Source organism: Momordica charantia (genome assembly GCF_013281855.1).
Source record: "Momordica charantia cultivar OHB3-1 chromosome 1 unlocalized genomic scaffold, Mcharantia_2.0 BLBB01000001.1, whole genome shotgun sequence".
In the NCBI taxonomy this organism is placed as follows: domain Eukaryota; kingdom Viridiplantae; phylum Streptophyta; class Magnoliopsida; order Cucurbitales; family Cucurbitaceae; genus Momordica; species Momordica charantia.
The window spans coordinates 4,971,476-5,043,564 of NW_028275157.1; the positions used below are offsets into that span (position 1 = coordinate 4,971,476).

General features: G+C 39.6%; 1 protein-coding gene, 1 long non-coding RNA gene and 1 other non-coding gene across 3 annotated transcripts; 1 reads left to right on the forward strand and 2 right to left on the reverse strand.

Moving 5' to 3' along the window:
• Nucleotides 1-31,990: 31,990 nt before the first annotated feature.
• Nucleotides 31,991-35,173, reverse strand: LOC148213148 (uncharacterized). Its single transcript, XR_015792216.1, has 3 exons — nucleotides 35,103-35,173; nucleotides 32,636-33,231; nucleotides 31,991-32,551 (listed from the first exon to the last, which is right to left on the reverse strand). It is a non-coding gene; the product is annotated as an uncharacterized LOC148213148 (long non-coding RNA).
• A 7,254-nt stretch (nucleotides 35,174-42,427) lies between these two features.
• On the reverse strand, nucleotides 42,428-42,534 carry LOC148213149 (small nucleolar RNA R71). The gene has a single exon (XR_015793196.1). It is a non-coding gene; the product is annotated as a small nucleolar RNA R71 (small nucleolar RNA).
• A 13,365-nt stretch (nucleotides 42,535-55,899) lies between these two features.
• On the forward strand, nucleotides 55,900-60,241 carry LOC148213150 (uncharacterized). Its single transcript, XM_088123324.1, has 6 exons — nucleotides 55,900-56,175; nucleotides 57,106-57,337; nucleotides 57,539-58,053; nucleotides 58,135-58,272; nucleotides 58,581-58,670; nucleotides 59,219-60,241. The coding sequence occupies exons 1-6, from the start codon at nucleotides 55,900-55,902 to the stop codon at nucleotides 60,239-60,241; spliced, it is 2,274 nt and encodes a 757-aa protein (XP_087979450.1).
• The last annotated feature ends 11,848 nt before the right edge of the window (nucleotides 60,242-72,089 follow it).

The window sequence follows — 72,089 nt, forward strand, 5'->3', positions numbered from 1 at the left end:
TCAAATCCCAGCAATTTAGAAGATAAAGTTGAAAGCAAGGTATATCTTCAAGACAATGCATTAGCAACCACGTTTTCCTTACCACTTTTGTACCTTATAACATACGGAAAGGATTCAATGAATTCAACCCACTTTGCATGACGTCGATTCAATTTGTCTTGTTCCTTGTGATGCTTCAGGCTTTCATGGTCAGTATGGATCACAAACTCCTTTGACCATAGGTAATACTGCCAAATTTGTAATGCTCTTACCAAAGCATACAACTCTTTATCAAATGTTGGATAGTTCAAAGCAGTCCCATTAAACTTCTCACTAAAGTACAAAATGGGCTTTTGTTCCTGCATTAAAACTGCTCCAATTCCTATTCCACTAGAATCACACTCAATTTCAAATATATTTTCAAAATTTGGCAAAGACAACAAAGGTGCAGAACTTAATTTTTCTTTTAAAACAGCAAATGCCTTTTCTTGAGATTCTCCCCATTTGAAAATAACATTGTTCTTAATCATTTCATTAAGTGGTGCAACAATGGTACTAAAATCTTTAATGAATCTCCTATAAAAACTAGTCAAGCTATAAAACGATCACACTTCACTAGCATTTTTAGGCTGTGGCCATTCCTTAATAGCTTTAACATTGTTAATATCAACTTGAGCACGATCTGCAGAAACAACGAATCCAAGAAAATTTATCCTATCCAAACGAAATGAACATTTTTTTCAAATGGGCAAACAATTGAGCTTCCCTCAATGCAAGCAAAATCTTTATAACATACTCAACATGCTCTTCTAATGACTTGGAATAAATAAGAATATCATCAAAGTAAACCACCACAAATTTTCCTAGAAAATCACACAAAACATGATTCATGAGATGCATAAACGTACTAGGTGCATTGGTAAGACCAAAAGGCATAACTAACCACTCATAAAATCCATGTTTGGTCTTAAAGTCAGTTTCCACTCATCGCCAACTTTCATCCTAATTTGATGATATCCACATTTGAGATCAATTTCAGTAAATAAAATAGACCCATGTAATTCATCTAACATATCATCAAGTCTCAGTATAGGACGATGATACTTTACCCTAATCTTGTTGATAGCTCTGCAATCCACGCACATTCTCCAAGAACCATCCTTCTTCGGAACGAAAATGACCAATACTGAACATGGACTAAGACTTTCCCTCACATATCCTTTGGCAAGCAACTCATCAATTTGTTGTTGAATCTCCTTTGACTCTGTAGGATTAGCTCGATAAGCTGGCCTATTTGGAATGGTTGCTCCAGGGATGAAATCAATTTGGTGATCAATTCCTCTAAGTGGTGGCAATCCACTTGGTTATTCTTCAGGAAATATGTCCTTGAATTCCTGCAACAAACTCAGAAAAATACTAGGCAAAGAAGTTTCTAAGTCAAAAGTTAGAAAACAAGGTCCTTTGCACAAAAGTGCAAAGATCGGTTTTGTTGAAAACAAAGCTTTCCTAACCTCACTGTTTCTAGCTATCAAACTCTCATTTCTTACTTTTCTCTCTTTGAGCACTTTCTCACTCTCTCCGCTCCTTTCTTTTTTTCCACATAGAACATCATCCTTATATCTTCCAATAGAAAATGGCACAATGCATTGTCTATTAACTCTAACTCCCCCACAATTGTTCAACCACTGAAGTTTGTATGGTCTAGGATGTGGTGTTGTAGGCAATCCCAATCATTTGATAAGTAATGTACTCACAACATTAGTACAGCTTCCACCATCAATTATCTCACTATAGGCCTTCCCATTCATATGACATCAAGTATGAAACAATGTTTCCCTTTGCTCCTCAACGAGGTCCTCTTTAATTTGGGTACTTAAAGCTCTTCTAGATACAAGCACATCCCCTACTACTGGTTCTTCATAGCTACCATCACCAGACTCCTCCGAATAAACTATTTCTCCCTTCTTCTCCTCATTTTCGCTTTATTCACCCTCAGTTACTACCTCTCTATTTTTTATGATCATTGTCCTTTTGTTTGGACAATCCCTACTTACATGCCCTACTCCGTGACATTTCTAACATTTAATATCCCTAGTTCTCTCCTTATGTTCATCTACCTTCTCTTTTTCCTTCATTGAACTCTCCCCTTTCTCAATCTTTCTCTTAGGTTTCTCATTCCCCTCTCGATTTCCAGGATAAACATTACTATTCTTACTATCAGTTTTCCATGTAGCACTAGAATTGGAAAATTGTTCAGAAGAATACCATTGGGACTTCCGTTGGATTTGTCTCTCAATCTTGATTGCTAAATGCAACATCTCCTCAATGTCAAAGTAAGGTTGTAGATCAACCTTGTCAGCAATCTCCTTGTTTAGACCTTTAAGAAAACGCGTCATAAGTTGCTCCATGTCCTCATCTAGATCAGTCGATCCATAAAAGTGTCCATCTCCTTGTAATATTCCTCCACTAATTTGTTTCCTTGTCTCAACGCTTGTAGTTTCTGTGCCATGTCCTTTTCAAAATGTTTTGGAACAAACCACTTCCTCGAAGACTCCTTGAACTTGTACCACGAAACAATTGGTGCTTCAAGATTTCTTCTTCTACGTGACATTAGCTTATCCCACCATGTTTGTGCATATTGTTTAAATCGAGCGACATATAGTTGTACCTTCTTTTCTTCACTAAAATTATGGCACACAAACACCGATTCCACCTCCTTCTCCCATTGGAGATATTCTTCTGGATCAGTCTTGCCAAAGAACTTTGGAATCTTCAATTTGATGCTCCCTAGATTACGATCAACTTGAGCCTCTTCTCTCAGAGCTCTCCTCTGATAATTGTGTTGTCTTTCATGACCTCTCCCTCTATCCAAGCGATGTCCAGCACGTCTATCTCCCCTTCTATGTGCGGCTAACAAGGTAACTTGGTCATTCTCTAGTTGATCAGACCCACCTTTTTCAGATTCATTCTCTCGATATAAAAGATGGTCATCCACAACACGTGGTGGTGATGGTGGTATCCTCTCCTGCGCTTGGTTTTGAATCTCCAACCTTTTTTTGTTCCGATATGTCTTCCATGGTACGAATCATTCGTTCCATATTTCTTTGTTGGGCCTCTCTCTTCCTACCATCTGATATGTTACCTTCATTTTTTCATTTGCCATGCTGCAAAAACGAATACAAAGTAAAAATGGACCTTACAAGCACTCCCTCACGTGTTTACTCTCTTGGATTATGAAAGGTCACTCGTGTTTGCACTCAAGAAAAAGAATGTATAAATACCCTAAGATTTCTAATATCTAAAACTTCAGCAAGTCTTGTAGTATTCTTATCAGAATCAAGCAAGAAAACTTCAAAATAGCCTAGAATGTGAAAAGTTACAAAAATCCAGAATTTAGAAAACAAGCATTGAAAGAGGCAATGAAATGAATTTTAAGCAAAATGGTTCAAGAATGATATGATGGAAATGAGTAGGAATGATTTGATGAAAATATAGAGACATGAGAGATAAAGCGTTGGAACTATCTTCACATGTAATGCAAAAGGAATAATGCTTCACTATTTGCTATCTCATCACTTTTTTTTTTCCTTTTTTTCTGTTTTTTTAGCACATAAAACAAGAGACAATCATCATTGAATATGAAATACCAATAAAAGATGATAAGTCTCTTCGTCTTCTTTTCTTTTCCTTTTTTTAGCGAACTTCTTCTTTTTTTTTCCAGCAAGCACGATAAAAAAAATGAAGCAAATATGAGAAGAAGCAAAATGAAATTAGATGTAACGATTGAATGAAGAAAGAAAGAAAGACGAAGAACAAAGGCAAGTGAAATAGATATAATATGTTTTAGAGCCAAAGCCCTGATACCAAATGATAAAGGAACTATCTCAATTATGCATGAGAACTCCCCTATTCAAGGTGAACCCCCACAACAATAACAAGAATAACCTCAATAACAATATGATGAACCAACCCCAAGAAAGCTAAAAAGAATTATGCTTGGTAAGATGATTAAAGATCAAGAAGAAAAGAGAACTTGTTCCTATATTCAAGATTTCAAACTCTCCACAAATTGATCAAACTAGATTGAAAGTTCTAAACATGCATTCTAAACACAAGAATACAAAGAAAGCTTAAAGCTTGAGAGAGATTAAACTCAATTTTGAAATTTTCATTCATGAAATGTTGTCTTTGAAATGCAAACGTACATCCCTTTTTATAGCAATTGAAAAGACACAATGAAAAGACACGACCCTTGGATGAAAAGACACAACCCTTGAAAAATACATAATAAATTAAATATGTTGATGAATTTGGATTTTTAGATTCATGAAGTTTCTTCGATGACAAGATGTCTTTTCAAGCTTGAAGGGATGCAACTCTTAACCAAGTGTGAACACCTTAGCTTGGAAGTAGACCATTCAACTCTTATTGTAGTCTTTTAGCTCTAGCGCTTGTGATTGAACCTTGTGGCATAATGATTGGCTCATGATTGGGTTGACTTGGAGCATAAGCTTCATTTGAGCTGATTTGAGCTTGCTCCTCTTGTAGGCTTTTCCCGTGCACTCCGTGATCACTCATTTCTATATCAAAATTGAAAGCGAGGAAACCTTAAGTAGTAGTAAGAGGAAATTAACTCCCATTTTAAACATCTTCTTCTTCAAATTCTTCATTAATGCTAGGTCTTCTCGTTTGAAAACGATGCTCCAACATCATGCTGCTTTAGCATGTTTCCTATTGGTTTCCATAGAATTTAAATTCCACATTCTGCTTTTAATTCTTTCCTAAAATAAAAGATGCAAAGATTACTAATAAACTAAAACTTACCTAAAAGCACAAATAAAACAACAATAAAGAACTTAAAACATTGAAAATGATAAGGAGAATGAAATTGATATGGAAATTAAAATACTTCCCCTTATATAATTTTTTCCTTCTTTTGCTTCTTCTTGTTATGGTCTATCATCAGCATCATAAGAACCCACTTCACTTGAACTACTCCAAGGATGTAGAATTGTTGTGGTAATATTTTAAATTTGAACATTGGTACTGCCTTCTTTAATGGTTCCATTGGGCTGAATTGTTCTCCTTCCGATTCTGATGATTCAAATAATTTTTCCAACATTCTCTCTTCTTGGCCTACACTCCCTATATATGATATTTCATTATCATTATCATTGTTCTCATCTTTTTTTTACTAAACATTCTTCCTCAAGTTGCTCTAACAACATCTCATTCCTTAATCACCGTTTAGCCTGTCATCTGAGATACTGATGGCAAAACATTCTTCAAAGTTAGCAGGGCATTTCATAGCATCAATGATAGAAAAAGTTACATCTTGATCTTGCATCTTCATCATCAGTTCTCTTTTATACACATAAACTAATGTCTTACCGTCATCTAAGATAAACTGTGCATCTTGATTCTTCTTCTGTAAACTCTGAAGGTAATAAGGTGTTGGTCTATACTCTCTGGTTCCATCCTCCATTCAGACACTAGCTGTTTTTGCTTCTCCACAATTCTATCCATAGATGCCCCAGCAGGATAGGCTTTAGAATTGCATCTTTCTCTGCCAACTATTGTCAAATTTTATGGAGCTTCTTCTGGAGTTCTCTATCCTTCCACTATCTCTGTGGCATTGGGATAGCTGGTGGCAGTGTTCTACTACTTCTCAAGGTGATCGCATTGTTTCTCCTCATCCCCCTTGAGATATTCCGTTCCAATGGGCAATGATCTACGAGGTTTGTTCTTTAACTTTGCTGCAATATGACCAATCTGCACTTTTAAATTCCTCAGTGATGTCACTTGGCTCTGAATGATAGCACTTGGCTCTGAATGACAGCATCATTCTTAGCCATGTAAGCTTTAATGAGGCCTTCCAAAGAATTTGATGAATTGCAACTTGCTTGGCAGATTGATGTTGGTCAACTCTGACAAATCCTAAGGGGAAATTTTATTTTTGGAATGCTAGAGCATTATATTGTCCTGACTGACCTTGTCCACATTGGTTTCCTTCCCATCCAAATTTGGGTGTTGCTCCCACAATAGGTTGTGCGTTATGGAGTAGGAATTATTTTGATTCGCTCGATGTCGAACAAAGATCAAAGTGGTTCACAGTAGGATCATGAAATTGCTTGGACATTACTAACTTCTGCCCTGGCATTAGATGCTCCAGCATTAAAAATATTATTTATCATCATATCCTAACATTGTCTTTCAACGAAAATGGGAACAATTTCACCCTCAAGGCTTCGTTTGTTACTCCTTTTATCTTATACGAATTACCGACCTCCAAGAAATACTCTTTACGCACTATACTCTTAAGCAAAATAACTTAATCTCTATCAACGACGCCAGGAACTTGTTGCATTCCCAAAAACTTCTTGATATCGAGAAATTGATATTGATATCAATTTCTCGCACGTTCCACCTGCGAGGCTGCCTACCAGCAGTGCTAATCTCGCAAGCGCCTTGCCCAGTGCACACCCCAGTCGCGCTAACCTCACGGCGTATGTCGCTCGCACGTCCTTGCCTGTCGCTACGCCCCTACGCGCGCTTCCAGCCGCACACCTTAGCCGCCACCAGCGCCCATACGTGCACCCCCTGCAGCTCACCCCACGCCTTGCCACCAGCACGCCCACATCGTGCCACCTACACACCCCGCCAACGCCAGTGCGCTCTACCAACGAGACTGAATAGAAAATATAAAATAATAAAAGACTAAATATAAAATATTGCCTATAAGGGAACCCCATCTAAGGAAGGTTCTGTCTAGGTTGAGGTATTTAAGCTAACCGTAAGGGAACATCTTTGCCTAGAAACAGACCTGGAGGTTGAATTAGTCAATATTTTATGCATGCAATAATGTCATTAATTTATTAAAACGTTTGACAAACTAAAACTATTGTACAACTTCCAATATAAATAGTTATATTGGGCTGACTAAAAATTCACTTAGGTAATTTCACTTAGCTGAAATTTAACTAAGTAATATACCCTAGACTTAGATACTAAGTGGAAGCAAAACAGAATGTGTTTTATACCACGTATATTTTTTATATGCAAGGTATATATGACATACTTTTTTCCCTCATGTTTCTCCTTAATGTTTACACTGTGAGTTCTATGCTCGGCCTCATGTCGCCTTGGGCGCGGCCTCCCTATGGAAAATGTTTCCATGGTTCAATATTGAGGTGAATGGAGATAGTATTCATAAGAGTTGGAGAAGGACGTGTGACAACACATCCTACGGTCTCCATAATTAGTTTACACCGTGAGATTTCATACATGACCTGTGTGTCGTCCATGAGTGACCATCCCTACGAAGGGTCTATTGTGTGGAATCAAAATCAAGTCAAACTCTAAAAATGGATAAGGGTTTCTTAGGTTTTGCTCCAATATTTTCCATCCCTACGGCGGGATTATTGGAGCGGACCTTTAAGATATGAAAATGATGGGCGCACTTATGGGGAGTTGTTAAGGTGGTTATCAATTTCCTGACCGAATAAATGATGACTAAAGATTATAAGAATAAGAGTTATTATAGTGTAAGATTTAGTTAAGAACGTCTCAGTTCGGTGAAGGGGTAGCCATCTGCCTTACGGTGGCTGTTGCTCTAAATCACTGAAGTATCGTTGCAAAACAGTTTTGTGAGGGTACTTAATTACTTTTGCTAAAAATTCGATTGGGTTTAAAGGTTAATGCATGAAACTGATATAGGTTTGTTTTTTATTTTCAGCATGTCAACTTCTATTATTGCTTGGTTAGCCGCTGAAAAGCTTAACGACAAAAACTACAAATAATGGAAATCAAACCTAAACACTATACTAGTGATAGATGATCTTAGGTTCGGCTTGCAATAGGATTGTCCTCAAGGTCCTACGCCTAATGCCACTATAACGGTGTGCAACGTCTATGACCGATGGATCAAGGCCAAGGTCTACATCTTGGCGACCGTATATGGTGTGCTAGCTAAGAAGCACGAGGACACGGTCACCACTAAGGAGATCATGGACTCGCTGCAGAGCATGTTTGGACAACCGTCCTCACAGGCTCGACATAAAGCCCTTAAGTTCATTTACAACTCTCAAATGAATGAAGGCTCCTCAGTGCCAAAACATGTTCTCAACCTGATGGTCCACTTTAGCGTGGCAGAGTCGAACGGGACCGCTAGCAAAGCCAGGTCAGCTTCATTCTGGAATCTCTTCCGAAGAGTTTCGTACCATATCGTAGCAATGCGATTATGAATAACCTGGAGTACACTCTTACCACGCTCTTAAACGAGCTGCAGACCTACCAGTCTCTTATGGAAAATAAGGGACATGACGTGGAGACAAACGTTGCCACCCCAAACAGGTTCCACCAAGGTTCGTCCTCTGGAACCAAGTCTGCACCCTCTTCCTCTGGAAGTAAGACTTTCAAGAAGAAGAAGGCTACTGGTAAGGGGTCTAAACCTGACTCTGCTACTACCGCTGCCAAGAAAGGCAAGGCTAAGGCTGCAGACAGAGGAAAATGTTTCCACTACAACATAGGAGGGTATTGGAAGTGCAATTGCCTGAAATACCTGGTCGAGAAGAAGAAAGCCAATGAAGGTAAATATGATTCACTTGTTTTGGGAATATTTTTAGTGGAGAATGATGACTCTGCCTATATATTAGATTCAGGAGCCACTAATCACGTTTGTTCTTCATTTCAGGGAATTAGTTCCGGGAGACAGCTTGAAGCCAGAGAGATGACTCTTAAGGTCGGAACAGGATACGTCGTCTCAGTTGTGGGGGTAGGGGAGCTCAAGTTGTTTATGAACAAGAATTTGTATATATTATTAGATAATTTGTACGTAGTTTCAAAACTCAAAAGGAACTTAATTTCAATTTCTTGTTTGTTAAAACATTTGTATTCCATTTCTTTTCAATTAAATGAAGCGTTCATTTCTAGAAATGGTGTAAATATTTGTTATGCTAAGTTTGAAAACAACTTATATGTGCTAAGACCAACCATAACTAAAGCAATTTTAAATACCGAGTTATTTAAAAATTCTAAAACTCAAAATAAAAGGCAAAAAGTTTATCCTAAAGAAAATACCTATCTTTGACACTTAAGATTATGTCACATTAATATCAATAGGATTGAGAGGTTGGTTAAGAATGGTCTTCTAAGCGAGTTAGAAGACAACTCTTTACCACCTTGTGAGTCTTGTCTTGAAGGCAAGATGACTAAAAGACCTTTTACTGGAAAAGGTTATAGAGCCAAAGTACCTTTAGAACTTATACATTTTCAAACCTTTATGGTCCGATGAATGTTAAAGGTCGAGGAGGGTATGATTACTTCATCTCTTTTATAGATGATTAGTCAATGTATGCTTATCTATACCTGATGTAACACAAGTTCGAAGCCCTTCAAAAGTTCAAGGAGTACAAAACCGAAGTTGACAACCAATTAGGTAATGTCATTAAAACAATTCGATCTGATTGAACGTAGTTCCATTGAATAGTGTTTTTGAAACACTCTTCGAGCAAATGGAAGGACTATAAAGCTAGTTTATGTCATTTCAATATTTGGGGATGTCTGACACACGTGCTCATAACTAACCCAAAGAAATAGGAACCTCGTTCAAAAGTATGCCTATTCATAGGTTACCCTAAAAAGACGAGAGGTAGTCTCTTCTTTGATCCTCAAGATAATAGAGTGTTTGTATCGGCAAACGCCACCTTCTTGGAAGAAAACCACGTTCGAGATCATAAACCATGAAGTCAGGTAAACAAGGTTTCCAAAGAGGCTACAAATACGTCAACAATAATTATTGATCAAGTTGGCACTTCGACAAGAGTTGTTGATGAAGCCAACACGTTGCTTCAATCACATCCACCTCAAGAATTGAGGGTGCCTCGACGTAGTAGGACTATTGTATCACAACCAGACCGTTACGTGGGTTTAACAAAAATCTCAGTTGTCATACCTGATGACGGTGTCAAGGATTCATTGATCTACAAACAGGCAATGGAAGATGTGGACAATGACAAATGAGTCAAAGTCATGGACCTGAAAATGGAGTCTATGTACTTCAATTCTGTTTGGAAACTTGTAGACCAACCTGACGGGGTAAGACCCATAGTCTGCAAATGGATCTACAAGTGAAAACGGGACACCGAAGGAAAGGTACAGACGTACAGGGCGAAGCTTGTGGCGAAAGGCTATACACAAAGGGAAGTGGTGAACTATGAAGAAACCTTCTCCCCTGTAGCTATGCTTATGTCCATAAGAATACTTTTGTCCATAGCCACATATTATGACTATAAGATTTGGCAAATAGACGTCAAGACTGTCTTTCTAAATGGCAATCTTGAGGAAAGTGTTTATATGTCTCAACCTGAAGGGTTCATAACACAAGGTCAAGAGCAAAAGATTTGCAAGATTAAACGGTCCATATATGGATTGAAACAAGCATCTTGATCTTGGAACATAAGGTTTGATACTGCGATCATATCTTATGGTTTTGACCAAAACGCTGATGAGACTTGTGTATACAAGAAGATCGTCAACAACACAATAGCCTTCTTAGTATTGTATGTCGATGATATCCTACTCATTGGGAATGATGTAGGATACCTCACTGACATAAAGAAGTGGCTAGCTACTGAGTTCCAAATGAAGCATTTGGGAGAAGCTCAGTATGTTCTTGGCATCCAAATTCGAAGGAATCGTAAGAACAAAACGCTAGCTTTGTCTCAAGCAACTTATATCAACAAAATGCTTGTTCGGTATTCGATGTTGAATTCCAAGAAGGACATTGCCTTTCCGGCTTGGGATTCATCTGTCTAAGGAACAATGTCCTAAGATGCCTCGAAAAGTTCAGGATATGATACGCATACTATATGCTTTAGCAATGGGCAGCCTGATGTACGCTATGCTGTGTACTAGGCCTGACATTTGCTATGCTGTAGGGATGGTCAGTAGGTATTAATCCAACCCAGGATATGATCACTGTAATGCTGTTAAGGGAATCCTCAAGTATCTTAGGAGAACGAGGGACTACAAGCTTGTGTATGGCTATAAGGATTTGATCCTTACAAGATACATTGATTTTGACTTCTAAACAGATAAAGATTCAAGGAAGTCCACGTCGGGGTCAGTGTTCACTCTTAATGGAGGAGTGGTAGTTTGGCGAAGCATCAAATAATGATGCATCGGAAACTCCACCATGGAGGCTAGGTATGTTGCAGCTTGTGAAGCAGCAAAAGAAGCATTTTGGCTTAGGAAGTTCTTGACCGATTTCGATGTCGTTCCAAATATGAACTTGTCCATCACACTTTACTGTGATAACAGTGATGCTGTGGCAAATTCTAAAGAACCTCGAAGACATGAGAGAGGCAAGCACATAAAAAAGAAGTACCAATTAATACGGGAGATAATGCAACGAGGGGATATGATCGTCACAAAGATCGCTTCGGAGCATAACATTGTTGATCCTTTTACGAAGGCACCCACGACTAAAGTGTTTGAGGGCCATCTAAAGAGTATAGGTCTACGAGTATTGTATGATTAGTCGAGGGTAAGTGGGAGAAGTGTAATGGGTATAGTGTATGCCCTAGTTTATTGTATTTTCCCTTTGCTTTATGATTATGTACACCCCACTCGAGTTTAGTTCAAGTGCGAGTTTATTGGGTGTGTTGCCCTAAACTCGTAGTTTGTATTTATATGAAAACAAATTTATATTCAATAAAGTTATATTTAATCAATTTGTTGTTGAATTCTTTGCAATTATCTAATCCAATAAACTAAACATCCAAGGTTATTGTAATGTAATCGGGACAGTATATATAATTGGGTATATATTTGATATACCCTCGATATACAAGTGGATAATGTCCCGAGTATAACCTGAAGGGCTATGGTATATGGATAAGGCCGAGTACTTTATCCTGGTAACACTATGGATGTGGCCGACTTTGTAAATGTTACAGACGACTCGATCTAGGTCATTATCGTGTGGAAACGTGCAAGTGGGGGTATCCTATACAATAATTTTGTATAATATTGGACCACGAAATAGCCAATCTTTAGATGTAATGTCGTTGACTAATAGATTGCTATTTCATAGGATTACCAGGCAACTCATTCTTAATCCTGAGTGAGTTATGGACTCCTGCGTATAAGGGCTCGTTCTTTAATCTATATGGGTGAGGTCTGAGTCGCCAACTCAACATTCCCACGATTTTGGGGACGAGACCCAATGGGAAGCTGGGAACATAACTACACAAGATGGCATTCACTCCTCCCCAACTTTAGGGGAGTAGATGAGTGTTCCCTTTGCTACTTACTCCAAAACTTGAACAAGGGGCCCCACCCTCTAACTGGACGAAAAATATTCTATAGTGAGAAAAGTTCAACTACGGGTTTTTAATGGAGTAACACGTAGTTAACGTATGTTGATTAAGGTGGTCAATGAGTTTAACCAACTAATCTTGTAACGTTGGAGCTTCTGAACTATAGGTTCATTAGGTCCCTTGCTAGCTCGTAAAGGGTAATTAAGAACATTAAGTCTTGGAAGGAATTTGAATTGTTCAAATTTAATTAAAGGCAATTTGAGTTAATTGTGTATGACACAATTTTATATAATGTATGATGATACATTATAAAACTATATCTTATGATAGAATAATATGAATTGGATTCATATTAAAACTATAGGTTAAAGTTTAATGTTAATTAGATTCATATTAAATACTATAGGTATGATGGATAGGTATATTTGAATATGATTCAAATATTAATTAATTTAATTAAATGTGATTTAATTAAATTAATTAATTAAGACTTAATTAGTTATTAATTAAATTAAAATAGGTTTTAAATTTAATTAATGAAATATAATTAAATAAATAAATATATACATATATTTGTTAATTATGATATTTACCATAATTAACCAACCCACCATTACCCAGCAAAATTGTTTTCTCACTCTATCTCTTCCCTCATGTCTTCAAAACACAGAGATCTTCTCTATGTCTTGGTTCCCAAATGTTATTGTTTTTCGTGCAAAAACATATCATTCTCTCTCTCACAATATCATTTTTTCTTTGTCTCTATACGTTTTCTCTTCAAGAAATGATCCCACAATCCATTCTTGATACTAGAGTCATAGTGAGGTAACTATGTAGCTGTATCCAACACTTGGTTCATGCATTTGGGTTCGTTTGTTCATGCCGAAACAAATTTCGTGTTCGAGGAAGAAAGGTTGTCAATGGTTTTCAAATGTAAGTTGTTTTTCTTCCTCCCATAAGGTTTAACCTTCTTTTTTAAATACAACTATTATGTTCTTTTAAAACCGGTATCGTATCGTTTTTTAAACCGAGTTGAATCACAAGCGATCAATCGCTTCTGCTTTGGATTCGATCCCTTCACTATTATCATTCATCATATCTTTCAAAATTGTAAGAAATATAATTAATGCAAAAGTAGATAAAATTTTTTATTTTATTTGTTTGCGACGAAATAATGAAAGTGTTGCTATTGAATAACGTCACAATAAGCACAAAAAATGGCTTAACTTTCACGTATGTAAAAAAACTTATTACAGCGACAAAATATCATTGCACATGGAAGGCCAGTGACGAATAGGTTTTTGTCGCATTTGGAATCCCGTCATTTATATATCAATAATTTATATTTAGTCTCGTTGGTGGAGCGCAGTGGCGTAGGCGGGGCGTGCAGGTGACATGGTGTGGGCGTGCTGGTGGCAAGGCATGGGGTGAGCTGTAGGGGGTGCACGCATCGGCGCTGGTGGCGGCAGAGGTGTATGCTTGGCAATGCTCGTAGGGGCATGTGCGGGTAGAGCGAGGCAAGCAACAGGGGGCATGCGCGGTAATGGGCGATGCACACGGAGGATGACGCCTTGTGAGGTTAGCCCGTGATGGTGGGGTGCACTGTGTAGTCAACGTGCGTGCAATGGGCTTATTCTCCGATCGTGGTATTTTTCTTAGATCCTCCTTGAAATCCATCTTCCTTTTAGGGGGCTTCCCGTCTTTATCTTCCTCTTCATTGACGTAGTTTGATTTTTGGACCTCATGCCCAAATATGATCATATCAGGTAGATATATTGAGTCGGCGACTTGGGCCATTCTCACCCATATAGATCAAAAGATGAGTCGTAATAGGCAGGACTCCATAACCCACTCAAGATTGATGTCGAGTTACCTAGTCATCCGATTGAAATATTAATCTATTAGCTGATAGTGTTACAGCTAAAAGTTAATTATTTTGCGGTCCGGTCATATAAAAACTCATTGTATAGGATACCCCCACTCGCATGTCTCCATGCGAACGACCTGGATCAAGTCATTTGCAACTAATATAAAGTGAGTCGTATCCATGGTATTACCAGGCATGTATTATAAACTTTTTAGGTTACTAATCCACCTATATATCGAATATATACAGTATATCAAATATATATGCTGTATATTAAATATATATTGTATATCTATTATATATTGTTCCAGTTACATGACATAACTTCGAATGTTAGTTTATTGGATTTAGGTTAACTTAGTTGTAAGAGAAACATCAATAACAACTTTATTGAATAAATATTTGTTTTATGTTTACAAACCATGAGTTTAAGGCATAAAATCCAACAAACTTCCACTTAAACTAAACTCTAGTGAGATGTACAAAAGCTTAAATGAGTGGGTGTTGTACAATATAATAAAGTACAAATACAATAAACTAGTGCATACACTACACCCTTTACAAGTATCCCACTTACCCAAAACAATATTGTACATATCTTCTAGGTCGGAGCTTGCAGGGTCTTGCCTGCAAGTTTCGCAGATCGGGTGGACGATCCTGCGACTAGGATGGGCGGGACGTCCGACGTGACGACACGGTTCAGAGTTGAGCCGTCGAGTTCCGGGGTAAGGGACTAGGTGTCCCGCATCTCAGCTGCAAGTTTGGACCGCTGCCTAAGGAGGGCGTCCAAATTTGTGAGCGACCCTGGGTTCGTTCTGCAGAGGACCATCGATTACGCCGCCGAGGTAAGACTAGTGTCCCCATTTTTGCTTAATTTCGCCCAACAGGTAGTTCGGTCTAACTTTTTCCTTGTACCGTTTCTCAGGCGTTCGTTGCTTCCATCCAATCGGCTCTGGCTGTAAAGGCCGAGCTGGATGGGAGGGAAGTTCTGGCAGTGAGGGAGAAAGAGGAGTTCTCTGCTGCCTTGGAGGCTGCTTCCTCCACCATGAAGGATGAGCTGCTGAAGGCTCACTCTGAGGTGGAGATTTTGAAGGCCGAGGTGGAGTCCCAGGCCGAGCTGCTGAAGAAGGGAAGAGGACAGGCGCAAGGCTGAACTCCGAGCTGCCCACGCTATCACCAGGGGCTTGGAGAAGGAGAAGTTCCAGCTCCTGAAGGAGAAGGACGACATGCTCTAGGCGCTTGAAGCGAAGGATAAGGAGCTGGAGCATGCGACTGCCGAGCTGGAGACGGCGAAGGAGCGGCTCAGCAATGGAGTCCTACTGGAGGAATCGTTTAGGCAACATCCTGACTTCGATGGATTTGCCAAAGACTTTTCTGACGTGGTCTTCAAGTTCCTCATGAAGGGCATTGCTTCCGACATGTCCGACCCTCAGATCGATCTCAGCGGTCTGAAAAGGAGGTATGCCGAGAAGTTGGCGTCTGGGCCTGGCGGCACCCCTGGCCCCCAAGCGTTGGTGGATCAGTATGTCAGAGATCTGGACTCTGACTACTCCGATCTCGAAGAGGACCAGGTCGGCGCCACTCAGGGCGCTCCTCAAGCAGGCTCTTAGGCGACCACCCTTCACGAGGCTTTTCGCTGTCCTTCTTCCCTTTTCTTTTGTTTTCTGTTTGTCAGGGCAGAGCTGCAAGGTCTATAAGCCTTGGCTCTGCTCTCCATTAATGAAGAAGCTTTGTTCGATTTTACTTTGGTGTCGGCAATTGCACCAACTCTGGATTTTTAACATTTCACCCTTAACTTAAAAAAGGTTAAAAGGCTAAAATCCTAAGTCCGTGGCTATTCTTCATATCGCTCATCGTACCCCCAAGTTCGGAGGCTTGATCATTTTGAACCTTTCACATTGCCCCTTTGCCTTGAAGGTTTGAATTTTAAGTTCATCAGTGGTTTTGGCATCGCACCTCGTACCCTTAGGCTTCGGAGGATTGAATTTGAACCAACTGCCGGAATGTGATCGTGTGGGAGTCCATGGCCCCCATTTAATTTCTGGTCGAGCTCGTAAGCATGAAATTAAGTCATCACATTTATTCCGATCATAATTCTTTTGGAACAGTCTTTACAGATTCATTGAAAATCCTTTTGGCATTTCAAGGATAATAACGCTTCAGGTGCTCCGCGTTCCACGGGTGCGCGAGGACGTCTCCTTTCAGATCGGCCAATATGTACGTCCCAGGTCGGACTATGCCCTTGATCTCAAACGGGGCCCTCCCAGGCCGGATCAAGGGCACCCACATGCGTTTGGACCCTCCTTAAGACCAGATGTCCGACCTGAAAGGCCCGAGGTCGAACGCGGGCATTGTCATGTCTGGCCATTCTGCCCTGATATTCCGCCAAGCGTAGCTGGGCCATTGTTCTTCTTTCTTCCAACAAGTCGAGGTTGAGGAGCAGCTTTTCCTCATTTGTCGTAGGCTCGTAATGCTCTATTATGTCAGATGGCATGCCGATCTCAACCGGGACTACAGCTCGGGAGCCGAAGGCCAGGGAGAACGGGGTATCACCCGTCGACTCTCGTTGGGTGGTCCGGTACGACCATAGAACCTCTGGTAGCTCCTCGACCCACCTGCCTTTCTTGGAGTTCAGTCTAAGTTTGATGCCTCGCTTGATGATTTTGTTGACTGCCTCCACCTGTCCATTTGCTTGCGGATGTGCGGGGGACGAGCTAAGATGACTTATGCCAAGTTTGCTGCAAAAGTCTTTGAACTTGGCGTTGTCAAATTGCTTCCCGTTGTCTGTCACTATGGCCTGCGGTATACCAAAGCGACATATGATATTCGTCCATACGAAGGACGTGACCCTGGATTCCGTTATGTGGGAGAGCGCTTCGGCCTCGGCCCACTTGGTGAAGTAATCCACCGCAACCACAGCGAACTTGGTCTGGCCCTTGCCCAAAGGGAAAGGACCAATGATATCTACCCCCCACTGCGCGAATGGACACGGGGCCGAGATGGGGGTGAGCAGCTCGGGAGGTTAGTGAATTATGGTTCCGTAGCGTTGGCAATTGTCGCAAGTTCTAACGAACTTCTTGGCGTCCTGGCTGAGGGTCGGCCAATAGTATCCTTGTCGGATCACTTTGGCTGACAGCGACCGGGCGCCTGAGTGATTGCCACACTCCTTCGTGGATCTCTCAGAGGACGTACAGGCCCTCTTCAGGGGTTAGACATCTCAATAGAGGCAGGGAAAAGCCACGTCGGTACAATGCCCCATCTCGAACCACGAACCGAGCTGCCCGCCTTGCCAACTTTCTGCACTCCTTGGGGTCTTGTGGTGAGTTGCCCCTATGAAGTCCGCGATCGGGTCCATCCATGAGGATTCTGGAGCGCCGATCTCCATCAGATCTAGCTCTGAGATCGAGGGATTATCTAAGATCTCGACGGGGACCGACCTGGCCAGGTCGGTCTCGTACGCCGATGCTAACTTGGCCAAGGCGTCAGCATTAGAATTTTCTGCTCGCGGAATCCGGCTTACTTCGTAAGTTCGAAACTGGGCGAGGTACGATCTGACCTTGGCCAAGTACTTCTCCATTCGGGTGTCTTTGGCTTGGTACTCGTTCTTGATCTGGCTCACAACCAGCTGGGAGTCACTGAAGACCTTAACATAAGAGGCCCCCAATGCTCTAGCGACTCGCAGGCCGGCAATAAATGCTTCATACTCAGCCTCGTTGTTAGAAGTCCGGAAGCCGAACCGCAAGGCGTACTCAAATCGCTCGCCTCCTGGTCCGAGCAAGAGTACCCCGGCTCCGCACCCCTTCTCATTGGAGGATCCGTCGACATAGACCGTCCAAGGTAGGTCGGACTCGCGCAGCTCGGAAGGTGGTGTGAGCTCGGCTATGAAATCTGCCGCTGCTTGTCCTTTTAACGCAGTTCTGGGTTCGAACTGGATGTCGTACTCACTTAGCTCTATTGCCCACTTCATTAGGCGTCCAGAAGCTTCCGGCTTATGGAAGATACTTTTTAGGGGCAAGTTAGTGAGCACCACCACCGTATGGGCTTGGAAGTATGGTCTAAGTCGTCGGGCCGAGGTGACCAAAGCGAGAGCCAACTTCTCCATCTGAGGGTATCTAGTCTCGGCTTCGGTCATAGCCTTGCTTGTGTAGTAGACCGGGTTTTGCCGCGCTTCCTCTTGCTTGATTTGGGACGAGCTGACGGCACTGTCAGACACTGCTAAGTACAATTGGAGCTTGTCCCCCGGCATGGGCTTGGCGAGCAAAGGTGCCGAACAGAGGTAGCTCTTCAATTGCTGAAACGCTTGCTCACACTCCGCTGTCCATTCAAACGGCCCTTTCTTTCGTAGGACTTTGAAGAAAGGAAGGCACTTATCTGTCGACCTTGAAACAAATTGGTTCAGGGCCGCAATCCTGTCATTGAGGCACTGAAGCTGCTTCAGCGTTTTAGGTGCCTTCATCTGGATCACGGCTTTAATCTTTTCGGGGTTGGCCTCGATTCCCCGGTTGTTCACCATGAAGCCAAGGAATTTTCCCGAACAGACTCTAAAGGCACATTTAGCCGGGTTGAGCTTCATTTGATATGCCCTCAAGACCTCGAAGGTTTCGGTCAGGTCGGAGAGATGCGACTTAGACTGTTTGCTCTTGACAAGCATGTCGTCCACATAGACTTCCATATTCCGGTCGATCTGCTTGGCAAACATTTTGTTCACCATTCTCTGGTAGGTCGCTCTTGCGTTCTTTAACCCGAAGGGCATGACCTTGTAGCAGTACAGACCTTGGTCCGTTATGAAAGCGGTATAACCTTCATCTGGGACATGCATCTTGATTTGGTTGTACCCAGAGTAGGCGTCCATGAAGGTGAGCAGTTCGTGCCCGGCTGTGGCGTCCACGAGCTGATCAATCCTCGGCAGTGGGAAGCAATCTTTCGGGCATGCCTTATTTAAGTTCGTAAAATCTACGCACATTCTCCACTTGCCGTTAGATTTTTTAACTAATACAACATTGGAGAGCCACTCGGGATACGAAATTTCTCTTATGTATTCAGCTTTCAAAAGTTTGTTAACTTCCTCAACAATTACATCACTCCTCTCCTTGTTTATAGGTCTTCTCTTTTGTTTCACAGGTCGGAATGATGGATCTATGCTGAGGCGATGCGTCATAATTCGCGGGTCAATGTCAGGCATGTCCTCATGGGACCACGCAAAGACGTCCGAGTTGGATCTAAGGAAGTGGATTAGCTCCTCTCTGTCGGTGGCCCCCAGCTTGGTTCCTATGCTTACCTGCTTCTCAGGACTAAGTAGAGGAACAAGCTCGAGCTCCTCAGTGGGTGCGACAAACTCCTTCCTCGGCAGGTCGACCTCGAACTCGAGCGTCCCATCCCTACCGACGAGAGTTTCGAGGGCGCAGACCGATGAGCCTTTGAGTGCGGAGGCATAACACTCCCTCGAAGCGGTCTGTTCTCCTCGGACCGTGCCCACGCCATTGGGGTGGGATACTTCAAAACTTGATGAAGTGTTGAGGGAATGGCCCGAAATGAGTGGATGATGGGTCTCCCAAAGATGGCGTTATAGGCCGATCTACCGTCAATTACCACGAACTCGGTCATTTGAGTGACCCGAGTTCGGTCTTGCCCCAGCGTGACCGGCAAGTCGATGCAACCCTCTGGGATGACCGATTCTCCAGAGAACCCAACCAGCGGTGTCGGGCTTCTCTTCAATTGCGACCTCGTCCATCCCAAGGCGAGGTAGGTCGGTAAGGATAGGATGTTAGCAGATGCGCCCCCGTCTAGCAGCACTCTCCTGACCACTACATGATCAATCAAGGGAGCAATCACAAGTGCATCATTGTGGGGCAGGTGGACCTCCTCAAAGTCTGCACCATCGAAGGTGATTGGGCAGATCGGCCCCTACTCCCTGATGATGCACACCTCGCGCCTGGCTGCACGGGCTAACTCCTTTCTTTTATGTCCGGACTGACCCCCGCTTGGCCCTCCAAAAATGGTATTGATGACCGCAGGTCGGTCAGTGCGTCGGGGCGGCGTCCTTGAACGCTTTCGCTCTTCCTTTTTCTCTGTTGAGCTGGTCCAGGGCTTTCCCACAAATTTCTTTAAGTAGCCATCTTGAATTAGATCCTCAATTTAGCGCTTCAACTCCCAGCAGTCTGACGTGTTATGGCCGTGTTCTCGATGGAAGCGGCAATACTTGTCCTTGCTGCGCCTCTCCGGGGCTCCCCGAAGCTTCTCAGGACGCTTGAGTAGCTATTCCATTCCAGATTCCTCGATGTTTGTTAGGATCTCGGAAATTGGAATCGTGGTCGGGGTGAAGCGCTCATAAGGTCGGCTCCTAGTAGGTCCGTTCTCCAGCCTTCGATACTCAGCTCGGCCGCTGGAAAAGGATCCCTTGTCCTTGGACTTGGGATCTGCCCTTTCTACATCTTTCCCACTTCTGCCCCAGCCGATCTCTCGCTCCGGTCGGCTGGTTTTGTTTCGGAGAAGCTCCTGTCCATCGATGACTTTCTTCGCCTTCTGAAGCACCTCGACGAAGGTGGCTAGGGCCTCCTCTCCAAGTTTCACCGTGAGGGCTTCGTCGGCTAGACCGGTGAGGAAATAGCACATGGCCGAGTCATCGGAGCAGTGTGCAACCTTCAACTGCTCCTCCTGGAATCTGGTGACATATTCTCGCAGCATCTCACCCTCCTTCTGCCTTATGATGGCGAGATGGGTCGCTGTCTTTTTGTCATAGTGCCGAGAAGAGAACTCGGCGAGGAACTCCTTTCTCAGCTAGGAGTAGGTTGAGATCGACCTGGCTGGCAATCTCTGATACCACAATCGCGCGCTGTCAGTAAGCGCGATCTGAAAGGCGCGGCACTTGATTGCGTCTGATGCCGCTTGGAAGTCCATGAGGCCTTCAAAGACCTCAACATAGTCCTTGGGGTCCTTCGTCCCGTCATAAGGCTTCACGGTAGGAGCTTTGAACTTCGGAGGGATTGGTGCTTCCAAAACGTCCGAGGTGAAAGGCGATTCTCCCAAGTCGCCATCGTTCAGTGAATCGTCTTTCTGCTCACATTTGGCCTTTAAAGCCTCCACCTGAGCATCGAGCTCCCCCATCAGCTGGTCGAACTCCTCCCTTGTGATTATCCCTGCGGGATTGTGAGAGGATTCAGCCTGCTGGTTGGAGCTCCTGTGTGAGCGGGATGGTGACTGCCCTTTTCAGAGAGACGAGCCTCTCTTTCTGTTGAGATGCTCACGGAGGTCTCCCCTCTGGCGAGTGTACCCGGGCTCTCGTTGTCTTCAGGACGTTCCTCCTCGGCTGGGCCGAGGTGGGAACCCCTTTGCTCACGTACGTCCACGCGCGTCACTCGATTTTCAGATCGGGACCCTGCGCCTCCAGCTAGCATCATTTCGTTATACATTTCCTCCATGGAGCGCATTTGTGTGCGCATTGCCTCCATCTCTCTCTTGAGCGCATCAAAGTTCTCGCTTGTGGAGCGGGGGCTGGACCCCGGCGCCCTTCTTAGAGGTCCCACCTCGGCCACGGGTGGCCTTGGACGTCCCGGGTGCGCAGGCGGTAGGGCAGGCGTGGTGATCCGTGCCGACCTGCGGAGGGGTTCCGTTACTAGGCCGTCGTGACCTTGCCCCTCTACCTGCTGCTGCTCCGACCTCCCTCTGGTGGGCATCGCTGGCAGCTAGAGTCCTTCGATCTGTCATATTGGTCGAGTTTGCTGGTTGAACCATGTCGCTCGTCGCGTGTTGGTTAAGAGAACTGGGTGACTTAGATTGTCGTTCCCACAGACGGCGCCAAATGTTTATGCAAGGATATGCACAACAGTGTGTTCCCGATTGTAGCTCGAACTCGGCCTCCGGACCGACCTGCACAAAAAGGTGAGCACTCCGACGATCAAGTCAGTATAGGTCGGATTCCAAGTTTAGTTCGAGGCCAGAAATCGTCGTAACTGATCGGGGAGTGAGGTCCTCTACTTATGGGTGGTAGTCTCGCTAATCCCGCGACGGTTACATTCCGTAATCTTGGGACCGTCGGTTACACCCGGTAATCTCGGGACCGACGGTTACGCCCGATAATCACGCCGCAGACAGTTGCTCACATCAGCCCCTACCGAGCTCCCCGGTAGGTCAGACCTGGGCCAGGTTCACCTCGGCCCTCATACTTAGCATTTGTCGACGTTAGTGGCGGCCATCTCGGCTATCCGAGCTGGGCATGACTCATGAGCAATCTTGGAGCACCAATAGGGGTCCTCCACACGTCCAGGGTATTCCCTTCCCCAAACACCTATTAACAATCTCTACTGCATAGAAAAATGCAAGGCATAGTACATAACATGACATACATCGGGTTGCCCACTTGGGAAGCATAGAGAATACGTCTCATATCCTCAACTGCTTGAGGTGTCTTAGGACATTGTTCCTTTGATAGAGAGATTCCATGTCTAAAACATACTAAACCTTTCTTGGGATTCTGCATCGAATATCTGACAAGCATTTTGTAGATATAAGTTACCTGAGACAGGGCTAACGTTTTGCTCATTTGATTCTTATGATTTGAATCCTCAAAACAAACTGAGCATCTCCGAAATCTTTCATTTGGAATTCGGTTGTTAGCCACTTCTTAATGTCATTTAGGAAACTGACATCATTCCCCATGAGTAGGATATCATTCACATACAATGCCAAAAAAGCTATAGTGTTGGTGACGATCTTCTTGTATACATAAGGCACATCAACATTCTGATGGAAACCATAAGCTTGATTACAGTATCAAATCTTATATTCCAACATCGAGATGCTTGTTTTAATCCATAAATTGATCGTTTAATCTTACAAACTTTTTGCTCTTGACCTTGCTTAATGAACCCTTATGATTGAGACATATAAATACTCTGTTCAAGATTGCCATTCAAAAAAGTAGTCTTGACTTCCATTTGCCAAATTTCATAGTCATAAAACATGACAATGGACAAGTGTATTCTTATAAACTTTAGCATGGCAACCGGGGAGAAGGTTTCGTCATAGTCCACCCCTTCCCTTTGGGTGTAACCCTCTGCCACAAGTCTAGCCTTAAAGGTTTGTACCTTTCCTTCGGCGTCTCATTTTCTCTTGTAGATCCATTTACAACCTACAGGTTTTAGCCCATCAGGTTGATCTATAAGGTCCCAGACGGCATTGAAGTGCATAGACTCCATTTCCAGGTTCATATCTTTGACCCATTTGTCCTTATCAACATCTTCCATTGCCTTTTCGTAGGTCAATGGATCCTCAATGTCATCATCAGGTATGACGACCTGGGCTTCTGTTAAATCTACGCAACGATTAGGTTGTGACACAATCATCCTCAAACTTCGAGGCACTCTCAAGTTTTGAGATGGGGTGAGTAACATGATGTTCTCGTACAATCAATAACTCTTGTTGAAGTGCTAGCTTTATCAACAACTCTTGGTGATGTATTTGTAGCTTCATCGAAAATCTCATTTAACACAACCTTGCTTTGTGGTTTATGATATCTCATGTGGTCTTCTTCCAATAATGTAGTATTTGTCGATAAATACTCTATTATCTATATGGATCGAAGAGGAGTCACCCCTCTCGTTTCCTTGGGGTAACCTACAAATAGGCACACTTTTGACGATGTTTCTAGTTTCTTCGGGTTTGTCAATAACACATGTGCTAGACATCTCCAAATTCTGAAGTGACGTAAACTAGATTTACGTCCTCTCCATAGTTCAAAAGGTGTTTCAGAAACATTTTTTGATGGAACTGTCTTCAAAATGTATATTGCAGTCTCTACTACATAACTCCAAACGAAGCAGGCAATTGAGCATAGCTCATGATAGATCCACCATGTCTAACAAAGTTCTATTTCTGATTTCTGATACACACCGTTCTATTGAGGTGTACTAAGTGCTGAGAGTTTTGATGTAATTCCATGTTCTATCATAAAGTCCTGCAATCTTAAGTGCATATAATCTTCACCCTGATTAGATCGAAATGTCTTTATCATCTTACCTTACTGGTTCTCAACTTCAGTCTTGTACTTCTTAAAATTTTCAAGGGCTTCAGACTTATGTTGCATTAGGTAGAGATATCCCTACCTTGAATAATCATCTATTAAAGAGATGAAACACTCATACCATCCCCTGGCTTTAACATTCATCAGACCACAAAGGTCTGAATGTACAAGATCCAAGGGTTCTTTGGCTCTGTGACCTTTTCCAGTAAAAGGTCTTTTAGTCATATTGCCTTCAAGACAAGATTCACATGAAGGTAAGGAGTCATCTTCTAACTTGATTAGAAGTCCACTCTTAACCAATTTCTCAATCCTATTGAGATTTAGGTGACCTAATTGTAAGTACCAAAGATATGTATTTTCTTTTGGAGAAGTTCTTTGCCTTTATTTTTGAGTTTTAGCATTTTTAAGCACCTTTGTAGTTAAAATTGATGTATTAATGGTTGGTCTTAACACATATAAGTTGTTTTCGAATTTTGAAGAACAAATATTAACACCATGTTGTGAAATGAACACTTCATTTAATGAAAAATAAATAGCATAACATTGTTTTGGTAGACAAGGAATTGAAATAAAGTTCCTCTTTATTGTGGGAACTACATACACATTATCTAATAATATATGTATTCTTGTCTAAAAACAATTTTAGGTCTCCCACTGCGACTGCTGAGACGACATCTATCGTTATGACTTTGAGAGTCATCTTCCCAGTATCAAGCTGCCTCTAGGAACTAATTCCCTGAAATGAAAAACAAACATGGTCAGTGGCCTCTAAATTCAGTATCCAGGTAGACTTATCATTCTCCACTAATCAAGTTTCAAGACTAAGTAAATCATATTTACCTTGTTTGGCTTTCTTCTTTTCGGTCAAGTATTTCATACATTTTCTTTTCCAGTGCCCATCCACGTTGCAATAGAAACATTTTCCTTCGTTTGCAACTTTGGACTTGCCCTTCTTCGCAGCAGCAGCAGCAGTAGAGTCAACTTTAGGCCCTTTACCGCTGTTATTATTCTTTTTGAAGATTTTACTACTAGAAGAAGAAAGTACATATTTGGTTCTGTAGGATCGAATGGCAACACTAGAGGGAGGTGAATAGGGTTGCTTACTACTTTTTGAAAATTAAAAATTAAATTTAAAGTAATGAACAATTATGCAACCAATAAAAGAAGATTAACAAGAAGAGGAAACATTGAGCAAAATATTTAAGTAAACCTATATGCAATCTACCAAGATTCAAAGTAGGTAAATACTGAATTTAAAAGAGAGAAGAGAAGATAGTGGTGACACCGAGAAATTTTATAGTGGTTCGAAAATTCCTACTCCACTCCCAAGACTCCTTCATGGGTATTTTACTGCAGTGGCTCTCTTAATGGGTGAGAACCAAACCGATCGACCCTCTTTTTGTCCTAGGCTAAAGAGAAACCCAAAATCTTTTTTACTGGTTCAGGATCCAACCAATTTACTTTTCTCACAACCCAAGGTGCACCCACACCTTAATACAAAACCCAATTTGAAAATATAAAATTCCAAAACAAAGTAGATTACACAAATTTTGCACCAAAGTAATGGCTAAAAAGCCACACTCTAATGAATCTCTCACAAAAAAAAATTGAGCAAGTTATGTGTAGGAGAGAATGAAGATTTTGCAAAAGTTGAGAGGAGAATTTGAAAGCAAATGATTTTGATTTGATAGTTGGTGTGTAGAATGATGGAATTTTGTGGCTTTAAATAGAGTTTCTATAATAAATTTTGGCCATTGGATTTAGGGCAACAGAGGATGATGGTATAGATTAAGATGTGAGGTAAGGAAATGAAATGAAAACATAATTATGGTGATTAAAAGAAATTGGTGGAGATTGAGAAATCATTGAGATTGTGAGTGATTGAGGAGATTGAGAGTGATTGAGGAGATTGAGAGAAATTGGTGGAAATTCATTTGTGGAGATTGAAAGCGCCACATGTCATCTTCTCATTTGTTCGATTGTTGGATGCCACGTCAGCATAAGTATGTCCTCTTGATGCCACATGTCAACTTCTAAGTGGTCCACTTGTCCATGTCACCCACCATGTAGGATTTGTCCACGTCACCCACTACGTAGAATTTTTCTCCTAACTTGTTTTGACCATAACTTCTTCGTTTAAACTCCGATTTGAATGATTTGACAGACATTTGTTTTGTCTTTTCGAGCTCTACACTATGAACACTTTGAAACACTCAAATTGTTAGTTTATACTTTGTTTGTGATCATCAAAATATTTGGTTTGATTGAAGCCACAAAGCTAACAGGTTCCTGAGGTCGAACCTCGATGGAACCGTTTTAAGGTGGCAACGTTTGCCTCCCCTTCGTGTCCCTTATTTTTCATAAGAGACTGAAAAATATGCAGCTCATTCAAGAGCATGGTAAGGTTGTACTCTATCTTGTTCATCACAACATTATTGCGGAACTGTAGGAAACTATTTGGAAGAGATTCCAAGATAAAACTGACCTGACTCCCCTCATCTATGACAATCTCGTTCACTTCAACCACGTTAAAGTGGACAATCAGATTGAGAACATGTTCTCGCACTAATGTTCCCTATTTCATCCGAGAATTGTAAATGAACTTGAGGGCATTGTGTCAGGCTTGAATGGACGGTTGTCCACACATATCCCGTAATGAGTCCAGAATCTCCCTTACGATGACCATGCTCTCATGCTTCTTGGCCAGCATATTAGATATGTTTGCCAAGATGTAAACATTGGCCTTGTCATTAGCCTTGATCCATCTGTCAGAAGCATCTCGACTGGCTTGTCCTAATTTTGATTTCATACATTAGACCCTCTGTAGGGGTAGTCACTCCAAGGCGACCCGTAGGCCGTGTATGAAACCTCACGTTGCAAACTAATGGAGCAGACCGCAGGATGTGTTGTCACACGTCCTTCTCCCACTTACTATTAATACTTTTTCCATTCACCTTGGTATTGATCCATGCAAACATCTTCCATAGGAAGGCCGTGCCCAGGGCGACACGAGGTTGAGAATGGAACTCACAGTGTGAACTCATACGGAGAACGTGAGGGAAAAAATATATATCTCTATATACCACATATATCTCATATACTTTGTATATTTTATATATACCTAATCCTCTCACTTAGTATTTTAAAACTAGGGTCAATTACTTAGGTAAAATCTGGCTAAATTAAATTATCTAAGTTCATTAGTTTTCCAATATACCTTTTATATTGAACTTGTTTAACACTAATGTTTTGGTTCATTAAACACTTTAACGAACGAGCCAAATTATTGCATGCTATAAAATATTGAATAATTCAACCCCAGGTCAGTTCCCAGGTAGAGGTGTTTCCTTGCGGTCAGCTTAAGTACTTCAACCAAGACAAAACCTTCCTTAGACACGGTTCCCTTATAGGCATTGTTTTATATTAACCTTTTATTTCCTCGTTTTAAACCTATTTAAAACCAAAAATAAGGAGTATATAACTTAAAGTATAATCAATTTCAAACCCCTTTAAAATTAATTATCAAAGACGTCGGGTTTCCATGCAACTCTTGATTATAGACTTTAATTTCTATATTCACCAAACTTATAACATTTATAATTTTAAAAAAATTAAAACTATAATCATGCATAAATGACATACATAAATATAACATTTATATTTACTAAAGTAATGTCATACTCAATGCAAATTTATTTTCATCTCCTTAATACAAACAATAATGCTATCATACATTATAATTATTATATACATATGATACATGAACATGCTTCACCGATGGTGGGATTTTAAACTATATGACGTACTCTTATGCACATATATTTAATTAAACATACATTCACAATGCATAATAATTAAATGGCAAAATAAACTCGTTTTTACATCCTATAAGAAATGAAACAAAACAAAATATATATACATTCGGCGCCTAGGCGCCCAAAATCAGTGCCTAGGCGCTGCCCCTTCTGCAGCAGGCCCAAGCTCTTGAGTTTCTGCGCTCCTAGCAACGTCGAGGTGTTGTCCGCCCGGGTTGCACAGGGAATCTCCAGCCTTGCTTTAATTCTCTAGTACTCTTTCACAGCAACTTCTTGCCACGAACGACACGGACTTACAAACTTGATTTGAAGAATTAAACGCCCAAAAGAACAGGCTCTTACATTGATCGAATCAAAGAAAAAATTGTAAATCTAATGCCAAAAACCGAAAACATCTATTTGAAAACCATCATACATCAAATGTAGAGCAAAATACCCACCATTCTTTTCTTTGTAATTTAAAACATAATCGAAAGCAGAGCATAGGCTCTTCCACCAATTGAAGGGATTGAATCCCGTAGTTGAAGCGTGTGAACGCATGTGCTTCGATCTTGTTTTGTAAATACAACAAAGAAAAGACATAAGCATTATTAAAAGGAAGTAGTGAAACATACCTTTGAAGATATTTCTTCAATGTAAAACACCGACGCCACCAAACAACCTTCCTCGCTATCCTTTGGATGTTAAGGACTCGGTTTGTGGGAACCGTCTTAAAATTGATAGAGAGATCGGGAAATTGAGAGAGCAGTTTCTCGTTGGAGTTTTGGGGAACTCAATCAACCAAACCCAAAGAGAAGGGAGAAGCTCATTTTTATAGAGAATGAATAGTGAGGGAAAGTCGCCACTTCCCCGCTCACCACCTCCCCACTTCCCACCATTAATGGTGGGAGGTTGAAGATTTTTCCTACTTTTTCTATTTTTTTCTTTTATTTAATTTAATTAATAATTTACTCAATCTAATTTAATTAATTTAAAAAATAATTATTAATTTAATTCTATTAAATCTAATTTTATTTAGCCAAATTAACCTATTTTAATTAAATGAACGTAAATTAATCAACCATATTAGAATCAAATTATATTATCCATCTTTCTTATAATTTTGGATCCAATTAAAAATTAAATTTATATCATAATGTATCAAACTACATTATATTAATTGCATCTCATACAATTAACTTTAATTCCCTTTAACAAATTTAAACAATTCAAACTCTTTTCAAGATTAATTAATTTTAACTATCCTTTATGAGCTAGCAAGGAGACATCATGGACCTACAGATTAGAAGCTCTAATGATACGAGATTAATTGATTAAACTCATTAACCATATTAATCAACATTCGTTAACTGTCGGTCACTCCACTAAAGACCCACATCATAACCTGTCTAAAGATTAATTATTTCGTGGTCCGATCTTATACAAACTCATTGCATAGGATACCTTCACTCGCATGTCTGCACATGAACGATTTTGTATTAAGTCGTTTCTAACTATTACAAAGTTGGTCGTATCCATAGTGTTACTAGGATAAGGTACCCAACCTTACTCATATAGTATAGACCTTTTAGGTATTAATAGAACATTATCCACCAGTACATCGACTATATACTATATATTAATTACATAATGTATATCAAATGTATACGTGTATATCAATTATATATTGTATATCAGTTATATATTGTTCCAGTTACATGACATAATCTCAGATGTTAGTTTATTTGATTTAGGTTAATACAATTCTAAAAGAAACTTCAATAATAGCTTAATTGAATAAATTTTTTATTTTTATTTTTTACATTTACAAACCACGAATTTAGAGCATAAAACCCAACAAGATCTTCTAACAGGCTTGAGCTCAAACCTCTCAGCTTGAATCTTAGGCTTTGCAATAACTGGATTAAAATTATAAAATGTTATAGCTGCATATGCTCTAATCTCTCTATCCCTATTATCAACTTACAAGACGGCCTTTAGAGGAGGGGCTGAGATTGCTTCAGCAACATCTTCCTCATTTACTTCCTCTACTACCACATTTTGGTGTTGCGGATTAGGGTGCAAGTGTAAATAGGGTTCCTATAACTTTGCCTTCTACTCACTTTGTGAAAACATGGTGTGCAATACACCAAAAACCTATTGTATTAATGAAAACAATGTCAAATCCATAGAGACTGATATTTAAACCCAACAAATTACTGATATTTAAACCCAACAAATTAACTTGGAAATTCTAAGTCCACACCCAGATAAAAACTTTAAATTAGGAAGCAATTACAAAAATTAAAACACGATTTACACATTAACTGAGCCGAAAAAAATTAACATGAACAAAAGTAACAATATTGTGAAAGAGAACAATATAAGACAAAATGAGAATAAACAACTCACAATAATAAATTGATGGGGCAAGGGATACAGTCGCAAGGTACAATTTAGAAATGGAAAAAATAAGGGGGGTTGGATGCACTCTAGACTAACAGGACTAACTACTACCCTAACATCGACACACACTACTACTCAAACAAATTTCATTTCCTTCTTGAATATCCAAATAACAATTAACCGCAACTCTCTTTGCGACAACTGTGCATGGAGACCACTTTACAAGCAAGGCTACGTGAACCTTAGACCTAAGAATTCACAATCTAACTAAAAATATAGATTTACCTCTAGTAAAGTTAACAATGCTTTCATATGTTCTTCTAAATCATATAAAAACAAGCAATTCCAACAGATTTCCAGTCGTTCAGAATAATAAACAATGGAATACAACTTTACTTATCATTAAATAAGGTCAAGCTAGAGTATCAACTAAAGCTTACAACCTCTCTCGTATATAGGTTTAGCTCATAATGGAGAAGAGAGTGAAAATAAAAAAAAATAGAAGTTAGAACCAATTATGTGGAGGAGGGTAGCAACAATGAACCAAGCCACTTCCGTTCAAAAGTCACTGGAAAAATAACAATAGATCATCGTCAACTCAACTCTTCGAATGGTTATATTCGGGGATTTTTGAAAAACTGAAAGCTTTTTCAAAGTTTATTGAAAAAAATGGGTGAGGTGTGAAGTATTTCGTTTTTTGGGGTGTTGCGTCTTTTTGAAAGACGCATTTGACCGTGTTTGTGAGAATGCGTCTCTTCGAGAGACGGATTCAGCCCTCCATTACAACCACCAGACGCCGTCACACGGTTCGTTATGCGGGTCTATTGGACCGCATGCGGTAGATGCATCTCTTAGTTTTGATTAAGCACCATAATTACGATATTCGTATTAAACAACTTCACTCGCATCTCATCTTAGAGCGATACATACGTCGCCAGTGTTCGTTGAATGGACATCACTACGTTTTTTTTTCTTTTGAATTAATTGTTTTATCGATTTATATTTTTTTGTGAGTATTTTAGGTCAAAGGTTTATTACTTTATATTAATAAATATTCAAAATTTAATGACTACTTTTTAAAAAAATATGTAAATAAAATATTTTTTTCTTTTAGATTAATATATGTATTTCATATTTTTATTAACTTAATAATAAAATTTTTTATAATAAAATCTAAACTCAATCTTCATAACTTATCTAAATTTTTAAATTTTCAATTAAATATACTTCATAAATACGAACATCAAAATTCATAAAAATAAATACATAGTTAAAATTGAAATTGCATGTCGTGAAATTTCATTGATTACAATAAATCAAACTGTCAAAATTCTTAGAAAAAAATTAAGACTTAACCTAATTCCTATTCTTGGTCATTTGGATCATCATTAAGGATATTAGCTCCTCTTCGTTGTCCTCTTATCCTACGTTCTGGTATCACTCCTTCAAATTGCATCGATTGATATATTTTGATAATATTAGATAAATGTATTCTACTGCTATCAGTCAAATTGGGCATGAAATTCTGAAAAAAAAGATGAAAACAAGTTTAATACTGATAAATAAGGTGGTATAAAAATTTAGATATGATGTTAATTACCAAATAATTATATGATGCTCCTGCCCTAGTGAGAAATCTCCTACTAATGCGATTGAACCAAGTATTATAATTATGATCAAGGTCTGCACCCTCATTTATAGGGAGGCCATTAATAGTATTATTTTGGCTGTTTTCCCACTCCTGAATCTGGGGAGTCAAAGTTCGTTCCCAATTTTGTTCATGACGCCTGCGTAGGTCATATGTGTGAAGACGTATATCTGTGTTGCAAGGTATAGGAATATATTGCACCCACCCAAATCGACGCATAACACGGTAGGGAAATTACCACTCTACCGCATAAAAACATATGAGAGGACTCCTAGTCGTCCATATATGCTGACCAATAAGGCAATACTTGGGTAAGCGCCCGAATAAGTGCCTATATGGCTCCCAAATAATCTGCATTAATTTTGTAAGATAAGCCCAAAAAATAAATCCAACGTTAATAAACAATCATACATAAATAAAATTAATAATACTTGATCCGGCATCAGTTGATCCAACATGAATCGGTGTTGGATAAGTATGTGAGTCAGGGATTCAGTAACTCTAAAATCATCGTTCCATCTACATTTACGAGAAGTTGAATGTTAGTTTTTATTGAAGAAACATACGTGTGAATTACTTGAACTAAAAAATAAAATTACGTACCGTACTGCCAATGGTCTATCTCCTAAGTTATTCTCGTGTATATGAAGTCTTTGGGGTGATAGTAAAGGGAAGCGATCTCATGCCCAAATTTGTAGTAATATAACTGGTTCTGTTATATCTTGTGCATCTATAGCTACAGCTTTGCATAACTGTCTATAAAGCCAGGCAAGGCAACCCGCACCCCAACTGTACTATCAAAGTGTACCAAAATCTGCTAGTAGAGGTAGGTACATCAAGTGGAACTCTACTATTCGACTTATCTGAAAATACAATACCTCCAATAAGGGTAAGAATGTATGCCCTAGCATAATGTTGTACAGCTACATCATCAACATCATCTGATAGATGTGCAAAATCATCAAACTGGTTTGCCAACCATGGTAAGCTAAGATGACCACCAACCAAATCTCTTTCTCCTGGTGTAACTCCTAGTAATTCAGTACACACATCCCGCCAAGTGTGTTGAAATGATCCAGTAAGAGCTTTCCCGTCTATAGGTAGTCCAAATTGGATGGCGACATCCTGTAATGTGACGGTACACGCTCCATGCGGCAAGTAAAATGTGTGCGTCTCTTGTCGCTAGTGCTCCACCAAAGCTGTGATCAAATGCCAGTCTAATTGTATAAAATTCAAACGTGACACACCATAAAATCCTACTTGTCGTAGATATGGATCTATACTAATTCCTTTAACAAAAATTACAAAATTAAATTTTGCACTAATACTAATTGGTCAAAAATAACATGATTATTTATTGTTCTCATATAATATTGAGTCTATAACAAGTGAGAAAAACATATTAACGTTTCTAAAACAACAGGTGAGATGGAGATCCAAAGTCATGATATTTTAGTCAAGGATATACTTTTTAATGCTACGGTTAGATTGGATTCATATATTTACATCTTTTTGCTATAAGTTTATCACCATAAATCAATTAATAAACTGATGTATAATAGATTTTGAAAAGTGATAAAAACAACAAAGTTATACTTTCTCTAAAAAAAAAAAGAGTTATAAAGTAAACCTATCATCCTTCTATTTTCAGTATCATATATATATATATATATATGTACCATTTAAAATACTATTTTAATTTAGTCCCTAAATACTTTTTTTACTATTTTGGTATTAGTAGTTTCAATTTTTGTTCCTTTTAATCTTTATATTTTCGAAATGTTTGAAAGATATTTTGAAACTAAAGTATAATATAATATCTTTTATAAATTTCCGAAACTTCTAAAATCTTTAAAACCAAAAATAATATTTCAAATATATATAATATCTTTAAAAAAAATCAGTAAAACTTTTTTTGTAACCGTATGAATTTAGTTTTTTGTCTTTTTAACACATACATGCTCCAAACTCATATTTTGTCTTTTTTTTCTTTAGTGTTCAATATTTTGCTTAAATTTTATAAATGTTTTTAAAAAGTAAATAAACTCACAAACTCATAAAAAACGTGTGGCACTATATATATTTTTTAATATTCACTCTTTTTTTCTCTTTTCATTTATCAAAACTCACAAACCAAAAAACATTTATAAAAAAAAAAACAATTTCATAATCCACGTTAGTTGTAAAAAACAATGAAACAACACAGATTAGTCTCTCCTTCTCAATTCCCAAGTCAATTTTCTTTGTTTTTTGTTTTGTTGTTTTTTATAGATGAAAAATTAGATAAATATTAAGGAGTTTCAAAATATTTACATATTTCAAAATGGAAATTGGAAACCAAAAATATCTGAAATTATTAATATATATATTTATTTATTCTTTTGTTAACTATTATTGGTTTTTGGGTGTAGTGAATTAAGCTTTGAATAAGTTCGTTTAGATCCCATTGATAAAAAAGAAAGATTTGTTAACTCGCAACTTTTATTTTATTTTATTTTGTTTTCATTTGTTTATTAAAATTTTTTTCTTCTGGATTCATAATTAGTAAGCTTATTTTTTTAAACTAAAAATTAAAAACATCATGTATTAAGAAAATTGAGAATAAATCGATTTTAAGAAAATTAGAATGAAATAGTTAAAATTAGATTGTATTTCTAAGAATTTGTTTTATTTAGAATAGAATATCATAAATATCTTATCTTGAAATTAAAAAGAAAAAAGAATCTAATTATTAGTTTATTTATATAACAATCTATAAGTATTATTAATTTTCTAGTTTCAGCAAAAGGCAAGTATAGATAATTTTTTTTCATTATTTGGTATATTTACACCATAATTAACAAAATGAAGTTGGGGACAAAAAATATAAGACCTGGTTGGGTAACATTTTCGTTTTCTAAACATTTTGTAGCTAATTATGTTTATTGTTTCTCATTGTTGGTAACTTCAATTACTAAAACAAAAATATGCAAAAACATGCCTCAAATAAAATTCATATTAAAAAATATTTTCATATCTCAACAATCATATCTAATATTTTAAATATATATAATAAAATAATTAAAGATACCTGTTTTGTTGACAAAATCTCGCTCCAAGTTTGCTATTTCTATTAAATTTGAACGGTTCCTACAACAAAAGAAAATTAATAATAAAACTAAAAATTAAAAAAATAAATAATTAACAATTACCTTAGAAGAATGATGATGAAGATAAAATTGAAAGGAAGAAATGAAGGAAACAAAATATGGAAGGGAAGAAGGGAAGGAAACAAAAATAGGGTTAAAATGAAAGTAATGGTGAAGATAAAATGAGAGGAAGAATGGGAGGGTGAGAGGAAAAATGGAAACTGATCGAGTTTTGAAGGGAAGAAAAATGAAATTTGAAGGGAAGAAAAAAAAAATTAATACTTGCTCAAATCCTAGAGAGGATCCTTGCAAGGAACCTCTGCACCCTGAAGCGCGCAAGGAATAGTTGCATTTTCAACATGGATGCGCATCCATACCTCCTGACTCCGTCTTTGTGCACTCAATACATCTCATCAAGAGACGCATTCTTACAAACACGGTCAAATGCGTCTTTCAAAAAAGACGCAACACCCCAAAACTCTAAATAATTCACAACTCACCCATTTTTTTCAATAAACTTTGAAAAAGCCTTCAGTTTTTCAAAAAACCCGTTATATTCGTATCCTTCCTTTTTGTAGACTTTACAAGAAGTTCCTTCTTGGACTCGACGTTAACAGCTACTGAATTTCTTGCTTTTAAAGCATCCCCCAATTTTTTGGCAACAGAAATCAGGTGTACAACGTGCACTAAAATTCGCATAAAGAAAAATTTTGTGCTATATTGAAAGTGTTTGTTGTTTTATTTCTCCAACAATAGCATCGTAATCGTTTCTATATACTTCCTTAGTGCTCCAGAAATTCCTACAATAAAGGCCACAAACAAATAAAAGTAAGCCAAATTTTCAAACAATTCTGGGTTAGGTGTGTGTTCACGGGTTGGGTTGGATCGGGTTAGGAATATTATTGGGACCAACCCGATTTTTATGGTTGGCCATCTTTAGGAACCGACGTGCCCGAAATGAATGACCAACCCAACCCAACCCAACCCCCAAGGAACACAGCGACAACGAATGGATATGCAACTCACTCACCAGCGACAGACGAATATGCGATGAACGACAAACGATTTATTTTTTTACTGATTCACTCAAATCGGCTTCACCACTCCAAGTAACACGCCGGATCTGAACTCACTCACCTGCAAAAGACGAATATGCGACGGCTCACGAGAAACAGATCTGCTAATATTGTGGGATTTGCTAATGACTGGACTCACGAGCGACATTCATGGGCTGCGGTGGCGGCGAGTTCACTGCTGCGGCGGCGCACATACAGCTATGGAAGTGTTAGGAGATGGGGGAGAAAATGGAAGATGGAGGGGGTAGTATGAAAATGGAGAAAGAAAAAAATGATGATGTGAGATTGTGGAGGAGAGATATGAAAAGTTTATACGTGTAAATCCTGAATACTAAATAGATGGCTAGGATTCAAACGAAATGAAATGAAAGGTTGAGATTGAAACACATATTTTATTACTTTTATTATTTACAACTTCAAGAAGGAAAGAAAAAATGTATGTATATTAATATATATGCTATTCGGGTTGGGTCGGGCCAACCCAAATTTTTACATGGTGAACCCGAGACATGACCCGACTTGGTCGGGTTGGAATTTTTTCAACCCAACCTATCCCAACCAGTTGGGTTGCATTCGTCGGGTTGTCAGGTTTTTTGAACACCTATAATTCTTGTAGTTTAAGGTGAGGGTGATTCATCATCTTTCTAAATTAAATCCTTCATTATTTGTGTTATAGGGAGAAAATAAAGACAGACTAAACAACCGAAAAGAGGGAAGGGTGCCACCACAGGAGGAAAGTTAATAGGGGTACACCTTCGCCCGAGACAGCCGAAGGAGAGATTGATCGACCAGTTCTCGGACCGAAGGATACCAACCGACCAGATGACGGACAGAAGGATGTTGATCGACCACTTCTCAGACAAAAAGACAAACCAATCGAAGTTATGGATCAACAGGGTGAGAAAATGGCCGCCATAGAGGAGAAGGTTGAGGGAATGCACCAGAACATGTCCGTGCTTCTACAAAAACTCGAGCAACATGAAGTGGGACAACTAGGCGCTTGTTCGCGATCCACGAAAGGGTAAATCTCCGATGATTGATGAAGTTGAGGAGACAACCAATCGTGCATGGACCAAACTGAAGAAGGAGGAAATGACAAACCTCGAACTAGCGTCCTCAGCCGATTAGGTCGGCAAGCAGCTATACGACAACAGAGGTCTGTCATGCCCAATGAAAACAAGAACAACCCAGTTGACCACGCCGGCCTCGGGCATATTGTTGTCTACAGAAGAAGACCACCCAGTCAAACTGTGCAATTAGAGATACGATCAGGAGGACACAAAGACAAGATACTCGGTCTCGAGGAACTAATAGACCAGGTAGACACTCCCTTTACAAAGAAAATAATGAAGGAAAAGCTCCTCTGAAGTTCAAACTACCTGTCATCATACAATACGACGGTTCGACAGATCCCATCGATCACCTCGACGCATACCGAGAATGGACAGATATTTACGGCATAACGAAAGCCATTAGATGTAGAGTGTTTTCTTTCACTCTGACTGGCTCGGCACGCATCTGGTTCCGACAGTTGAAAAGAAAGTTGATCTCAAGCTTCAAGGAATTCGCGAGGGCATTTGTCACCCAATTCGTCGGAGGATGGATTAGAAGCAAACCTGTAGCATACCTATTGACTATCAAGCAAAAGGCGACAGAAAGCCTCAAAGACTATGTGGCTCGATTCAATCAAGAGAAGCTACAAGTGGAGAGTTTAACAGATGCAGTGGCACTACTAGCCTTTTTATCCGGTGTGAAAGACGAGCAATTGGTATTAGATAACTCTCCAAAAGAGAGTCATTCTGGTGATTATTAGGGTGAAATGTGAATTAAAATGTCAAAGTGCGTCGGGTTTAGGTCATCATTAGCATGAATAGTGTTAAAATGTAAATTCTGAGCTAAATATCCTTGGTCTTGAGAAATTTGGCCAAAAACAGCATAAACTCTCGTATTTGTGGTTCTTTTGCACAGGTTTTTGAAGAGGAGACGAAAAGAGAAAGAAGTGTTGAACCAAAGAGAAAAAGCCAAAGCATTGTCAAGACGGAGCATATAAAAGCTGGAGTATAGCGATATCAGGGCATGGGTGTCCGTACAGTTAATTCAAAAACACGGGATTTCCCTATGTCCGTACAATCCCCAGCCGGGTGCCTTAAAGATGGGACCCGATATTTAAAGGGAAGGTTACCCTAGCCGACGGACACATAGATCCCAAGGGAGAAAAACATTTAGAGCTGAAAAGACAAGGGAACGGAATATACCCATTTTCTGGAGGAGAGCTGACGTCGGAAAGAGGAAGTTCGCCTACCTGAAAGAGCTGTCTGCTTCTTCTTTCTGTAAATTAGTCATTTTTCTGCTATGGGTTGGATTCTTTCTTCCTCCATTTTGTTTCCTTCACCCATTATGAGCTAAACCCCATTTCGGGGGAGGTTCGCATGCTGTAACTGATTTGAGACCGAATCTCTAGCTGCTACATTTATTTTTAAGAAAATCTGAATTTATTTTTGAAATCTTTGCGTTACTGTTGGCCGCTGTTTCCTGTATGCTAGCTTCTATATTGACCCGGAAGGGCTTGTAGGTGCTGACTTGTTTTGCTTGTGGTTAGCGCTTTTCTATAGCTATAGGGATGCTCAGGAATAGGGTCTCATAATCATGCCTCTAGTTTGGATTTATTACTTGGGTATTTAGCAACGAGAGTTGTGCTTACCCATGTTTGGGCTGTCTCGGAAGAAAACCGAGTCGAACTGGGCATTAATAAATGATTAGTTGCGCCAGAGTATAGGTTGATAACGTGTTAAAGTATGCTGAATCTCCCTCGCTCTCTTCATATCTTTTAATCCCTCATTTCCTCTTTCTATGCTACTGCATCCTTGTGTTAACAGTCTCAAAACTGTTGTCTCTTGCAAGTATCTTTCGTCTTATTATAACCTTATTTTATTGTTTTTCTAGTCAATATCCATACCCAATCTTTGTTTATTTTAATTTGTTGGTATCTGCATTTAACGTTAAAGTACAACCAAAAGTCCCTGTGGATACGACCTCGTTACGTACTACAACCAACGAATCGTGTATACTTGCACGTGTTGACAACGCAGTTGTGTGGACGCAACAAGTTTTTCGCGTCGTTGCCGGGGACTTCTGCGATTTTATTTTAACAGTGATATTTGTAGATACGGTGCTGAAGTGATTTTTCTTGTTTTCACATTTATATTTTGCTGTGTGTTTCGTTTACGAGGTGCATGAACAATTACGAAGGATTATAATATATTATTGATCACGAAATAGAGCGCACCTTCCACAGAAATATACGAGAGCAGAAGCGACAATAAGCGGCAGCCAACATGGACAGAGTAAATCAGCCTGGTCCACCTAATGCACCTCTAAGACCAAATGTGAGAATAGAAGAAATAGTAGACGGGGTTCCTGTCGCTGCTCATCCTGGTGTAGCGGTACCCCCTCTCAACACTGTACTCTTAGCAGACGACATCGACAGAGAGATAAGAGCATATGCAGCTCCGGCATTTTACAACTTCAACCCAGTTATCACGGAGCCAGAAATTGAAGCTTCCAAATTTGAGCTGAAACCAGTGATGTTTCATATGCTTCAGACAATGGGCCAATTTCATGGACATACTACGGAGGACCCGCATCAGCATCTGAAATTCTTTATGGGAGTTTGCAACTCATTCATGGACGAGGGATTGAGCAAGGAACTGCTACGGCTTAAACTATTTTCGTACTCACTTAGAGATGAAGCCAGAACGTGGTTGAAGTCCCTTCATTCAGAATCTATTATAATTTGGGATGACTTGGCTGAGAAGTTTCTGATGAAATATGATTACGCTTGTTTACATGCGTAAAAAGAAGGTTTTAGATGCTGTTTTTACTATGTTTTAACTTTGTTTTGGACTTTTTCTCGGTCGTTTGAGTTCCAATTCATGCAAAATTCATATATGATGGTTTGTGGTTGGCTTATATTGTATTGATGACATTTTAGGACCATTTGGGAGTGCAAATTAATCAAAAGAAGCAAAAAGACGGAAAAACCAAATAGGAGGCGCCAGACGCTTGGGAGGCTGCAGAAAACTGGTTTTCTTCCAACTTTGCCCTTAATGAAACGCGTCTTCCAGTGCATTTTGGTGGTTCCAACCAATGCATACGTGTAGAAGAAGTGTTCCACTATCAGTTTGAGCACGATTTGGTCAGTCAAAGGAGTTGGAAATGGGTGATCCACCAGCGTTTTATGACCTACCTAACCAATTCTGCACAGCTATAAATTCCAGCAGCTTCTTCACCAAAATCATCAAGTCTTGCTTCCTTTTCTTGATCATTCTTAGTGTTTCTTTGTTGCTTTCTAAGTACTTTTGAGTTGCTTTCATTAGTTGCTTTTAGTTTTCAAATCCCGAGCACTTTACATTCCTTTATTGAGCTTTGTTTTGTTTCCGTTGTTACTTAGTTATTTTCTACCTATTCAAATTTATAAAAATCCAGCACTTAGGTTATCTTTACTTTGCCTTTACTTTATTTTTAGTTAAGAGAATTGTGTTTTTAGAGGAAAGAGCACGTGACGCTCCCCCTTGCTTGAAAGAGAAGGGCGAAGCTCTCAATCCCGAGCAAAACTCTCCGTTAGTTAACTTTTGTTTTTCACACATGCATTTCAATTTCAACCATTTTACTTGCTGTATTTTCTTCAATATGTCTTTCTAAATTCCTGTCTCTAGCCCGGTTATGGATAGTTAGCCTTTTATTTCTAAAAAGGGTTGCTAAGAAGTAGTGCTTTTGCTTTCCACTCATTGCTCAACATGTTTTCCCAAAAAGTTAGGATTTAGAGAAGGCCACTGTAAGTCTTAACAAGTCAATACTGAAAAGGTTGCTTATTTGCATTGTTGAGTGGTTAAACCGAGGAGAGAAGCGCCTTAGACATAAGGGTTCCGGTTAAGTAGCCTTGACATAGGACCTTAACCCGAGGTTGCAACTATTTCCATCCTAAAACTAAGATATCTCTCAAAATAGACATATTAGGGAATGTCTTGGGACTTTGAACTTGCTTAGACATAAGTCAAGTGAAGAGCGTAGTCGTTGGTTCCTAAAGTAAAATGCATATCGTCCTTAGCGTATCCTTGATTCTTTGTTGGCTAACTTGAAGTAATTCGGGCTAGGTTTTACCATTATAAGACCAAATCCCAAATCCAAAACCATTATTTGTGACCACTTCCCATTTTACAAGAATCACTCATTTCAACCTTCACTATTCATTAAAACTTTAGAGTTTGGAAATTATTTAGAAGTCCTTGAGGATCGATACTTGGATACTCCATCCATTTTATATTACTCTGACAGGTGTGTGCTTGCATCTATAGAATTGTTACCACGCTTAGTGCGTGCGTTTAGCATAACCCCAGTCAAGTTTTTGGAGTCGTTGTCGGGGACTTTAGTTTTAAAATTATTTTCAAATTCTTTTAGTTTTTATTTTTGTGAATTGTTGTTGGGTGTAATTTCCATCCATCGTTTTTGTTCTATATTTTTGGTCGTTTATCTCACAAGGGTAAGTTAAAGTGCATGAGCACAAGATTTTTTCTTCTACCCCTTGACCCTGAGATTGAGCGGACCCTTCGAAAAACTCGAAAGGAGCAAAGACTTCGAAAACAACTAGAAAAGCAAAAAGAGAGAGAAGGTGAAATCAGTCCTGAATGTGAGGTAGAGAGTACGAGCACATCAATGGTAGATATTCCACCTCGTGATCCGGTTGATCCACCTGCTGTTAACGGTAATATGAGGGATCACGCAAGAAATAATGAATTCAACCATATCCAGATGGCGGACAACAGAGACGTGGCAATGCGAGAATATGCCTCCACGACTTTTCAGAACTTTGATTCAGGGATAGTCAACTCTATTCCAGCCCACGAAACTTTGAGCTTAAACCAATGATGTTCCAAATGTTGCAGACAATTGGACATTTTGGAGGGCAGGAACATGAGGATCCACATGGTCATCTGAAATCATTCATTCAAATTGCAAATGCATTTCGATTACCTGGTATAACAGACGATGCTCTTAGACTAACACTTTTTCCATTTTCTTTGAAGGACCAAGCTAGAGCATGGCTCAATGCATTTCCACCAGGATCCATCACCACATGGGGGTCGTTAGTGGAGAAGTTCTTAACAAAATTCTTCCCACCTACTTGCCACGCTGATATCAGAGAGGAGATCATCTCCTTTAGACAGTATGATCGTGAACATGTTCACGAGGCATGGGAAAGATTTAAAGAACTAATCAGGAAATGTCCGAACCATGGCTTCCCGGCATGCATCCAGATAGAACATTTCTTTAGAGGTTTAGATCATCCTACTAAGATGATGCTAAACAATGCTGCCAACAGAGCCTTTACAAAGAAGACATTCAACGAGATAGTTGACATCCTAAATGACTTAGCTTCACACAACGAACTATGGTGTTCGCAAAGATCTAGGGCAACACCAAAGAAGCAAGATCCAGCTGGAGTTTTGGCTCTGGACATTGCGACCTCGATGCAAAAAGAGATGGTTACAATGAACCAGAGGCTAAAAGAGATGGCGTTGGGAATAAAAAATCCATTATCCACGCCGATACAACCTGTGCAGTCGGATTATTGCACTCCTGCCCCTGTTTGCCAAGTCAACGATCTCATTTGTTCATTTTGCAGTGAAAACCATATTTATGATAATTGTCCACATAACCCTGCTTCCGTTTTTTATGTAGGACATGGGAACAATAGGAACTTTAACCCATATTCGAACACCTACAACCCAAGTTGGAGGCACCACCCTAATTTCTCATGGGGTGGTCAAGGAGGTTCGAGCGGTTTTAATCAAGGGCAAAGCCACCAGAACAAGCAGCCCTATGTTCCACCTACACAACAATACATCCCGCCACCACAACAGCAGTACAATCAGAGAACACAGACTCCACCAGTTCAAAATAACAACTAAAATCTTGAGAATATGATGAAGGAGTACATGACCCGAACCGACGCAGTGATACAATCCCAAGCGACATCAATGAGGAATTTCGAGACCCAATTGGGACAGCTTGCCAATGAATTGAAGAATAGACCACAAGGTTCTTTTCCAGGCCATACTGAATTACCAAAACGAGAAGGGAAAGAACAGTGCAAAGCTGTCACCCTTAGAAGTGGACTGGCATATGATGAACCAACAATGCCAACAACAGATGTACAGATTCCATCCACTGAACCAACTGTAAAGATACCAGAGAATCCAACAACACCAGAAAAAGAAAATATTAGAAAAGGTAATGAGGACACCCTGAGTGTTCCTCCAGAGGTACAACCTTCTTTTACCCCTACTCCCCCGTTTCCACAAAGATTAGTTAAGAAAAATAATGATTCCTAGTTTAGAAAATTTTTAGATATTTTAAAACAATTGCATATAAATATACCATTAGTAGATGCTGTAAAACAGATGCCAAATTATGCTAAGTTTTTGAAAGATATAGTTTCTAGAAAGAAAAAGATAGGAGAGCATGAACTGGTAGCCATGACAAAATGTAGTAGTGAAGCTGTACGCAGCCCGCTTGTAACGCCCCGCGTTCTCTGACTCGTTTATTTTAAGTGATAAATAATGTCTTTGGATTTTTCCCTAAGTTGATAACTTTAATTCTTGGATCTTCTAACTTTGAAATTCTAATTTTTGGCTAAATTAGAATTAAGCTTAATTTCATTGGATTAAGATAATTTAAGTTCTCGACCTGTGTAGGAGATTTTTAGTTAAATCTTAAATTCAGGGGGTTTTAGGATTTTCCTTCGTAAATTCTACTTTTATTTGAATTATTATTCTTGGGTTTTAGAGTTTAAGTTAACTATTTTGTTTAAGGTTGTGGGTTTTATTTGGTTTTTAAACTATAATTATTGGGTCATTGTTTTATTTAGTTCGGCCACCTTCAAGGATAAAGGTTTGGGCTTTTAGGTTTTAAAACAAGTTAAAGAAAATGTTGGAAAACAAAAGAAACCCTAAAACACCTTTCCTCCTCCCCTTCTTCCTCTCCTTGTCAGCCGCCCCCCTCCCCCTCTCTTTGATTTTCGTCCAACTCTTCCCCGATCTTCCGCCGGCCACCCCTTCTTCGACAAACGGCAGTCCCTCACGAACGGAAACAGCAGCAGCGGCACGACGCTCCACCACGAACCAGCAGCGGCGGCAGCTGAACCTCTCCACGGCCACCGCACCTTCGACGAACGGAAACTCCACGGCCACGAAGGCGATCTGTGGTGGGGGCTCGTGACCTGCGACCGTGCTTACGGGACAGAAGATACCCACGACGAACAGAGAAGTTCCGGCTCCTCCTCCGGCGAACTGCAACGACCAAGATCTGTTAGCGCCAGCTTCTTGCAGCGTCTCCTCGGGGTGGCGCACGACGAACGGTCAGATCCACGGCAGCCCCGACGACCTGCTGCTACAGCCTCAACCTCGGCAACGTGCGCAACTCCCGACGGCTGTCTCCGGCGAACAGCAGCTCCGGCGATTCGTTCTTTTTGCAATCCCGATGCGAACAGTAGCAGATTCGCGACGATATCTTCGTTCTGATACATTTTGGCAGTGACCGACACCCACACGGACCTTGATTTGCGTTACCCATCGCTTTTTAGACATCAGGACGGCAAGCCTAAGGTCTTTTGAACTCAGATTGGGAGCCCGAACCCCCTCGTCGTCGACCCACTCCTAACCAAGAGGTTTTAGGGTGAGATAATAGGTAATAGATCACCTAAACTTAGTTTCCATGCAAACTAAGTGTTTGTAACATGAACTCTAACCAAGTTTGGTTTGCTTTTGGATTTAGGAACCCTTCGGTGAACTTGGTAGCGCATTAGAACTTTGTTGTAAGTAGTTTCTTACTGGAGGGATTGGTTGTTGTGTGCTGATATGATATGGTTGTTTGTTCGTGTGCCCATGTGTGATATTTGCAGGTTGCTTGTCGTTGTTATCATTTAGTAAACGTCATTGTTGATAAAACTGTCGATATATCTTGGGAAAATTATGTGGTGTTGTGCATAAATTGTAGCCAAGTAATCTTGGATGACTATGATTGAATTGTTGTTATGTTCTAATTGGTTTTCATGATGAAATTTGTATGCCGGTACTATAATCTGTTGTCTCGAAAGAATATTGAATATTTATAAGAAATCGGTTGTGTTTGATGTATGCTAGGCGTCTATCAATTATATTTTGGCTAAGTTGTTGGTTGTGCCTTTTTTGTGAACGATGCCTGTTGGAGCTGTTGGATCATGCTGGACTATTTTAAATTGATTGGTTTTTGCATATGATCATTTTGGAGTATCGCATGTTGGACTGTTATGAGATTGTTCATGCATGAGGCATGGCGTGGTAGTAGGTAGGACTCTTGTGAGAGTTTTGAGACATAAAAAAGTAAGTAGCACGGGGGCGGGTGTGTGCGTTGATGTGTGTGAATAAAAATTGTTCTTGCTGATTTTACATTATAAACATGTTTCTCTTATTATTCTAATTGTTGGACAGGTTTGTGAGGTCGATGCTGTTATTGTAACTTGCGGTTATTTTATATATTGGATATGTATATGACTGGTATTCATGTTTGTTGTCTGAAATTTTAGGAACTTACTGATATTGTATGGTTGGTTGGAAGTGATTAGGATTTGTTATGTTGTGAAAAGCATGTTATGTGAAGAATGTCATAGGGTTGTTTTTTGAAGCTTTGTGTGCGCTATGCTGTGAGCAGGTTGGTTGTTGTCAAACTTTGTGTCATTGAGACCCGTGATGCATTGAAATCTTACTAGTGGTTGTGTTGTTGTGGGGCTTTGTGGTGGTTGGTGTTATTAGGGAAGTAGTACTGAAATCCTTGTTGGAGGGTAGAAATGATATGTGGAGTTATGAAAGTTACGAAGTGAATGGGTGAGTGTCAGGGCCTCGGGTATAAATGGTCGAGGGCTGATACATCACTAATTGGGTATCGAGGCCTCGGGGGTCGATACGCCAATATTGGATAAAGATGAGCGTCGAGGCCTCGGGTATAAATGGTCGGGGGTCGATGCGAGGAGTCTTTTGAAAGGAGAATTATTGGGGCCTTGGGTATAAATGGTCAAGGGCCAATAGATTGTAAGACATCGAGGCCTCGGGTATAAATGGTCGAGGGTCGATGCAGAGTTCAAGGCCTCAAGTATAAATGGTCGAGGGCCGATGCTGCAGGGTCGAGGCTCTAGGTATAAATGGTCAGGGGTCGACTCTGCTCGAAGGAGTTAACTGTGGAAGGCTAGAGTAGCTGTGATAAGCGTAGAGGTACTTGAGATGTTAGGGAGACTAGAGGTTAGTACTGGTAGTTAATGTGTTCCTGGTTGTGGTTGTCACCGAATTTTATAGAATGTATCTATGTTTGAATGCATAATGTGATGAAAAGCATGACTGCGAATGTTTCACGATTTGGTTGAGCATGATGTGTGTGTGTTGATCCTTTAATAAGCATGACACGTTGTTCCTTGATAAGTATGTTGTTTGTGCGTGACCCTTCAGATAAGGGCTGCTTACTGAGTACTGTGGTTGTACCCATCTCTCTTTTCCCCTCCAGTTTGCAAGTATCGAGCTAGCTCGTGGGATGGTGATGGCGAGGAGGAGGCTTGATCGGAAGGACCATTAGCTATGCTGCGTGCAATTAATTTCTTTTAGTTAGGATAGTGGTGGTCATTTAATCATGTAGTTGAGTTGGTAGTGGTTGGTTTTGTTTAGTTTTATTGTCTAAAGGATGTTGTAAGGTTGCCGATTCATTATTCTTTTAGAGCATTAATTTTGTTAGCCTCTTGAACTACGGGATTGCAATCTACTTAGGATATTTATGAATACATTTGTTTAAGTTGATCGTACTTGAATTAGTTTTTGCTTCATTGCCATTCGAGATGTTAATATTCATTTAGTGGATGGTTTATAGTTAGTAAAGGTTTCCTTGAAGGGTTTGGTTAATGTGAAGTCGGTATTAAATGGGTTATCTGTATAGGATTTGAGTTTCTCTTAAAACTTTAGTGTTGTTGTTCTAATAGTTCAAGCTCTCGTGAGTGTTGAAAATTAAAGTAGCGCAGGAGAAGCGTGGTAGCTTTATTGCTCCAAGAAGCCGTGGATACACTTCTTGATAATGGAATCCGCGGACAACCAATGAGGGATGGCCATAATAAGGTTTACAAGTCGTTTTCCGATGTAATTGTGGAGAAGATAATTCTCTTGTTCAGGTGAAAATTTTAGGTAGTCTTAGTAACGGTCCCTGTTTGGAAAGGGTGAAATTCCTGGGGCGTTACACCGTTACCCATGAAATGTAACGATCCTGCAGTTTTACCATTCCATGTTCCATAGGAGGGAAGAACTTAGGTAGGGCATTATGTGATCTAGGCGCTAGCATTAATCTTATGCCATTATCAGTTTTCAAATCTTTAGGCATAGGAGAAGCTAGACCTACTACGGTTACCCTCCAACTAGCAGATAGATCTATCATAAGACCTGAGGGAAAGATAGAAGATGTTTTACTCCAGGTGGACAAATTCATTTTCCCTGCGGACTTTATCATTCTAGATTGCGAGGCAGACTTAGACGTTCCCATTATTTTAGGAAGACCATTTCTAGCCACTAGAGATACGGCTTTTAATGTGAGAAAAGGAGAAATTACAATGAGGGTAAATAATGAAGAAGTTAAATTTAACGTTCTAGACGCCATGAAATTACCAGGAGACTTTGAAGAGTGCTCTGCTATAACCAGCTTGAATCCTGTTATGTTTGATGAGTTTTATGACTTGTTAGTTATAGAGATTGAAGAAGAGCTTGATAAGATAGCAGAAGGACCGGAAGATGTGACTAATCCTGTTGAAAAAATACAAAAAGAAGAATGCAAGTCGTTACTTCCGTCCATAGTGGAACCACCCACTTTGGAGAAGAAGCCATTGTCGTCGCATTTGAAATATGCGTATCTAGGTGATAACGACACTTTACCAGTTATTATAGCTTCCAATTTATCACCTACTAATAAATATTCTTTATTGCAGATTTTGGAGAAGCACAAAAAGGCCATTAGATGGACGATAGCAGATATCCAAGGGATAAGCCCGGCCTTTTGCATGCACAAAATCTTATTGGAAGAAGATGCTAAGAACTCTATTGAGAGTCAAAGGCGGTTGAACCCGAAGATGAAAGAGGTTGTAAGGAAAGAAATTCTTAAATGGCTTGACGCCGGTATTATATACCCAATATCCGACAGCAGCTGGGTAAGCCCAGTACAGTGTGTACCAAAGAAAGGGGGTATAACTGTGGTGGCCAACGAGGAGAATGAGCTCATCTCAACCCGAAATGTGAGTGGGTGGAGAGTTTGCATTGACTATCGCAAACTCAACAAGGTAACGAAGAAAGACCATTTTCCTCTACCGTTTATTGACCAGATGCTCGACCGTCTGGCAGTTAAGGATTTATATTGTTTCTTAGATGGATATTCGGGTTATAATCAAATTACTATTGCCCCATAAGACCAAGAGAAGACAACATTTATGTGTCTGTATGGTACGTTCGCTTTCAGGCGAATGCCCTTTGGATTATGCAATGCACCCGCGACCTTTCAGAGGTGTATGATGGCCATCTTCTCTGACATGGTAGAAAATATTCTAAAAGTTTTTATGGATGACTTTTCTGTTTTTGGAAATTCTTTTGACGCATGTTTAGTTAATTTGGAGAGAGTATTGGAGAGATGTGAACAAACAAACCTAGTCCTAAATTGGGAGAAGTGTCATTTCATGGTACAAGAGGGTATTGTTTTGGGTCACAAAATTTCCAAGCAAGGAATAGAGGTAGACCACGCTAAGATAGACATCATTTCAAACCTACCTCCTCCCACGAATGTTAAAGGGATTAGAAGTTTTTTAGGGCATGGGGGATTTTACCGCCACTTTATAAAAGACTTTGCTAAAATTTCTAAACCCTTGCGTCAAGTGTTAGAACATGATAGACGATTTGTTTTTTATGATGAATGTTTAAAATCATTTGAAATGTTGAAAGTTGCTTTAAGTTCAGCCCCTATAATTATCGAACCTAATTGGGATTTACCTTTCGAGCTCATGTGTGATGCTAGTGATTATGCAATAGGAGCTATGTTAGGACAACGTAAAAACAAGATCTTGCATCCTGTATATTATGCTAGTAAGACTCTGACCGGTGCACAACTCAATTACACTACTACTGAAAAGGAACTGTTAGCAGTTGTGTTCGCCTTTGACAAGTTTAGGTCTTACTTGATAGGCACAAAAGTCATTGTTTTTACTGACCATTCTGCTTTAAAATATTTATTTGCTAAAAAAGATGCGAAACCACGTTTGATACGGTGGATTTTGATACTTCAAGAGTTTGATATTGAAGTTAGGGACAGGAAGGGTACTGAAAACCAAGTTGCTGATCACCTGTCTGGATTGGAATCCCCGCTCTGTGATGATCGAACTGTTATACGTGAATAGTTTATTGACGAGCAACTCTTGCGAGTTGATTCAGTTCCGTGGTATGCCGATATAGCAAATTATTTAGTAAGTCGAATAGTTCCTTATGAGTTTAACAAGCAACACGTAAAGAAATTTCTAAATGAAGTTCGATTTTATCGTTGGGATGAACCTTTTTTATATAAGCTAGGACCTGACAATATCTTACGCAGGTGTGTAGCAGAAGAAGAGCACGAGGCGATATTAGACACTTGTCATATGTCTCCATATGGAGGACATTTTGCAGGACACAAAACCGCAGCCAAAGTTTTGCAAAGTGGGTTATTTTGGCCCACTCTGTTCAAAGATGCACATAAGTTTGCCCAGGTTTGTGACAAATGCCAACGGACGGGTAATATATCTAAACGCCACGAAATGCCTCAAACCCCGATCCTTGAGATTGAAATATTTGATGTGTGGGGTATAGATTTTATGGGTCCATTTCCATCTTCTAATGGTAAGCTTTATATATTGTTAGCAGTAGATTATGTTTCGAAATGTATAAAAGTCATTGCAACTGCTACCAATGATTCTAAAGTTGTCATTCGTTTTCTGCAAAAGCACATTTTTACGCGTTATGGAACCCCGCGTTGTCTGATAAGCGATGGGGGGGGCTCATTTTGTGAATAGGTCTATGCAAAAGTTGCTGGCTAAATACAATGTGCGTCATAGGGTTGCAAGAGCATATCATCCTTAATCGAATGGGTTAGCCGAAATATCTAATAGGGAGATAAAAAAACATTTTAGAAAAAAACTGTAAATCTTAACCGTAGGGATTGGTCTTTGAAGCTTGATGATTCACTTTGGGCATATAAGACAGCATTTAAGACTCCCCTCGGCATGTGCCCCTATAGGCTAGTCTTTGGAAAAGCATGTCATTTGCCTCTTGAGCTAGAATATAAAGCATTTTAGGCTACTAAGAAATTAAATTTTGATTTGTCGGCTGCAGGTGAAGCGAGGACGTTACAATTGTTGGAATTAGAAGAACACAGGCAATTTTCTTATGAGAATGCTAAGTTGTTTAAGGAAAAAACTAAACAGTGGCATGATAGGCGTCTTCGGCCGAACAATCTTCAAGAAGGTGATCTGGTTCTGTTATTCAATTCTAGGTTGAAACTTTTTCCTGGGAAACTTAAGTCTAGATGGTCTGGTCCCTTTAAAGTATACTCATATGGGGCAGTGGATCTAGTTGACTCTAAGGGAAGTATTTTTAAAGTAAATTGGCAGAGACTTAAGCCATATTTTGGAGAACCAGTGGATAGAGGAAAAACCTCTATTCAACTTTTAGGACAATAAATTTCTGCGAAAAATGTTTTTCCTTCTTATCCGTTTTGAAAGAACAAAAGTAAAGGAAGGAAGTTTTTGTATCTTACATTCTTTATGTTTAATCATAAAAAGTTTTGCTTATTAAGAGAATGTTCTTGAAAACGTTGGAAAAAAAATAAAAAAATAAAATTACGCAGGCGCTTGGCGCCTGCCCTTGTGAAAAAAAAAATCACGCAGGCGCATGGTGCCTACCCTCTTTTTTCTAGCATTTCGAAAAATCTTTTTCCTTCGTGGTTTGGGTTTCATTTTCGAATTTTATGGGTTTTATTTTGGGTCAAACATTAATCCTTTGTGATTTAAGTTTCACATCTCTCCTTAAACTCAAAAATACTTCAAATTTTGTTTCCCTAATCCTATTTGGAATTCAAACTTATTTTTTCCTTTTAGGTTTAGGAAACCTAGTTTGAACTTAAAACTCAATCTCTTTCCATTTAGGATTTAGTTTGGGGAAAGCTTTAAATAGACCCATTGCCTAAGCCTTACACCTCAACAAAAACCCACACAACTCTCTTCCTCCCCTTTGTTTTTCGAAAAAAAATACTCCCTCACCACCCTTGTTTTCGATTTTCAGCCACAACCAAGAAGAAGAAGACATTTCCAGCCTTTGTTTATTTCTATGGTTTTTTCTTCTCAACACACTTCACTCCCTACTTCTCCTTCCCAAGCTCCTACACAACCTCCTATGATGGGCCCACATGGTTATGTAAATTTTCAGCAGCTACCCACCCTTAATATACCTCAAAACAGTGAGTTCAGGCTGCAAATCCTCAACAACTTCCTCCAATGATCAATCCGGGTATGTACCAACCGTTTATCTTTAACCCGGTTCCATATAGCCATAGTGCGTGGGAAGGAAATAAGGTTTGATGCCACTCAGATCAACTACACCCCCAACATTGAGAATATCAGAGATGTTGTGGGAAATAAGATGTTAGTGACTCCGACTCTAGAACAGCTCGGTGAGGCTCTAGAATGTGTTGGGAAGCTCTCTGCCACTTGGGATTTGACTACTCATGGCAAGGTACGACTAAAACCCGAGGATATTTCCCTAGCTGCTGCAGGATGGTTATACATAGTCAAAAACAGAATTCTGCCAACGGAGCATGATGAGCATGTCACTCAGGATAGAGCATTGCTGGTTTATGCCATGCTAAAGGGCATAGATGTGAATTATGGAGAATTGATCAATACCAGTATCCATGAGTGTGCCCACCGGACACGTGGTAAGCTTTATCACCCATGCTTGGTCACTTCTTTATGCTTGTGACAAGGTGTGCAGCTCCCTGCGGATTAAATTAAGAGAGATGCCCCAATTGTGGAAGAGAAGAATATTCGGAGAATTATCGCCCATGCGCTACAAAGAAGGGAAGGTACTGGGACGTCTCCTACATCGGAGATCCGTCGTCTACGAGTGGAGAACCAACAATTGCGAGATCAGGTTCGAGAAGTCGTGCAACATATCTACAACTTGAAGGCTTCATTGGATTTTGCGGTTTTACCTTCATGGCCTCCAGCGCTAGCTGCTATCCTTGGTCATCCATCTTCCATTACCGACACTGATCCTACTCCACAACCTCCAACTTCTTGAAGGGGAGGTTCCTTCTTTGCTATTTTTTTGTGCTTTATTCTTTTAGTTAATGACGTCGTTTGCATATTCTAGCCTTACTACGCATGTTTTTTGTATTGATTATGTTTCGAGCTCAGTTGAAGCATGTATAAATTAGTATCGTTTATCTTCTGATCACTTAAAGTATGCCTTCACTTAACCTTAGTTTAGCTTTTCACATGCCTACTTTGAAGCATCTGTGTTGTGCATGTGATTTCATGTCAATGATGATTCTAAGAGATTGTTGAGTTTTCTGTTCTATGTCTGACTAAGCTTTGAGCTATTTCCTTCGTTTATGTGATAAACCCATTTTCTTTTATGTTTTTTTGATCTTTACAGACTTTAAGCTTTTTCTTTTACCCCTATTTAATAAGTCCTTGTCCTTTTTACTGTTAAGCCTTTTACATCAGATGCAAAAGTCTTTTCCCAGTGAGGACACTGTCTCTCTTAAGTTTGAGGGGGACAGTCGTTGTGTCAGTCATTGTTTCAGAAAGATAAAGTGTTATTTATATTTGAAAAATCATGCTATTTTGAAAAAGAGTCAGTTGGAAAGAAAGAAAGTGTTGAAAAGCACTTAGCTTAAAAAAAAAGGACAAAAGTTGCAAAAGAGTAAAAAGAGTCTTGTTGAGAGAAAATAAGAGTGGGGAAAATACTTGTGTTAGAAAGAAAAGAGTGGTGAAAACAATGAGAGTTAAAGAAAATGTATTTATGATTTCCGAGTCCTACTGTAGACACCCATTTAGTTTTAGGTTGGGTGTTGACTTTGAAAATAGCAGTAAGGATGGTGATAAGTGACTTCGTGTTTCTCATTGTCGTCGTCTTATGACCTAGCTGTTAGATTCAAAGTCTTTCTACGAGTAGCTGTGGTTGAAACCGATGTTAGTGTGTGGAAACCTCAGGGGCTAGTAAACCAGTCTTTCAGATGTAAAAGTCTCAATGTAAAAAGGGAGTGTGCAGATTCCTTAGGGGTATTTGAAAACGTTTTTTGTTTTTTAAAGGAAAAAGGATTTTGAAAGAGAAAGTTTTTATCATTTCAAACTTGGTTTATAGTGATTAAGTTTACAAAGGCAATAGAATGGTAGGCTTTGACATCTTTTCCCTGAGACAATTTATGATTAAACATCTCGATTGCTTTTGCTTTACCTTGTCCATGTGTTAGAAAGCTGATTAAAGTTGCTAAGTTTTGCTTGAGGACAAACAAAAAGTTACGTTTGGGGGTGTGATTACGCTTGTTTACATGCGTAAAAAGAAGGTTTTAGACGCTGTTTTTACTATGTTTTAACTTTGTTCCGGACTTTTTCTCGGTCGTTTGAGTTCCAATTCATGCAAAATTCATATATGATGGTTTGTGGTTGGCTTATATTGTATTTATGACATTTTAAGACTATTTGGCAGTGCAAATTAATCAAAAGAAGCAAAAAGACGGAAAAACCACATGGGAGGCTGCAGAAAACTGGTTTTCTTCCAACTTTGCCCTTAATGAAACGCGTCTTCCAATGCGTTTTGGTGGTTCCAACTGATGCATATGTGTAAAAGAAGTGTTCCACTATCAGTTTGAGCACGATTTGGTCAGTTAAAGGAGTTGGAAATGGGTGATCCATCAGCGTTTTATGACCTAACTAACCAATTATGCACAGCTATAAATTCCAGCAGCTTCTTCACCAAAATCATCAAGCCTTGCTTCCTTCTCTTGATCATTCTTAGTGTTTCTTTGTTGCTTTCTAAGTACTTTTGAGTTGCTTTCATTAGTTGCTTTTAGTTTTTAAATCCCAAGCACTTTACATTCCTTTATTGAGCTTTGTTTCGTTTCCGTTGTTACTTAGTTATTTTCTACCTATTCAAATTTATAAAAATCCAGCACTTAGCTTATCTTTACTTTGCCTCTACTTTATTTTTAGTTAATAGAATTGTGTTTTTGGAGGAAAAGAGCACGTGACACTCCCCCTTGCTTGAAAGAGAAGGGCGAAGCTCTCAATCCCGAGCAAAACTCTCCGTTAGTTAACTTTTGTTTTTCACACATGCATTTCAATTTCAACCATTTTACTTGCTGTATTTTCTTCAATACGTCTTTCTAAATTCCCGTCTCTAGCCCGGTTATGGATAGTTAGCCTTTTATTTCTAAAAAAGGTTGCTAAGAAGTAGTGTTTTTGCTTTCCACTCGTTGCTCAACATGCCTTCCCAAAAAGTTAGGATTTAGAGAAGGCCACTGTAAGTCTTAACAAGTCAATACTGAAAAGGTTGCTTATTTGCATTGTTGAGTGGTTAAACCGAGGAGAGGAGGGCCTTAGACATAAGGGTTCCGGTTAAGTAGCCTAGACATAGGATCTTAACCCGAGGTTGCAACTATTTCCGTCCTAAAACTAAGATATCTCTCATAATAGACATATTAGGGAATGTCTTAGGACTTTGAACTTGCTTAGACATAAGTCAAGTGAAGAGCGTAGTTGTTGGTTCCTAAAGTAAAATGCATATCGTCCTTAGCGTATCCTTGATTCTTTGTTGGCTAACTTGAAGTAATTCGGGCTAGGTTTTACCATTATAAGACCAAATCCCAAATCCAAAACCATTATTTGTGACCACTTCCCATTTTACAAGAATCACTCATTTCAACCTTCACTATTCATTAAAACTTTAGAGTTTGGAAATTATTTAGAAGTCCTTGAGGATCGATACTTGGATACTCCATCCATTTTATATTACTCTGACAGGTGTGCGCTTGCATCTATAGAATTGTTACCACGCTTAGTGCGTGCGTTCAGCATAACCCCAGTCAAAATACTTCTCACCCAGCAAAAATTCTAAGTATCGCAGTGAGATCAACAATTTTCAACAATTTGTTGGGTAATCAGTCAGTGAATCCAGGGAAAGGTTTAAGCGATTATTGCAGAAGTGCCCCCATCATGGAATCCCGAGATGTATACAGATCGAGACATATTACAAAGGCCTGGATGATGCCACATGCCTAGTGATTGATGCGTCAGCAAATGGGGCTTTGCTAGCAAAACCCTATGCTGAAGCATTTAATATTTTGGAAACAATATCATGAAACAATCACTCATGGTCTGATCCCAGAGCTGTGCAAGGAAAATCGAGTAAGGGGTTGGATGAATCTGAATCATATTCTACATTGAATTCAAAGATTGAGAATCTGACGGATTTGGTAATGGGGAGTATGACGCAGCAGTGTCCAGCTGGAGCATCAGTCAGTACGGCTAATGTTAATCAAATTCAAGGGATTTCCTTCTCATTCTGCGAAGGAAACCACCATTACAATAACTGCCCTGGAAACACGCCTAGTGATTGATGCGTCAGCAAATGGGGCTTTCCTAGCAAAACCCTATGCTGAAGCATTTAATATTTTGGAAAGAATATCATCAAACAATCACTCATGGTCTGATCCCAGAGCTGTGCAAGGAAAATCGAGTAAGGGGTTGGTTGAATCTGAATCATATTCTACATTGAATTCAAAGATTGAGAATCTGACGGATTTGGTAATGAGAAGTATGACGCAGTAGAGTCCAACTGGAGCATCAGTCAGTACGGCTAATGTTAATCAAATTCAAGGGATTTCCTGCTCATTCTGCGAAGGAAACCACCATTACAATAACTGCCCTGGAAATCTGGAGTCAGTTTATTATCTGGAGAACCCGCAGAATAATAGAAACAATCCGTATTCGAACACGTACAATCCCGACTGGAGGAATCACCCCAATTTTAGTTAGAGTGGAACTCAAGGAGGAAACAATTCGGGAATATCTAATGCCCCAGTATTTCAGCAGAAGGTAAGTTATCTTCCTGCTTTTGCAAATCAAGGATAGGTGGTAGCATAGAGGCAATCTGAAGAATCTTTTGCATCATTGGAAAAGCTAATGAAGCAATACATGGCCAATAATGATGTCACTGTGCAAAGCCAAGCCGCATCATTAAGGAATCTAGAATTTCAAGTAGGCCAGTTAGCTACGGATCTACAGAACCGACTGGTTGGAGCGTTACCAAGCAACATAGAAGTGCCAAAAAGAGACGGTAAGGAACAATGTAAGGCCCTCACTTTGCGAAGCAGAAGAGCATGACCTCCGGCACATCCAAATGTTCCAGCAGTAATCAAGGAACATATTCAAGTTGACCACGGAGTAATTCAGTCAGAGCAGGGCAGTGAGCCAGCAGACGTAATCGTAACAACTCCATCAGAGCAAACATCTAGATAGCCTAGGAATGGTAAAAACGCTTCCAATCAATCAGTCAATCCAGTAACTGCTAGAGCACCAGAGATAGGGTCAACACAAAATATAATGCCCGAGAAAAGAAAACAGGCAGAGCATATAAATGCTCCAGCAGAATATCGACCAGCACCGCCATATCCTAAACGGTTACAGAAAAAAGAGCAAAATGTTCAATTCAATAAGTTTTTAAATGTCTTGAAGCAACTGCATGTGAACATACCGTTGGTGGAAGCTCTAGAGCAAATGTCGAATTACGTGAGGTTCTTAAAACAAATACTCACAAAGAAGAGAACGCTGGGAGAGTATGAGATAGTGGCAATGACTAAGGCTTGTAGCACTATACTCACGAGCAAAATTCCTGCAAAGATGAAGGATCCGGGGAGTTTCACCATACCTGTCTCAATTGGAGGACAACATATCAGGCTTGCCTTATGTGATCTGGGCGCCAGCATCAATCTTATGCCTCTATCAATTTACAATTAGTTAGGTATTGGGGAAGCAAGACCCACGACAGTGACATTGCAGCTGGCGGATCGATCCATTACGCATCCAGAAGGAAAAATCGAAGATGTGTTGGTACAAGTAGATAAATTTACTTTCCCTGCTGATTTCATTATTTTGGATTATGATGCAGATAAGGAGGTACCTATTATCCTTGGAAGACCATTCCTTGCAACGGGGAGAGCTTTGGTAGATGAACACAAGGGCGAGCTCACAATGCGTGTACAAGATCAAGAAGTGAAATTCTCGGTGCATGACTCTATGAAATTTCCTATTGAGTCTGAAGAGTGTTCAGTATTAAAGATATTGGATGAAGCATTAATAGAGGAGCTGGAAACAGAAGTCATGTTAGAGCATCTCGAAGTAGTTGGAGCCCAAAGTGTTGCCGGCGCATTTGAAAATGAGCTAAAAGATGTCCAATCAGAATGGTTTAACACTAATAAAGGATTTGTGAAGAAAATGTACGAGTCCCTAGACCTCCCAAACCCAGAGTTTAGATTGCCCAAGCCATCTATTGAGGATCCGCCAGTGCTGGAGCTTAAATCATTGTCGCAGCACCTAAAATATGCTTACTTGGGTTTATCAGAGACATTGCCAATTATCATAGCAGCGAACTTATCCTTAGAAAAAGAGCAGATGTTGTTAAATGTACTCAAAGCACATCAGCGAGCAATTTGATGGACTATTGCTGATATCAAGGGGATAAGCCCAAGTTTCTGTATGCATAAGATAGTGCTAGAGGAGGATTGCAAGAACTCTATAGAGCCCCAGCGTAGACTAAATCCAACGATGAGGGAGGTGGTAAAGAAAGAGATTATCAAGTGGTTGGATGCAGGGATCATATATCCAATCTCAGATAGCGAGTGGGTAAGTCCAGTGCAGTGTGTGCCAAAGAAAGGAGGTATGACTGTAGTAGAAAACGCAAATAGTGAGTTGATACCCACGAGGACAGTGTCTGGATGGCGTACATGTATGAATTATATCGTAAGCTGAACAAAGCTACAAAAAAGGACCATTTTCCTCTCCCCTTCATCGACCAAATACTGGACAGATTGGTAGGTCAAGAGTATTACTGTTTTTTATATGGTTACAGCGGCTATAATCAGATTACAATCGCGCTTCAAGATCAGTAGAAGACGACTTTTACTTGTCCTTATGGAACGTTCGCTTTTCAGCGAATGCCATTCGGGCTCTGTAATGCCCCAGCAACGTTCCAGAGGTGTATCATGGCCATCTTCTCTGACCTTGTGGAATCAGTAGTGGAGGTGTTTATGGATGATTTTTTAGTCTTCGGAAATCATTTGCAGAATGTTTGGATAATTTGAAGAGAGTGCTACAGAGATGTGAAGAAACAAACTTAGTCCTAAATTGGGAGAAGTGCTACTTCATGGTGCAAGAAGGAATTGTGCTAGGGCACAGAGTCTCCCAAAAGGGCATATAAGTGGACAGAGCAAAGATTGAGGCAATAGAGAAATTGCCCCCGCCTGTGAATGTCAAGGGCATCCGTAGTTTCCTGGGACATGCCGGTTTTTATCGCAGATTCATTAAGGACTTTTTGAAAATCTCTAAACCTTTTTTCTCTTTGCTTGAGATTGATAAAGAATTTAACTTCACATCTAACTATTTGCAAGCGTTCGATACACTCAAGCACACTCTTACCCATGCCCCGATAATGACAGCTCCATATTGGAACCAGCCTTTTGAAATAATGTGTGATGCCAGCGATTATGTTGTGGAAGCAGTCCTTGCCTAGCGCAAAGGGAAGTTGCTGCATCCAATTTATTATGCCAGCAAAACGTTGATTGAGGCACAGATTAACTACACCACCACAGAGAAAAAACTATTAGCAGTGGTGTTCGCCTGTGAAAAATTCAGAGCGTATTTGGTAGGTTCAAAGGTGATTGTTTACACGGACCATGCTACTCTGAAATATTTATTAACAACGAAGGATGCCAAACCAAGACTGATCAAATGGATATTACTGCTCCAAGAATTTGATATAGAGATCAAGGACAAGAAAGGAACAGAAAATGTGGTCGCGGACCACTTGTCCAGGCTGTCTACTCCGGAATGCCCAGAGAATAGGATTGAAATTAGAGGAACCTTCCCAAGTGAGCAAGTATTGGCTATTGGAATTCTGAATAAAAATGAGGAACCATGGTTTGCAGATCTAGCCAACTATATTGCTAGTGGAATTTTGCCAGCTGGCATGAACAAGCAGCAACTAAAAAAGTTTTTGTGCGAGAGTATGTTCTATTTGTGGGATGACCCCTATCTTTATAGGATTGGCCAAGATAGAGTGATCAGAAGATGCGTCGTCAACGCGGAAGCGCGACAAGTGCTAGCTAAATGTCATTCAACACCATATGGTGGCCATTTTGGAGGGCAGTGCACAGCAGCAAAAGTTTTCCAAAGCGGATACTTTTGGCCCACCATTTTCAAGGATGCATATAAGCTAGTCCAACATTGTGATGAATGTCAAAGGGTTGGAAATATTTCCAAGAGGTCAGAGATGCCTCTAACATACATCTTAGAGGTGGAGCTTTTTGATGTATGGGGCATGGACTTCATGGGACCATTCCCTCCCTCCAATGGTAACATCTTCATCTTATTGGCAGTCGATTATGTGTCAAAGTGGGTCAAGGCAGTGGCATGTGGCAATAGTGACGCCAAAGTGGTAGCAAAGTTTCTCCACAAGCAAATATTCACACGATTTGGTACGCCTAGAGCTGTGATCAGTGACGAAGGCTCCCACTTCATCAACAAAGCTATAGCATCTCTCTTTGCTAAGTACAACATCCGGCACAAAGTGTCCACAGCTTTTCACCCCCAATAAAATGGGCAAACCGAGATATCCAATAGAGAAATCAAGAGCATATTGGAGAAAGTGGTTGGTACAAATCGAAAAGATTGGGCAACGAAGTTGGATGATGCCTTATGGGCTTATCGTACAGCATTCAAGACACATCTAGGCACATCTCCTTAAAAACTAGTTTTTGGGAAACCTTGCCATCTCCCATTGGAGCTGGAGCATAAAGCGTTTTGGGCTATGAAAAAATTAAACTTAGATTATTGTGCTGCTGGAGAGGTTCGCGCCTACATCTGCTAGAGCTTGAAGAATTCTATAGAGACGCGTATGTGAATGCGAAGTTATACAAAGAAAAGACGAAGCGCTGGCACGATGCGAAAATTAATCCTAGAAGATTTGAGGAAGGGCAACAAGTTTTGCTTTTTAATTAGAGGCTCAAAATTTTCCAAGGGAAACTCAAATCAAGATGGTCACGCCCATTTTTGGTATCTCACGTCTTTCCCCATTGAGCAATTACAGTACAATAGCTGAATACGGGAAGAGAATTCACAGTGAACGGGCAAAGGCTGAAGCATTTTTTTGGAGGAAACGTGGTGAGAGATGCTGGAGCTCACCAGCTCGCTACAGATTGAGAAAGCAGCAGTGGAATAAAGGGAGCAGAATTTAATAATTAATTGATTTAGTGCTCCCCAATTCGAATTTAGGAATGTAGACATTTAACTGTTTTTCCTGCCATTTTGAATTTTGAATTTTGATTTAGCTTTATTTTGATTTTTAGGGGGAAATAACTACAACTTTTGGAACGGGCATGCACTGAAGGCAGCGTGACGTCGCTGACATGAAAGGATAAGACCGGTGAGAGCGTCAGGACGTGGCAGTCATGGAGAGAGGTATTTATAACAAATTTCAGTTTCCAAGTAGAGAAGGTAAGTAAAGAATTTTAAAAAAAAATCTTCTTTTGGGGAGTATATCATAATTGCCTGAGATTTGAGGGGATTTTATTTCTCGTTTTTGCGGGGATATATTTTTCTTATGAACCACGACAGCTGTCCGTTTCTCCCGTTAAATCCATGTTCCCGTCTTTTTTCTTTCTTCACTCTGCACCAGCGCCGTCTCTCTCTCTCTATCTCCTAAGTCCAACAAAACCCCTCTCCTTCTTCCAAACCCTAGACCAAAATGCCTAAAATCAAGCATCAAGCAAATAGGAAGAGAGAGCCGAAGTTCGAGCTGTCGGCAAGCTCTGGGTCGAGCGGCGACCTTCCGGAGGCTACTGAAACCATTCCGCCGGTGGCGTCTGAGGAGCAGAGTCACACCAGTTCAGAGCACACGTTGGCAGAAGCTGAGGTTTCACCACCGCCTCCCCCTGTCGCCAACCCTCAGATAAACGTAGTTGCTCCATCTGCATCTTCCCCACCGGTTCAGTCTGATAAACCCTTGACCACCGGCGACAGCTCTAAAACACTCACCGTCCCGCCCATTTTCACTCAAAACCCTCCCACCGTTCCTCACACTCCGCTCCCACCGGCCACCCTTCAGCAAACTCATCAACCTTCAACCACCACCCCTCCAGCTACCAACTCCCCTCCGCCCTCCATCATCGAGGAATTCCGCATTTTCAATTTCTGCATTTAAATTCCTGTCATTGTTTTGAATGTTTAGAAGGTTGTTTTTAGTTCCAGTGGTTGGTGTTCACTTTGATCAGTAAGATTGTGCCCCCCCCCCCCCCCCCCCCCCAGGAATTGAATGAAAGTGAGAAGTTAGCAAATATTATGTTCTCAACGTCTGTCTGTTGCCTTGACTTGTATGGATAGTCACGCTAGAGCCTGCTAGTGCGGCTTTTTCTGTTGATGCTGGAGCTTTTTAATGAGTGTTAGCTTTCTTTTATTCATCTTCTGATTCATGTTTGCCTGTCCAGGCCCTAGCTTCCCTCTCGTAGTACTGGCCCTAGGTAGCGCTTCCCTAGGTAGGAATTTCTATGGCTCTCTATCCACAGCCAGCCTTACCTTTGTAGAGCTAGCCTGGACCTGTTCTTTTAGATTCCCTTAGATGATAGCATTAGCCCGACGCACTCATATGTATACATTGATAGCGCTCATCTTTGTATTTCTCATTGTAATCTCGCTTTAAGTTTGGGGGTATGCTAGAGCTTTACATTCTAGATGTCCTTAGTCGCATTGAGGACAATGCAACTTTTTAAGTTTGGGGGAGTTATCAACAATTGTAAAGAACCATGAATCTTTCGAATCCTGTAATTCAGTCTGAATTTATTTTTGAAAAAAAAAAGCCTCAATAAAGGAGGGGCTAGTAACCTGTTTCCAAAGCATAAAGAGGCTGCAGGATTAGGAAGGGCTAGTAGCCCATGGTTGAAGATGCTCAAGTTGGTAATGCAAGGGCTAAAGGTTTAGGCTAGTGAAAAGGAGCTTGAGAAAGGAATCCCTAGGAGAAGTTAAGCATGAGGTTGGGAAGTAGAAGGAAACTAGAGTTGGGTAGAAAATAGCGTCTTCCAGAACGTGGGCAAACTTAGGCTGCTTTCATTTCTTTGCTCCAGCTAAAGCACTATAGCAGAGTATGTAAGTTCTAGCGTTGATGATCGAAGTAAAAGTTTGAGGCATAGGGCTAGATGTTTGAAGTGCAGGTTTCTAACATTCTTCTTTTGTGAACAGAGGTAAAATGCATACTCTTGCTTAAAGACAAGCAAAATTTTAAGTTTGGGGGTGTGATAACTCTCCAAAAGAGAGTTATTCTGGTGATTATTTCGGTGAAAATGTGCATTAAAATGTCAAAGTGTGTCGGGTTTAGGTCATAATTAGCATGAATAGTGTTAAAATGTTAATTCTGAGCTAAATATCCTTGGTCTTGAGAACTTTGGCCAAAAACAGCATAAACTCTCGTATTTGTGGTTCTTTTGCACAGGTTTTTAAAGAGCCGAAAAGAGAAAGAAGTGCTGAACCAGAGAAGAAAAGCCAAACCATTGTCAAGACGGAGCATATAAAAGCTGGAGCATAGCAATATCAGGGCATGGGTGTCCGTACAGTTAATTCAAAAACACGGTATTCCCCTATGTCCGTACAATCCCCAGCCGGGTGCCCTAAAAACGGGACCCGATATTTAAAGGGAAGGTTGCCCTAGCCGACGGACACATAGATCCCAAGGGAGAAAAACATTTAGAGCTGAAAAGACAAGGGAACGGAATATACCCATTTTCGGGAGGAGAGCTGACGTCGGAAAGAGGAAGTTCACCTACCTGAAAGAGCTGTCTGCTTCTTCTTTCTGTAAATTAGTCATTTTTCTGCTATGGGTTAGATTCTTTCTTCCTCCATTTTGTTTCCTTCACCCATTATGAGCTAAACCCCATTTCGGGGGAGGTTCGCATGCTGTAACTGATTTGAGACCGAATCTCTAGCTGCTACATTTATTTTTAAGCAAATCTGAATTTATTTTTGAAATCTTCGCGTTACTGTTGGCCGCTGTTTCGTGTATGCTAGCTTCTATATTGACCCGGAAGGGCTTGTGGGTGCTGACTTATGTGGTTAGCGCTTTTGTGTAGCTATAGGTATGCTCAGGAATGGGGTCCCCTAATCATGCCTATATTTTGGATTTATTGCTTGGGTATTTAGCAACAGGAGTTGTACTTACTCATATTTGGGGTGTCTCGGAAGGGAACCGAGTCGAACTGGGCATTAATAAATGACTAGTTGCGCTAGAGTATAGGTTGATAACGTGTTAAAGTATGTTGAATCTCCCTCGCTCTCTTCATATCTTTTAATCCTTCATTTCCTCTTTCTGTGCTACTGCATCCTTGTGTTAACAGTCTCAAAACTGTTGTCTCTTGCAAGATTTGTCGTCTTATTATAACGTTATTTTATTGTTTTTCTAGTCAATATCCATACCCAATCTTTGTTTATTTTAATTTGTTGGTATCTGCATTTATCGTTAAAGTACAACCAAAAGTCTCTGTGGATACGACCTCGTTAGGTACTACAACCAACGAATCGTGTATACTTGCACGTGTTGACAACGCAGTTGTGTGGACGCAACAGTATTCTCTTTTGGGAAGAGAACTCTAGGCACTTTCTCGGAGGCTTAAGCCTAGCCCAGAAGTACATGAGTGCCAGAGAATTAATTCACTCGAGGCATGACACTTAAAGTATATGGATCAAGTTAGGAGAGGTCAGATAGCAAACATGGTTGACTAGTCCAGCAGGATCCTCAACGGAAATTTGAAAAATACACTCCAACAGTGGTCCCGCTTGAGCAGGTTTTGATGGAAATCAAAGACGAGAGACTACTCAAGTGGCCTACAGGGTAAAAGCATCATCTAGTAGAAGGAGCAGTGGAAGGTATTGTTTGTTCCATAGAGATCATGGCCACACGACACATGATTCTTTCGACCTCAAAGAAGAAATAGAAGACCTCGTTCGAAGAGGTTATCTTAGAGAATACGTAAAAAAATCAAGGGCAACTCCAGATAGAGATCGAGATGACAGGTCACCCGTTAGGGAGATAAAGACCATATTGGGGGGAATGGGTGCGGTCAAATGAGAACAACACGACAATATAAACTACACCTCACTAAGAAGCAACAAAGGAAGCTCGCAGGACTCGCACTTCAGGGCTATATTAAATTTTCTATTTGCTACCATAGATAGGACCATATTAATTGCATGTTTAATATGATAGGTTATTTTTACTTTTTCTTCGTATGATGATTGCATATCTGCGTTGAAATAGGTTAGGTTTTGTTTTTTTCCTTTTCAATAAATTCATTAGGTACTTTTGATTGATTTACTTCTACTTGAGCCCTTATCTTTATTCTAAATATAAAACCATCAAGTGGGGGCATGGGTGAGTAAATCAATAGATGATCAAGGAAATCAAACTGGGACAGACCTAGGAGCAGGCCGATAAGCGAGAAGCCAGTAAGTGAAACCAGGGAAGAGAATGCCAAGGTGCTGAAAAAAGCATGCGTACAGGCCCAGTAAGGTCAAAACAAAAAGCAGGCAAGCCTAACAAATCAATGAAACCCACGGGTAGAAAACAATGTGGCAAAAGCCAAAATTGGTTAGAAACCTGAGATGTTGATTGAACTTGGGGTAAAAAACTGGTAGAAGCAAAATATGTTAGAAACCTAAGGGTGCCGACTAAACTCAGGGTATAAAAACCATTGGCAAAAGCCAAATCGGATAGAAACTCGAAAGTAAACCCTGAGGTATAAAACATGGGCAAAAGCCAAAATAGGTTAGAAACCCAAAGGAAGTACCACTGGCCCTCATTAAATTTTGATCCCAAAACCAAAATCTAACAGTTAAAACTAATCATATAGCAGAGCCCAAGAGACTTGATTGCAGTCAACTACAACGAACGAGAATGGGGGCTAGGAAAGTCCGTCCATAAAAAACGACAAATGACAACCACAAGTGCTCCAACTACAACAAAAGAGGATGGGGGCTATGACAGCCAGCCCATAAAAAATGACAACTAACAATGACAAAGTGCTCTTAATACTAAGAGACTTGATGGTAGCCCACTACAACAAAAAAGATGGGGCTGTGACAGCCAGCTCATAGAGACGACAACTAACAGTGACAAATACTCTCAATATAGAAGCTCTATCATGCTTTATGCCTTCTATTTTGAGAGTGTGGGCTATTGTTATAGGGAGAAAATAGAGACCAGATTAAACAATTGGAAAGAGGAAAGAGAGCCGAAGAAGAAGCGGACCCAAAGAGAGATAAGTGGCTCGAGGTCCAATGGCCCGGGCCAGCCATATCCGACCCGAGGTCGGTGTCGAGCGGTGCTCAGCACCGATCTCCAATGCTCCCCGACCCCTGTGCAAGCCCAGTCCGAGTCGACTTGACCTCGACCTTGAATGCAACATGAAGCCCATTTTGTTTAAGATCTCCTAAGTGCATAAGTATTCAACTTACATAAATCCTAAAGGGAATAGGATTCGACTGATGTAAACCATAAAGGGATTAGGGTTTCAACTGATGTAAATCCTAAAAGGATTAGGATTCGACCTTTATAAATACGAGGGTAAGCTAAACCGTAAAGGTATGCCTAAAAACCCTACTCTCTATACCCGACTACTCTGTTACTAACTTAAGCATCGTAGCCAGTGTGGCAAAAGCCACACTGGTCTTAGTGTTATTTTGTTTTGTAGGTTTCGTCGATCCCTTTGTTCTAGAAGATTGGTGCGAATTTGGCGAGATCTCGAGAGGCCAAATTTCTGCATCAACAATTTGTGACATTACGACCAGTATTCTCTCATTTAAGCCCAATTATCCTATTTTTCTATTACAATAACACTTTTTCGAAAAATTATCAAGTGTCTATAAATTTATTCTTCTTCAACTTGGTGTCTTATTTGCTCGTTTCTTCTCTAGTGAAATGTCCTATCAATCTCATTATAAAGCATATGTTCTAGCACTGGGAAGGCATTCATTCACTGACAAGGCAACCCAAAATGAGGATGAGGAAATTCCCTACGCACCATATTCTTAAGCAAAATTTGAAAGTAAAAATAGACATTTAGCAACAACGATGCCGAAAACTTGTTGCCTTCACTCAACTTTCTCAAAAATAGGTGCATGTATACTCCCAAAATCAGTTGTGGTAACAAAAACAAAGTTGCTTTCAACAGGGCTTGATATTGATACTTAAAACGCACTAAAAAATAATAGTAAAACCTAACCTTGATAACTCGAAATGCTAATAAAAAAACTAGAGGGGAATCAGGTAAACAAGTATATAAAATAAGGCTTGAAATAAAACTTAAATGCTACAAACGAGTAATGCTTGGACAAACAAAGAATTGCAAAGAAAACTTGCAACAAAGAAACGGGAATGGGAAAGATTGACTGCAGTGTAAATATTGATCCCAATAGGTGCTCTAGCATCAATTTGTAGCTATTACTCAAATCAACATGGTTTTCTTTCGAACACCCATTTAAGGATTGTTCACCACTTCCATTGCCAGGATCGCACATACTAGTTTATCAAGCAAAGTTAGGTCAACCTTATTTCTAAGAATTCACAGTATAGCTGGAAATGTAGACTAATAACAAGTCGAGTCAAACAAGCACCTCATATATTTTCCCAAAAAATATAATAGCTAGCAAACTGAGAAGGGTGGCCCACGAATTCAAAGATATGAAAGGATAAAAAAAACCCTACTTAACAGCTAAAAATCATACTACAACATGTATTGCTCACAGTTGACAACTTGCAATATCCCCCGAAATCGAGTTTAGCTCATGGGGTGGGGGAAACAGAAAAGAAAATAAGTTGAAACTGCCGGTTCTTTTTAAAGCAGCAGAAAGAAGCCGATTGAACTCCAACTTCTTACGAAAACCTGTGGGTCATTCTTCTTCTTTCGTCAGCTCACTGCCAAAAAATTAGTATCTTCTTTTCTCTCTCTTTGTCTTTTAATTTTAGGGCAGTGGACATCAGCTATATAAACATTGAATAAAATTCGCGTAAAAAGAAGTTACGTCGTTGTCCTAAAATTTATGCGAATTGATGCTCCAACATTAGGTGTGCTAGCATTGCTACCTGGCCCAGCTGCTCCACATCTTATGTGCCAAAATTTTTTTCATTGAAGATAAAATACAAAAATAACTAAGTCATATCTTTTAAAATCATCTAAAAAAAGAGTTTAGGGACGTTTCTCAAATAATCTCAAATGTCCATTAAAATAAAACTCTTTTGATGGGTTATCAATCCACCTCCAAACACTAACATTATTGGTTCAAAGTGGATTTTCAAGACCAAACTAAAGAAAGACTAGACAATAGAAACGTATAAAGGCCGCCAAGTAGCCCAAGGCTAGCTACGATGAAACCTTTAGCACTATGGTTAAGCCAACGACAATTAGAATCCTTGCAGTAGCTATAATGTTCGAACGAAACTTTAGACAACTTAATTGAACAAATACCTTCCTCAATGGCGTTCTTTGAATGAAGATGTGTATATGGCTCAACTGCAAGGTTTCCAACATCTAGAAATGTCTTACTTTGTTTGCAACTTAAATGGTTCATTATATGGATTGAAGCAAGCACTAAGAACATGGTTTGAAAGACTCTTAATTTCTTTCTTCTCCATATTGGCTTCACCTCTTCATATTTTTATCCTCCATTGTTCATTTTTAAATCTGGAACTACTCTTGCTCGTATATGTTGATAATATAAAATGGCAAGAATATACTTAAAGTTTTTGAAAAATCTCATTGATCAACTGAGGTTAGAATTTGGAATCATTCTACCCAAGAAAAACGTGCCAAAGGAGATTCTTAAGAAAAAAAAAAAAAAAAAACCCTATATTGAAAGTAGCTCATCTTAGCACACTGAAGCCCCAACCAACAATGACTAAATTGATCCAACCGAATAAAGGAGTGCAATAGGATCCCTCCAGTATCTAATACTCACAAGGCCCGATATCACTTACGCGGTTAACAAGGCTTTTCAACACCTATAGGAACCCAAAGTCAAAGATTTCGAGGCTATTAAACAAATACTACGTTACATTAAAGACACGATAGGATAATATTTTATTAAAAAAAGTTCCCTAAATTTTTATGCATTTTGTGATGCATATTAGGTAGTATGTCGTGAAACTAGAAGAAACAAACCTGGATCATAGATCATGTGTCTTATGGGATTTGCATATCTTGGAATTAAAAGAAACAAACCATAGTAGCGAGGTCAAGTTTTGAAGCAGAATATGGTGCGATGGCTTAAACTCATGCAGACCTCACATGGATAATGTTTCTCCTTCGACATATTGAAATTACTATGTCACAACATGAGCGCCCTACACATGGCCAAGAATCACGTTTTCTACACCAAAATGATACATATAGAAATCAATTACCACTTTTTAAGAGAAAAACCCAACCTTGGACATCTAATCACAAAATATGTGTTATCCTCATGTTAGGTCGAAGATATATTCACTAAACCACTTCCTCACAAAACATGTGCCATCCTCGTGGCAAGTCGCAGATATATTCACTAAAACACTTCCTAAAGTTGGTTTTAAAGAACTATGAAGAAAACTAGAAGTGTATGAGATACCTTATAGTTTGAGGAAGAATAAGTTTGAGGAAGAATGCTGAAACATAACATACATAACAATGACAACTAACTTCGTTACTGTTGTCACAACCGTTCTACTTTAGCTCATCAACTATTTTATCAAAAGTTGTATTTGTCTTTTCTTACCCTAAAAATTTAATGGCCAGCAAACCTTAATTACCATTCATTTATAGTTAGAAGCATTATAGAAGACATTAGTAATGATGGCCCAAATTATCTCTAATGCATTTGGTTTTTTCTTTACCAATATCTTATATTAGTTGTATTTTATTTTCTTGCTTCTTCTGATACATTCAAAACCTTCCTATCTATGATTTGTTTCCTTTTGATAGGCTTGTAAATTAAGATACAGTAGATAGACTTTGAAATTAGCCATGAGCAATTATAGCTCATTCCTTTCTTTTTCATGCAACCATATTTCTTTGTAAATCACAGTACACTTGATTAAGGAATTGAGCTGGTTTTTCATCCAAAATTTTATCATTTTCATGTTAAAGCGATTATGGATTGGACTCGAAGCAAACCACTGAATCCGTCCTTTGGGAATAACAGTTGTCATAGGCAAAGAAGATGTTGGTGCCTGTGTGATCATTTCAATTTGATGACTGAAATTGACCGTGCCGACCGATGTTGAAGTCATGGAGTTGATAGTCGGTACCAAGAGGAGGTGGAAAGCTATTACATTATTAGGTGTTGAAGTGATATCGGCTCTATAAGGTGTCATGAGTGTTGAAAGAGAAGACATAGAAAGCAAGAAGAAAATGGATGAAAAGGAAACGACCGCATCGTAAAGTTGATATTTAGGAACCAAGAATTGTAAAAATTAGAAAAATTAGGAAGCTGGTTTTTGCTTTTTGGTATATGCTGGATTGGTGGATGAAGTTTAAGTAGGATGGTAGATAGAGGAGGATGTTGCACCTCTATCATGATAGATAAGAGATTGCGTGCAAGTATACACTGCCACAAGTAATACAAAAAAAAAGAGTATTCTAAGTTTGTATCCACAAGAATTTTGATTAAAAAAAATGTTGTGAAAAGTTTCAAATCGCAATCCGTTTTCTTGATCAAAAAAATAGTTATCGTAGTATTGTTTTGGGTTTAAAAATAACTAGCTATGTATTAAGGACAACCCCACTATTTCTTGTCTTAGATTTGAAGGTAACAACACTGTCACTACAAAGAAAATGGATTTCAGCGACGAAAATATTATCGTCGCTAAGTGCGTCGCGTGAAAGTCGTCGTCAGTGGACGCGCGCGACGAAAACGCTACCATCGCTAGTTCCAGTGACGAAAACAGATATTTTCGTCGCGAGCTCCAGCGACGAAACGCTTTTCGTCGCTGGAACTAGCGACGAAAATATTTGACAACTATGTTTATGTGTGATTACAATTTAGAAATTACTACCCACTTTTCTTCTTTTATGAGTCAATAGACCTATTTCAAGGATCATATTTATGTTCTTTATATCTATGTTACATGTCATATTGACTCTAACACTTAACCTAACCCTTTCAGTATTAGGCTTCAATATAGCAAACTTCTTAATAGCCAACTTCAAAAAGCCACTTAATAAAGAATGTCGAGGAATCAACAAGTAGTTCTATGCGCTACTCGAAACTTTTCTCCTCGTACTATTTTTTAATAATTTTCCCAAACATTATATTTTACAGAGAGGTTGAAAAACTAACTTAGCTCCCCATGAAAGTCTAGAAAATACTCATTGAAATAAATGAAATGCTTGCCATTGATTGAAAATAAGTTTTAACAAAAGGGAATTCAAATTAACCAAAAGGCCTAGCTTAACCTCCGTCTTTTTCGAGTTTGAAGGGAGATAAAACTCACTAGACAACATTCGAAACTAAAATAAACAAAATACAATAAATAAAATGTAGAGGGAAACTGTAAAGAAATGAATACATGTCTTGAATGAAAAAAAACTAAAAAAGTGATGAATAAAGCCCTAAAAACCAAAGAATAATGATGAACAAAAGATGATCCCAAGCTGAAGATGTGCTATGAATTTTTAGAGACCAAGTGATTTAACTAGCTTGCAATAACGAGGAATTTTGGTGCTAAAATGGAGGAGACTTCGACTAACCGAACTCCAACGAACCTCAACAACAACAACTTGATAAGTTTCGGTAACCTACAAAATGTCCTTGCTGCCCTCCACTCAAAAAATGTTTTACATCGGGGCTTCAAAATAGCATCAGGCGGTACTTGACCTGCATAGTAAAAAAACTTTTAAGTTTTTGCTATATGCACTCCAAAAAGTATTCAATTTCCATACTTATGCATTAGTGATATGTCCTACTCAAATATTAACTTCATGTGCTTGATATATGTAGTTGATAGACAAGAATGAATCAGTTAAGCTTTAAAGTATACCCAAAAACCTATCTTTAAACATTGGAAAACAAGGTTTATCACACCCCCAAACTTAGCTACTTGCTTGTTTCTAAGCAGCAACAACAACTTGATTTCAATAACCAACATACTAAATAGATGAATGAATCATATTCCATCATGAATTAAGCGAAGGACTCATATAGTGTCTCAGGAAAGACAGAGCTAAACTCCCTATTCTTATTTTCAACCCAGTTTACCATAATCTAATCTTTTGTTTTGAAAATAGAAATATTTCTAACTCCTCTCCTTTTCTAATTCAAAAAAATTTTATAACATGAAAGAATTTGCATGCTCCCTGTTTGTTTCAAAACTTTTACGTTAAGAAGACATGCAAGACTTGGCTTCTAACTCCTGAGGTTTTAGGCTCGCT

Excerpts from the sequence above, each read along its gene's own strand:
- LOC148213150 (XM_088123324.1), top strand. The coding sequence starts at position 55,900 with ATGTTAATCAAATTCAAGGGATTTCCTTCTCATTCTGCGAAGGAAACC. Across the intron at positions 56,176-57,105 it reads TTGAGAATCTGACGGATTTG|CAACTGCATGTGAACATACC; the intron begins GTAATGAGAAGT and ends AATGTCTTGAAG. Across the intron at positions 58,671-59,218 it reads TTGTGGAATCAGTAGTGGAG|ATTAACTACACCACCACAGA; the intron begins GTGTTTATGGAT and ends ATTGAGGCACAG.